Source organism: Fringilla coelebs, assembly GCF_963513975.1.
Source record: "Fringilla coelebs genome assembly, chromosome: 10".
Classification (NCBI taxonomy): domain Eukaryota; kingdom Metazoa; phylum Chordata; class Aves; order Passeriformes; family Fringillidae; genus Fringilla; species Fringilla coelebs.
Genome location: NC_140036.1, coordinates 22866420 through 22938342, shown reverse-complemented (window position 1 = coordinate 22938342; position 71923 = coordinate 22866420). Strand labels below are relative to the sequence as shown.

At 42.9% G+C, this 71923-nt stretch overlaps 1 protein-coding gene across 2 annotated transcripts; it reads right to left on the bottom strand.

The window, feature by feature from the left end:
• Window positions 1-28456: 28456 nt before the first annotated feature.
• Window positions 28457-56641, bottom strand: BCHE (butyrylcholinesterase). 2 transcript variants are annotated; one of them, XM_084212241.1, is made up of 4 exons: window positions 56508-56641; window positions 51956-53477; window positions 35516-35682; window positions 28457-28688 (listed from the first exon to the last, which is right to left on the bottom strand). In XM_084212241.1, exons 2-4 carry the CDS (start codon window positions 53470-53472, stop codon window positions 28567-28569), a joined length of 1806 nt encoding a protein of 601 aa, XP_084068367.1. In that variant the 5' UTR covers window positions 53473-53477; window positions 56508-56641; the 3' UTR covers window positions 28457-28566. The 2 variants fall into 2 exon arrangements, with proteins under 2 accessions (XP_084068367.1, XP_084068368.1); XM_084212242.1 differs by lacking the exon at window positions 56508-56641 and adding an exon at window positions 56314-56382.
• Window positions 56642-71923: the final 15282 nt, after the last annotated feature.

Sequence of the window (71923 nt, the reverse complement as noted above, 5' to 3'; positions counted from 1 at the left end):
ACAGTCAGGTGTCTGCTATGGAAGGCAGGAAATGGAAAATGCAAACCCCCTCCCCCTGAATTATTATAAATTTGAAATTAAGGGGCTCTCAGGCAAAGGTATGGGAGTAGGAATAACAGTTCTTTCTTAGGGAAAAAATTAAATTAAAATAAAAATGCAGCAATACAAGCCAACCCTGCCAGAGTGAGGCAGTCCCTGTCCCCTGTGTGTCAGGGTGGGGGCACAGTCCCATCCCAGGGTGGCACAGCCCCATCCCAGGGGGGCTCAGCCCTCCTGCAGTGCCAGCTGTGGCTCTGCTGCAGCAGGATCCTGCACAAGGGGGGAGTTTTCCTCTGCAGCTGCAGGGCTGCTGGAGATGGGCCTGCTCTCCCTCTGGGAATGCAGGGCAGGAGAAAGCTGGTCCTCTGGGAATGCAGGGGGGAAGATGGCAGGATGAACTAAAGCTTCATTCCTTCACTGGAGGACTGGCTAAGCTTTGGGGGAGTCTCCTCAGGGCAGAGGTGGAGGCACCATCCCTGGGGGTGTTTAAAGGAGAGTAAGTCACAGAAGGTTCTGGGTGGAAAAGGACCCACCAGGATCATCAAATCCATCTCCTAAGTGAATTAATTTGAGTATTTTGGTGATATGGTTTAGTGGGCAGGGGGGGATTAAGGCAAAGGTTGGACTTAGGGAGTCTTGGAGGCCTTTTCCAACCTTGATGATTTGATGGTTGATGCTTTTGCTGCAGCTTGGGGCATGTGTGGAAGAGAGCTGGAAAGGATGGGAGGGATGGACAGGGCTGGGCTTGCTGGTGCTGCCCTCATGGAGCTCTGCATCCTGCTGGCTGCATGAGAGACAGCCTCACTCAGCAGCTCCTGGCTGAACACACCCAAAATCCCCCAAAAACGGGGCAAAACAAACACCAGCAACCCTGTCCTGCCCCAGGACTCACTGGGGTAAAACAAACACCAGCAACCCTGTCCTGCCCCAGGACTCACACACAGCTCCAGGAGTCAGAACAATGGAATCATGGAATGGTTTGGGTTGGAAGGGAATTTAAAATTCATCTTCTTCCATGGGCAGGGACAGCTCCCACAGACCGGGAGCTCGGCTTCTCCCTCTCCACCTTCAAATGCTTGTTCATCAGGGAATGTCATCGTTGGTTGCAAAATTTTTTGGCACAGCATTTCTCTTTGCAAAGCACAGGTGGCCTTTAAGGGAGTGGTGCCCAGGAGATTTGAAGATTCCCTTTCTCCTGCTCAATTTGGAGTTGATGTTGTTTTGCATGAGGTCCTGGGGGTACCCCAGCATTCCTAATCTACCACCTGCAGGTCCTTTAAAACAGAGGGACTTAAGTCTCCTCATTGAATTTAGTCCAGGTTTGAAAGTTTTTGCAGGGTATACTTTAAATTCATTTTTTTAAAATTCCTGTATACATTTTTAATTACATTATTAGAGTGCTTGTGTTGAAATTCACCTGGAGTGCTGCACAGAGATAATTAGTTAAAGTAGAAGGAGAAAGCCTATTGTGTTGAGGATTACTGGAATTCAAAATATTCTGGGTCTTTAACTTCAAGATTGCACGCTAATATGGTCCAAATGCAAATCTGCAAACACAATATTAACCTGGCAAGTGTGAATGGGAAAGAACAAAAAGCCAAGCAAACACCACTTTCCCTGGGAATCACAGAATGCTCATTATTAGACCTGAAGCAGCAATGACACTCCATCTGCATCTTGATTAAAAAATTAATTGCTGGCTCAGGATAAAAATAAAAATAAGAAGAAAAGGATAAAGCAAATAAGAAAAGAGGTTTTTGCAGAGCTGGAATTAATTGAGACACAATGAATTCCCAAATCGTGCAGTGTAGAACTTACTGTAACAGCCTGAGCAGTCATTTCCCACTGCAGCTCCAGAGCACGGGTCAATAAACCCTGGCAATGGCAACAACTCCAGACACATTCCTCTTTCAAAAAGTCAGAGCTGACTTGTTCGTTATTTACATTTGAAATTGAAAACAATAATGTTACATTTATGCTGTGGACCTGCAAATGTTAATTTTACTGATTTGCATCTCTGAATTTTAGGGAGGGGTATCTTACTGAGCAGTGGAAGACAAGTTTGGTTTCTTCTGGTTCACCCAAGAAAAAAATTTGCAGCTTGGAAAAGCTGAATTTGTTTTTAATTCTTTGCTCCCCTGATGACCATGCCTCTTAATTGGTATTAGCTCAGAGTTCAGAACCTCACTGCTCACCAGAGAGGAGTGAAGTACAAATCAAGCTCTAGAATGGACTTTGGAGGAAGGTTTGGAGATTATCTTGCTCAAAGCTGATATTGGGCCCAGTTAGGAGCTTTAATACCATTTTGCTTCCCTGGGAAAACAATGGATTTCACTGCAGCATGGAAAGGAAGAAATGCTGCCCAGTTCCTGGTGAGTTGTATACATGATAAATTTAAGCAGATGTTTGTTAAAAGCTCCCTGACTCACTGATCTCTTAAACAAAAAAAAAAAAAAAAAAGAAGGAATGAAAAATGAAAAGGAATAGAATCGTGTTGGCTGTGTTTTACATGAGTCCTCAAATGCTGCAGGGGAGGAAATGGGAGCAAAACAATACCTGGAATGGAAGATATGAAAATCTTAAAATCCCAAGTGCCTTGTTATTTATTTATTTATACCCTAAGGCGCTTCCAAAAAAATAGAAAGGTAGGTAAAATTTGGTGAAATAGTAGATGAAATCTATAGAGCAGCAGATAAGATTTTTTGGAATAGAGGATTTTGAAATTTGGGATTCTCACAAGAACTTAGAAAACTGAATTTTTCTAATCAGACATAAACACTGAGATTTAAGGATTCAGCAGAGATAATTAACCAGAATTTTAGTTCAGGCCTTTTTTAGTCCTGCTATCTTCAGAGAAGCTTCAGGGCAGACCTCAGTTTTGGAGAGGTTTGTACGAGCAACAGAGGGTCTCAGAACTGAAGACAAATTCCAAATTTTCCACTGGAAAACCATGGAAACCATGGGTTTGCTCAGACATTTGAGATTAACCACTGCCTTTCTGTGCATATTCCTCGAATGTGGATTTCTTCTCAATGGTTTTACCATCCATCCCGATAAAACAGTTCTGGAGGAGAATTTAAGTGACAGATAATCCCCCTCTGGTACCATGCACTGTCCAAGATCAAACCTGGCAGAAATGGAAATTCCTTCTCTCCAGAGGGTGTGAAGACCTGTATCCCACAAAAAGGACCTGGAAACTGAATCTTCCTTTGGACACCACGATTCCAAGGAATCCTTGGAGACTGCCTGTATTCCAAATTCAATATTTGTTTTACCTAACAGTCAAAGAAAGGCCAAAGGTCCACTTAGAGATAACCAGCAATCTATGATTAAAGCCCATCAGTTCCTAAATTGAATACTAAAATATTCTGTGGGTAGCATAAAATTTCTTTGTCTTTTGACCACATCATCCCCAGGACTGTTAATCCCACATAATTTCAATCAAGTGAAGATTTTGTCCAGGCCATGGCTGCAACGTGGAGCTCACAGAAGGATGATTAAAATGTACCTTCAAAGTTCCTCCTGTGTGGGGAACTTGATGGATCCTCACTTCCCAGGTTTCTGCTGGACTGCTCTGATGGACTTGCACAAGGAAAAGAAAATTAAATCCTGTTCTCTGCCTTCACTTTTCCTTGAGGTGGCTTGCTTCAGCTCTGCAGCAAAATGTCATTTACGAGGGCATTACGAATTTGCAGAGCAGAGAAAAAAAAACCCTTTGGGGGGGATGCAGGAGCACAGGGAGGATGGGGGGAATCTCCAATTCCTGAAGGCCCTATTAGTTTCTAATGGCCTCGTCTTTCTGAAGGGAAGGGAGAGATGGTGCTCCTGTGGCAGCTGAGGAATTTCAGGGACATTTGTCAGTCTGTGCATGAAAAATGTGCAAAACCCAGTAAAGCCAGGCTGTGTTTGTCTCTGCTGCAGTAACAACCACCAGTAAATCTGAATTGCTGGCATGGGCCTGATTCAGAACCTCTTAATGCCTTTACAAGACCTACCCGTGCAGAGAGCTGGAAAAGGGAGTTGTTTTCCCTTGACCTGTGTTCTTTTTGAGCATTCTGGGTTTAGTTTTTATATTTGTGGCAAGCTGAAATGTCAGAATTTCAGGTCTCCATCAGACAGGTCATCAATAAATCATAACGATCTAACGCGCTCGCAGCTGCGCTTGTAAAAACTTCCAACCCCAGCAACTCACACTTGTTGCCTGTCTGAAGTATTTTAATCCTTTGGGAGCAAGGGAAAACCATCTCTGCAAAGGTGTGATTAGAGCTGGAGTCTCTCACCACCCTGCCTCAAAAGGTCTGTGCAAATGAAGGTTCTCAGGGCATTTCTGCATGGTCAGCCCCCTCCTTTTTTTTCTCACACTATCATTTAATTTTCAGAATCACTCCCATCACTTTTTGGGTGACTACATTTTGCTTTGCTGGGTCGTTCTTCACCTTTTTCTGGCCCTGACCTGCCTGGAGCACTGTTCTGGCCTTGTGGAGAGCCATGTGGATCAGCTTTGGAGCATTCCTGAGCCTCTTCTCCCAACTTCAAATAAAAGCTCAACTTCCAGCTCAGAAGTTTTTCACTTTGGGTGCTGGCCAAAAACGATGCTGTCAAGCTGACATAAACCATCTGCTATTGTATTTACCATTTTTTTGGCTCTCTATATCTCCCTGGTTCGGAGGCAAGTCCTTCAGAACAGTCCTTGAACGCTAAGTCTTGGATGGAAGGGACAACATCATCACAAAACATCAATTTAACTGAGCTCAGGGAAAGTAAAACAGCAAAGCACCTCCACAGCCACCTGTGAGATGCTGGGCCTGTTGCACACAGAGGGGGCTGCACAGCCTTGGCTCCCCCAGACTTGGAAGAATTGTTTTTGTGATGACAACAAAGACACAAGCACAGATCCAGAGCTTTATCTTTTTTCTCTATGGAAATTTATATCAATGCTTCCTTGACCAGATGAAAATATTACCAATGTTTATCCATTTGGTTGAAAGCTGGATCTCAGCTGGAGGGTTTCTTCAGAATGTGAGCATTTCCATCAAAGAGAACACGGGAAACACTTTTATCACAGTATTTTGGTTTTTTTCTCTTTTCAGGTGGGGTCAGAAAGGGAAAACCCAAACAAAAGGCAATGATGATGCTCCTGAGAGCCTGCTGTAGTTGAAGGTGTTCATTGCAGGGGGTTGGACTTGAGGGATGTAAAGGTCCCTTCCAACCCCAACTATTCCATGAAAAAAACCACAAACTGCTCTTGTAAATAGTTCCTCTTCACTGTGCATTCTTGAAAAAGTCCAGAACAGCTTCCCTGGCCCAAAACCATGACCCAAACTCCTCAGCTTTTCATAAGCATGAGGCTGGAGCAAAATGATACCCTAGGAAGTAAAAAACTTATTTTATTCAGACAAATCACCTGGCTATCAGTTTTTGCCAGAGCTGACAGAAGGGTGAGAACAGCAGACGCAAGATGATGACTCTGGAAAATCCAAATAAAAATCAAAATCCATGAGAAGTAATAGTGCATTAAGTAATCTACTCCAGCAGACTTTGGAGCATGCCACTCTCGAATCTCCACGAAAATAAAACATCAGTATTTATCTGTCAACACTGCTTAATCCATCGTCAGCACCCTCAGAAATGGGCCCACATGAAATAAAGTCTGGCACCAGCACAGAGGCTGCTTTCCATCCCACACTCCTCAAAATGTCACGGGGTGATGTACAATTGTATTTTGCAGCAGAAATCACTGCTGTCCAAGCCCTGAGATTTAAACAGACATATTTATGTGGTATGCCTCATCAGGCCCATCAGCTAATTAATTTTCTTTTTTTATTATTATTTTCTATTTTAGAAGAGTGTTATAAAACTTTGGAGGATATTGATGGGTTTGCTGTGGTGTTTTTATCCACTGACTGCACTATGCTTTAAGGAATCTTTTGGCTGAACAGTGCAAGAATTTGGAGGCTTTTGGAATTCCAATCCTCTCCATGTCAGGAGACGATGCATGAAGCACAGAAATTATTTGGAGCCCAAACATTGTCTCTGAGTGTCACAAATGCAAAGCCAGAGCCCTTTGGCATCCCTGGCACTCCCCAACATGGAGCTGGAGACTGCAGATCCCCCCACAGGACTCTGACAAACCTGATTACCTAAAAATGATCAAATCTTTCCTTGTCATGTGCAGCACAGCAATCAAGTGTGAGCCTACAACAGCTTACCTGGCAAATCCTATTTCTCACCCTTATCAGCAAAGAGTAAACTGCTAAAACAAAGCCCACCCTTTTTTTTTTTAATTTTGTTTTTGTTGCTTGCTCTGTGTTTTTAGGATATGCAGTTTTGCTATATTATCTCTATTATACAGTTATTTATGAGAGCATGGAGTGACAGGACAAGGGGGAATGGCTTCAAACTGAGAGAGGAGGATGGGATGGGATATTGGGAAGGAATTCCTCCCTGGGATGATGGGGAGGCCCTGGGATGGAATTCCCAAGCAGCTGTGGCTGCCCCTGGATCCCTGGCAGTGCCCAAGGCCAGGCTGGACACTGGGACAGAGGAAGGTGTCCCTGCCATGGCAGGGGTGGCACTGCGTGGGATTTAAGGTCCCTTCCAACCCAAATAATTTCATGATTATTCAAAATAAGCATGACTAGGGAGAAGAAGGGAAAGGAGCAATTTTAAACATGAGATTTAAAGAAACTACTTAACAAAACTTAGAGCTACCTAAATTAAAGCTCAGCGCCTGCTGTCCCCACCTTAGGGCTCTTCCTTCTCCTACCTCTCCCGCCCCATCTGTGCCTCCTCTTGAATCCGTGCATTTGATGAAGGACCCGTGTTTAAAGCAAAGCTTCAGCACCATTTGCTCTCATTAAATCATTAAATCATCATTAAGTGATGAGTCAGGGCAGTGCCGTGGAACCGGGACCCTGCAGACGGTGTTAAATGGGTGGCAAATGTTCTGTCAAGTGCTGCAGTCACACAAGCTCACTTTGCCTGGGCACTCATTTTTTAGGAGTGAGGCTGGAGGTGTTTCAGCGATGTTTTACTGAGACAGATGTGCACAGGAACCGTTTTTAAATTACTGGTGTTCAGGAAACCTGCTCGGAGATAAAGAGGGATTGTCCAGGGATGAGATGCATTTGTGTACTCAGGCTAATCAGGAAGAAGGATACAACTGCTGGAAAAAGGCAGAGGTAAAGGCAAACAAACCCAAACAGTCGTTTTATTCAGGATCTTCCTTATAAACAGTCCTAGGTACATTTTTAAAGTTATTATGAGGAACACTGGATTACTGGACAGCAAAGACACAACACAGCTGCAGTTTTTCTTGTTGCTAACCATCCTTTGGTACCAAAAAAAGCTGAACCTTCGTCTGTTCTTTGTTTTCTGAAAGCAGGTAATGGAAATGTTGGAAATTTCACCTCAGGAAAACATTTTCCATTCTCTAACTATGTTAGTTTTATCCCCCAACAGTTTTCTGTACACACAGACTGGTAAATCATATCCCTTGCTTATGCAAAGCACAATATATCCCCCACACTGCACTCAGTGGATCAACACTGCAGTGATTATTTGATTAACATTAAAATCAGATTATTAATGAACAATATCAGCAGCTTCTCTATGTTAATAATGATTAATTGCACTTCTATTTTGGAAAACAGCCGACCTCCAGCAATGGATGAGAACAACATTTGGTGCTGGCGTCTCTCCTGCAAAGCTTACAAATAATTTGGTAGAGCAGCTAATTATCTGACAAAGCCAATCAGTTATTAATCTCTTAGGAGATTCCATGAGACCATCCTTTTATAGAAGTCAATCATTATTAATTTTTTTTTTTTTTTTGCTGTTTTTCACCGGGCAGACTCTCTGATGCCACCACTCAAAATCTGGGCGTGCTAAATCAGGAGCTCTCCTCAGTCTGCATGATTAAATCCACTGGAGCTGCACCATTTCTATTGAAACCAATCCCTTCTTGAGTTCTGAAGTTCTTAAAGGGAAGTGTGTGCAGAAATTAGTTCCAAAAATAATATATGTTATATGGAAATGTTTTTCATAGCAATTAGTACATAATCAAGTAGGTTTCAGCCCAAATACCAGAATTTTAGTTTGCATTCTGAGATGTACAAGGAGATTCAAAATTAGAAATATTAAACACTCATCACAGAATTGGTCCATAAAATAGTGGAGAAAACTTCACAAAAACTGCTCCTATTCCCAGAAGAACACTTCCATATTAATTTTCCTTCCAAAATAGGTCACTCTTTGTTATTAAATAACTATTGCTTGCTTGGTTTCTTTTTTTAGAGGAAAACTACAAGGCTGACATGAAACTTGGGAGGTATTTTTGACTGGAATGTGCTTTTAAATGAGACCTACTTCTACTCCTTCTAGTTCTTTTCTATTTCTTGCGCCGGTTCCTCTTGTTGAACTTTCAAATTCAGGAGGAGATGATGCCCTCATTTATTCCCTCTTGCTCTAAGTTGCTTGCAGAACCTTTTTTTCCCCCACTCTTCCTTCCCATCACTTTTTCAAAAGGAGGTGGGATGAAAAGGGGTATATTTATGGAATCCTTTGTGATTTATCATATATTTTTTAAAACATGTGGAACACTGGATCAGATCCATGGGTGCACACCTGCAGGCAAATTGAGGAGCAGGAGAAGGAAAAGAAGGTTGGCAAGTGAGATTTTACAGCATCTCGAGGGCAGGGGTTGTGTTTTACCCAGTAAATATGCAAGAAATTACCAAAACATTGAGAATGCAATGAAACATTAAAAAAAAAACTCACTGATTTTATGTGTGAGCCCAGCAGAAGAGGCCTGGATGGAGGAAATCCAGGCTGGGGGTGCTCTCCAAGGGACCTGCAGGAGCTGATCAACCACGTGCAGACCCCAAATTTCAGCTCCTCCCATGACTGTGGGCACTGTGCCCCACTGGCAGCATCCCTCTGTCCCTGTCCCCACCACCTGCACCCCGATTGGGATGATGTCCCTGCTCCATCCCAGGTGTTTGGAGATGGGGAATGGATTCCCATGGGCAGCTTGTCCCTCTGTCCTGCACCCCAGAGCCCGAGGACATCCCAGCAGAGATGGTCCCCATGGAAACCATGGAGCTGCAGAGTTTTACAGCCCACATTTCTGACAAAGTGCTGGCAAAGCCTTTCCCATCTCTCTTTTAAAAGTAGCAATTATGGGATCTCCTGCGCTCCAGCTTGCAGTAAAACACCTGATTGTGGAAGATTTTTGGAAATGCCTACACACAGCCCTTGCCACTCGGTGGTTTTGGCCTCATAAACCCTGCTGCTGCTGCTCACTTTGCTCTGCATAACTGCAGGCCAATTAATTCTCCTTTACATTAACTTCCCTGGGCAGGAGCACACAGTCCCCAAGGGAATGATGCCAGGCTTGCCCTCCTCGTTTCCTTCCCCAGGTGAGCTGTGGGCACTTCAGGTACCCAGCACAGCTGTCAATCTCCCAGGCTGTTCAGGAGAGGTGGGATGCCATCCAAAATTTCTCTTAAATGTGCTGAGATTGAGCCATGAGTGAGAATCCTTGCACAGAACCGGTGTTTGAAGAAGGGGAGCTTAGCCACATTCCCTGCCTGTGTCAGGAGGTTGGAATGAGATGATTTTTAGTCCCTTCCAGTCTAAACCACTCCATTATTTTTTGATGCATTCTTTACCAGAATCCTCCAGGATTTGCATTAATTCCAAGAGTTATCAGGTCACCTTTATAAACAGGGCACATATCAGGATATGAACCAGGAGCTGTTTTCTTGTCCCCCAGCCATGTGGAGGATGATTGCAGATCATCCATATGGCTCCTCTTCTGTGCTTGGTACAACTACACCTGGCCCAAAACATTTATTGGATGTGGTATCCCAGGAATTATACGGCCCCTGAGACAGCAGAGCTGGTGTTTCTGCCAGGGTAAGTTATGTTACAGCTAAATAATGTTACAGCCCAAAGTTCATTGTGCTACAGGAAGTGTGGGAAAAGGTTTAAAGGGATCTTTGCTTTCCCAAAGGACCTATGTTTCTTCACCTTCCATCCTTGCAGTCTAAAAATGTTATCTCTATTACCTCAACAATCGTTTTTTGAGGCTTTGCTGGTTATTTCTGTGTGCTTGTAGGTTTTGGTGGCTTTTTTTCCTCTTTGCTGTCTTTTACGTGTGCATGAAAAAATGAATAAAAGCTGTGCAATAAAAGAGATTTCATTAATAAAGGCTTTTCAGATTTTTATTAAGCACTAGTGCCATTAGTCAGGGAGAGGAGAAAATTCCTCACAGTCAGAATTCCCAAGCTGATTCTCTGAGACAGCAAAAAGGAGTAAAAAAAAAAAAAAACAAACAGGTAAAAAGGTGTTGCAATAAAATAAAACGTGGAAAATTCCAAGCTTCTGCCTTCATGACTGTGTTAACAATCATTTCACAATAATTAAAACAAACACTGGCTGTAAATGTAAAACCTCAGCATCTGAAGGAGAAGTGCTGGTGCTTCAGTGTCTGCTCCAGTGGAACCATTCCCACCCCACAGTTATTGCAGTTATTGCCAACCCACCCTGCTTTCCCCTCATATTTTGTATTTTTGTGACTAACCACGCACTAAAGAGCTGCACACAAATGCTCCATTAAGGAACTTTTGATTAGTCATGAACGCTCCACAGCCACCCAGAGATTTGCTGAATATTAAAACTTTTCCTATCCCACCTTACCATGAAAAAGATTGACATATTTAATAGGAACAAACAGTCACCTCTTTTCATCATTTTGGAATCTAAAATCCAATATTGCATTAAGAAATATTTGTCATAATTTCCTAATTAATTTCCTTAATTTCTTCTTTTTCATCCTCTTTTTTTACTCAAACATGGTGTTTGTTTCTTAAACACAGGAAGACACAAAGCCATCTCTTCACTTGTGATCCCTGCACCAAACTCTATTTTTGGGCAATTCCTGAAGCCCTGTTGAGGCTGTGCAGCAAAACTTTCTCATAAACACTTTGCAACTGACCTGCAAAATAATTTTTCTCTTCACAGGAGCTCTTTTAGGGTGCAGGAGAATTCTTAAAAATATTGTGTTCTTTAAAGAAAGAGAGGTCCCAAAGGTTGGATGGTCCATGAGCTGAAGAAAATGTTTTTTATGGGCTGGTTAACATGGCAATGCTAACTGCAGTTAATCAAACACAGGCATGAATGATCTAATATTATTTTGGGGATAAAAATTCTGAAGAAAATGAGCTCCAAGTTTTCAAAGATTTGGACTTGCACTTCAACCTCTGGCCCAGGATTTGGTTTTCGATGGACTGAGAGTCCTGTGATGATTCTTGTCATGACAGCTGAAGTCTTAAATGAAGAGCCAAAGGAAAAATAGTGTGAGGAAAATATTCTGGTGCTCCAAAAGTGAGGATTACATCGAGGTTCCGCAGGATGAAGAGAGGAGTTTTTGACAAATTATTCTAAACACTTCAAACAGCCCTGCCTTGCAGGTACTGATTAAACTATGGTAAGGAAAGAAACCAAATATTTGATTTCTCTTGCTAGTTTTCCTCACTGGAGGACTTCAGCCATCTCTGACCCTTTGTACCCGACAAAGGAAGGACAAAACCAACGCTGTGCTGTGCTTCAGTGGGGTTGAGCACACACATTGGAGACACCTCATTCCTGCACAAACAGAGCTGATTTCCCACTAGCTGGGATAATTTCCTCAGGTTCAGTGGAGACACTCCTTATTCATATCCTTGAGACAAAGGAAGGCCCACGGTGTTTGCAATAAACTTTGCTTTTTGCCTGAAGATAAAGCAGCCAGGATTACATTTGCAGCAGGAGCAGCCACGGCCTCGGTGCTATTGATTTTCCATGCTGCTGCAGATGGGGAATATTGTCTGCTCCTGCCCAGCTGGAGGTGTTGGGTGAATTTCCAAGATTTAAATATTTATTGCTCTTTCAGTAATTTCTCGAAGTTTCCCCGAGTTTTTCCAACTCGTCTGATCTCCACCTATGGGGAAGAAAACTTTAAAAGCTGCCAAAAGCCAAAGTATTTTTAGAGAGGGCATCATGTATTGATTATTGCCAAATCTCCATGGACTGAGGCACTATGTTATTGTCAGCATTTTTATTGCTGCCACTGCTTTTTCTTTTCTTCCCTTTAATGGTTACAAGTGAGTCCAATATATTTTAGGTCAAACTCTTCTACCAGCTAGAAGCCACAGAGAACTTCTCATAAGAACCATATCCAGCTTCGAGAGGCAGAAAAATGAATATTTTTGCTGTGCTTCTGTTTCTATCAGCCATTGCAGAGAAGAAGAAATGCTATTTCTGTTTGTTTTGACAAGCAGAGAGAATAATCTCGTTCTCTTCTTGATCTCGCTCTCCCTTCACAGATTACAGCTATCTCACATGTAATGTAAAAATCATATAGAAATTGAAATGCGTGAAGGAGAGGCAGGAGCAGATCTCTCAGGGCGCAGGGGAACAGGAATTTGTCTGGGGAGTTGGGCCCAGGAAACACAAGGATAATTTGTGAACAAGGAAGGAATGTTAGGGAGAGTTCAATTTGATGCACATCTGAAAGGCAAAACCCCCCTTGTTGTGCTCCCCTCTCTCTGCAGCTTGGCCAATATTTACCCTCTCAAAACCAGCCCTGCATGGAGCACAAAAGAGACATCAGCTCCTGGGGCCAGAGCAGTCCTGGTCCTGTGGGGAGGGGATGAGGGAGCTGGGGAAGGGTCTGGAGAACCAGGAGGGATGAGGGAGCTGGGAAGGGGCTGGAGAACCAGGAGGGGATGGGGGAGCTGGGAAGGGTCTGGAGAACCAGGAGGGGCTGAGGGAGCTGGGAAGAGGCTCAGCCTGGAGAAAAGGGGGATCAGGGGGGACCCTGTGGCTCTGCACAGCTCCTGCCAGGAGGGGACAGCCGGGGGGATTTGGGATCTTATCCCAGGAACAGGGACAGGAGCAGAGGGAACGGCCCCAGGCTGGGCTGGGCAGGCTCAGCTGGAGATCAGCAGGAATTTCCCCATGGAAAGGGGAATAAACATTGGGACAGACTGCCCAGGGAGGGTTGGAGTGCCCATCCCTGGAGGTGTCCCAGGAATGCCTGGAGGTGGCACTCAGAGCTCTGGGCTGGGGACAAGGTGGGGATGGGTCACAGGTTGGACTCCATGAACTCTGAGGGCTTTTCCACCCTTCCTGATTCTGTTTTTCTGTGACCTTCATGGCCGGCAAAATTTTATTTTTGCATTTATCTTCATGAAACAGCTTTTTATCTCTCCTGCTTTCGTTTATTCAAAAAAAAAGAAAATCATATCAGAAATGTTCTCCTTTTCTCATGCCATAATTTGGCATAGACCCTGACATTAAGCAGACCTTTTTTTTTAGATCCTGATAGCACATTTCTGTTCCCAAACAGAGCCAGATAACCAAGGCCACTGCTGATGAGAGTCTTATCTGTGGTGTTTCTGTCAGAGAGAGTGCAGTGTAACACAGGTCAAGTAAGCCAGGGTTTGTGTGAGAAAAAGCAGAAATTAATTGCAAAGCCCAGCTTACAACATCCCCAGTAATGAACTCGTTCAGCTCACTGCTCTGTCTGATGTTGGAATTCAGGAGGCTGGGGCTGAACCCGCTGTGTTCCAGCCCTGAGCACAGCATTCCTCCCCGCAGGAATAAATGGCATTGCTATTCCCTGCGCTGCTCCCTCCGGCTCAGATCAGGGGGGTGTCAGTGGGGATGGTGTGACAGATCCAGCAGGAGCCTCAGCAGCACCAGATTCCCTGCTGCAGCTGGGACGTGCCATTCCTGGGGCTCGGTGTCCCTTGTCCCACACCCTGGCACAGAGGGAGAGGAGCAGGAATGCTGCAGCTGCTTCCCAGGGGCACATGGAGGGAGCAGGAGCCACTCCAGAAATGAGGCAGGAGGAGGAGTGAGCTGCACTTGGAAGGACTTGGAGAAAACTCAGGACTGCTCGAGTTGCTGGGTCGGTGGTGACACAGAGGAGAGCAGCTCCTCTGCTCCATGCCAAGGCAAATCCCTGGAAAACGGGGTGGGAATCACACAGGTACACACATTACCAGCACTGGAAAATATTTCTTCTCCTCTTCTCTGGTGTTTCCTATTGCTTAGGTAAGGGGAAGTGTGGAATGAGAGCTGGAGCTGCAGAAACTCCAAGGACTTTAAATTTAAAGCCCTTTTGCTGATCTGATCTGCTCTGGGGATCAGACACTCTGCAATGTCCAAACCTGACACTGCCATCCTGCTCATCCCTGCGAATAACCCAGATTATTTTAACCAACTTCTGGGCAAAACCTAAACTCCTCCCTGGGTTTTCCACACCCAGAGGGCAGTGACAGAGCCAATACCATGGATCACATTGAGGTGCCCTCACTAAACCCAGCCTAATGCACAGCACAGGCCAGCAGGACCATTCTGAATTTGCTCAACAGAGTTCTCCTTCCTGCATTTGTTGCACACAAACTTCGTACAAATAACATTATTTTCTTTTTCTTCTTTTTTTGCCTTTCCTTGTTATTCCCAGCGGCTTTTTTTAGTGCTATTTTGCCATTTCTCACAAGTTTCTCTGTGCTGTAATTATACCAGTCTGCTTTCCAAATATACTTTTTCCTTGGTACTGAAATAGAAAGGTTGGGACTGCACGAGGGAAGGGGGAATAATTTTCACAGAATTATTTCGGCGACTTCAGGGACTGCACGCGACGTTTTTACAGCTTCCCATAGATTTTCCTTCTCCCTCCACTTGCACATGTTTGGAAATCACTCAGGCAACACGACATCCTGAATATCCCAGCCCAGGAACAGCAACTGCTGTGCCTGCAGGAGTGGATATTTTACATGAGACAAGTGGTTATTGTCAACGAGACTGGGAATAACTCGCCTGAACATTTCCAGGCTGGCTCCAGCTCTGTATATGCAACACGAGCAGTGATGGAGTAGCTACAATATTTCTCCAGCAGCACAGCTCCCCGCAGACGTCAGCAGGTTTTATCAGGCTCACAGGGAATGTTCCCACTGTTTATTGCACTGGGGAAGTTCTGCCTCCAACAGCTCAGGCCAGATTAGGCTTTTCAAAAGCCCCGGTTCTTGAATTTTATATTTTAATGCTGCTTGACTGGCAGGTCTGAAGGGGTTTTTTTGGCAGATTTTTATCAGGAGCAAACAAAGAGGCAAAATATTTCCCAGAGACCACTCTAACATCCATAATTTTATATCATTTTGGGGCAGAAATGTGCAAACAACATGATTAGGCAACGTAAGAAATGCCATATAAGATAAAACCCCCAAGAACCAGGTTCCTAATATTCTGAGCAGACTTTAGGGCTGGTGATATTTAAAGCTATGAACTCCAGCTCTCTTAAGATAACCAAGAGAAATCCACTGCAGCTGCCTGCACCAAGGTGGAGGTGCAGGGATATCTCCTTTAAGATCCCTGTTCATCAGTATGGGAGGCCAGCTCTCCTGCCTCTGCTCAGAACTCTCCCTCCAGCAAGGTTAGAGAGTGCCATTATCATTTCATAATAAGGCCCAGGATGAGCACAGCATTCCTGATGTGAGCAGGACTGTTTGGAACCAGGAGGTGCCTCCAACTAAACGACGGCAAATTGCACAGCCCAGTGAAAATCCTGACTCAGAACTTTGCGCAGCAAAGGGCTCCAGCTCGAGCTGAGCCTCTCCCAGCAAAGCACTTGTTTCTGGGGGTGGCTCCCAGTTGATTTTAACAGGGCTTTGCTGCTTGGATGTTTGTGGAAACTAAAACCAGGAGAGGAGTTTAGCAGAGGGCACCCAGCTCTCCTGGCAGAGGCGTCAGCGCTCGCATTCGCGGGGATGAGGTTCTGCTCCCTGCCAGCACAGCACCTCTGCCTCCCTCTGAGCCCTCTGCTCATTTCCTGGCCCAGGGACAGGGCTGTCACCGTGCCAGCCTGGGCAGGAGGTGTTTGTGCCAGAGAAGCTCAGTGGTACGTGACCCAGGCACGGCATTTCTGCCATTCCCTTCCATTTCCCGCTCACGCCCGGCCCAGGATAACTCTGTCATCACTCCTGGAGCACAGTGGGGACAGAAACCAGATCTCTGACTCCACTTCCTTCCAGGCACCTGCTGGAGGCAGGATTAGGAGGATAACAAGCTCAACCTTCCCCTGCCAGGTCTGCAAGAGGAGCTTGCAGGCCAAATGTTCTGTGCTGCACAGATCCAGGATTGCAGGGATTCTGCCGGTGGTAATTTACTCACACATGCAAGATAAAAAAATGAGTAAATGAATTAACAAAAATCCATATTTTGAAGTCACATCCCAGCAGGTGATCTCCACAGGCTGCCCAGCTGGCAGTGTCACAGTCCCTGCCTGTGAGGTGGGGAGCAGTTTGGATTGTCCCACACGGGGTTTGTTACCATCCACCACTCCTGACACGAATCCTCAGCGGGAGGATGGAGCTGCCGAGGTCTCTCTGCTCTGTGAGACCCTTCTTATAATAAAATGCGTCTTATAATATATTATTGATGTCATAGAATGATTTGGGCAGGGAAGGGCTTTAAAGTTCATCTCATTCCACCCCTGCCAGGGGCACCTTCCACTATCCCAGGTTGCTCCAAGCCCCTTCCAGCCTGGCCTTGGACACCTCCAGGGATGGGGCAGGAAGAATTTGGTGTGTCCCTTAAAAGCAGAGCACTCACCATTTCTGATAAGAAACTGCTCCAAAATAAATGAAACCAATTAGTAATAAAAGGCAGATCTCAAGAGAGTTAAATCCAGATTATCCACCCCAGATGAGGACTGGAGGCAGGTGATGGCTGAAGATTTTGGTCTCTGAGTTCTCAGTTGGAATGCCCTGGCTGAGCTGTGTTATAACACTGTGTACAGACACTGTGTGGAATCACAGGCATCATAAATCCAGGGAAAGAGCTCCTGAAATCGAGAGGGAAATTCGCACTCCATTGAATTCCGTGTCAGCTTCCATTAAACTCAAAGGGACAGGAGACTCTTCACGGGGTTACTGAGCATCTGTAAACACTCCCAAGCATGCCCCAAGTTACAGGTTTATTTTTCAGTTCAAAAAAATTGGCCAGGCAAAGAAACATTTATTTCTTATTACAGGAACAGGGGAGCAGAGAAGAACGAGCCAAGAGGCTCCATAAGTGAGCAAAGACATCCAAAAATTGATCTAAATATTACCTTGTTTGGGGTACTACATAGTTTAGGAACTGGATTAATGGACACATTGAGAGTCTCAGGATGGTTCAGGTTGGGAGGAACCTCCACAGATCACTTGGTCCAACCCTTCTGCTCAAGCAGGACCACCCAGAGCCAAGGTCAGCTTGGATGGGATTTTGGGAAACTGGGTCAGACACCCCTGCCCAGGGCAGTGGGGCTGGAACAAAATGATCTTTAAGGTGCCTTCCAACCCAAAATATTCCATAATTCTATGACTGTGTCCAGACACCTTTTGAATAATTTCAAGAATAGAGACTCCAGAACCTCCCTGGGCAGCTGGTTTGGCCATCCAAATGTGTGTTTGGTGACCCTCACAGTAAATTTGTGCTTTTCCTGATATTCCTGGCTTTCAGGTTTTGCCCACTGACTCCTGTTCAGGAACATAGCTTCTGTTTGGAGGCTGCTTCCTCCTCATCAAAAAGCAAACTGTCAGCTCCTCTCCAGGCAGGGGCAGCAGGATCACTGGGCTTTGTGTTAATTAATCACAGCTTTGAAATGAGGAGAAAAAAAAAAACCCTGCCTGTGATGAGGTTAGAGATCTCTTGTTCAAATAAAGCTTCTTGCTTAAATACCACAGGGAGAAAAGAGGGGAGGAAAGAAAGGTAAACATTTCAGTGCCAAAGCAGGTTTGAAGGCTGTGCCTCTCCCAGCAGGAATAGGAGAGGCCCCTGGTGCAAAAGTGAAGTTGGCACCTCACTCCTTTCTAAATCTTCCTGGGGAATGTTGTGGTCAACAGAGCATTGCAACTCCTGAGCATGTGTGACTTACTCATATATTCAACTCCAGCTATAAATAAATGCTTAATTATTCTGTGTGTGTGCCTGAGTCCATGGGGATCCTTCCATGGATCCTCTGCTAGAAGGGTTGGGGTAAATCAGGGCTCACTTTAAAGCCCACAAACCCCAACTGCAAGGCTTCAATCACCTTTAGATGACGTTTTTGAGTGCAAAATACTGAAACAGTTGGGAGCAAAAAGTTCTTAGAGAATGAAATCAGGAGGTGACTGAAAATAAAACCATGAAGTTTTCTTAAATCTTGGCGTTTCATTGCTATGGAGAGCTCAAAGGACAAACACAAGCTGGGGAAAGGGAAAGGGAAAGGGAAAGGGAAAGGGAAAGGGAAAGGGAAAGGAAAAGGAAAAGGAAAAGGAAAAGGAAAAGGAAAAGGAAAAGGGAAAGGGAAAAGGGAAAGGGAAAGGGAAAGGGAAAGGAAAAGGAAAAGGAAAAGGAAAAGGAAAAGGAAAAGGAAAAGGGAAAGGGAAAAGGGAAAGGGAAAGGGAAAGCTCTTCTAGGCTGAAGCTTTAGGAGTTCTAAACTGCTTGGAGTGGTAGGAAAGGCAGAATGAAGAAAGAATGAAGAAATTATTGCAGATGAATTCTGTGCATGGGAACACCCTGGTTAGCAACTTGTATGGAAAATCACCTTGTGTTTTTTTCATCATAAAGCAAAAGGGCAGAGAAGAATTGATTTTTTAAAATTCCATAACGTTGAGTAACAGTCCAGGCAACACAGAGAGGAAAAGCAAGAGACAGAATGGAAAGGGTAAAAAACCACATGAGTAACTGAAGCCTACATGATGCAATTTGCCAGGGGGATTCAAAAGAAAAATAGAGAGATTACTTAGTGGTTAGTGAGAGATGGCAAAAGAAAATTACCTCAGTGTTTTTCTTGGATTGAAACTGGAGATTAGAAAGTGCCACGATCAGCTGAACTCTGGATTCTGATGTTGAAAAAATTGTATGTGTTCATATTTTGTAGCTTGCTGGATTTTAATGATCTAAATATTGACCAGGATAACAATTACACGTGAAAGGCTGTTTGATTCAAGGGAATGGCTCTTGCCTCTGAAGATTTTCTTGATAAATGACTTTTTCCTTTTCCTGTTGCACATTTCAGGTCAGTCACAAGTGCAGGTCTGAGGGGGTGTTTGCTGGGGTTGTTGGGATGCTGCATCCCAGGCTGGAATATCCGACGGGACCAGCCAAGGAAGCAGCAAAAACTTTTCCAGCAGGAAGGAGGTGGGAGGGAAGGAAAACCACGGCGTCAGCAGCTCTGTGAGGTGCCTGGCAGGTGTGAGCAGTGCCATCCATCAGGGCTGAGCCCTTTCCATGGCTCTGAGTCCCTGCAGGTCCCAGGAGCACCCAGACCCCTGGCTGGGGCACCATAAAGGGAAGCCAAGCAAACCATCCCTGATCCCCAAACAGCTCCTGAGGAGCTCCATAACTCAGACAGAAACACCTCGGAGCTGCTCACGTATTTATTGCCAACCACAACTCATTTCTTTGTGCTTTATTTTACAAATTCCCCATTACTTGCTTCAGCTGCGCTGGAATGGCCTCCTGTATTTCAAAGTATTTCAGGCTGATCCTGTACTTGGCTTTTCTGGGGCTGAAATCTTCAGACAATTGAACAATCAGATTACTGAGAAGCTGTTAAGTGCCTCGTGATGCGAGGAAGTGTGAGCTATTTAAGAACTAATGTGAAAAATGGCAAATTATATGCTACCAGCTAGGTCTGAAAGGGAAAAAAGGAGGAATAAGTCAATATGATTAGACAGGACTATATTCAATAAGCACAATTTTGGTTTGAAATTGTGCAAGAAGAATTTTATTCCTTAGCAGATTTTCCTCTGGATTATTGAAGATACCTCTGCTCTGCAAGACACATTTTGCTTTTCCAATCATCATATTTATAAAAATAATCTGATTGAAAAGAACTGGATGCACAGAAATGAGAATTTCTTGGGTTTTTTTACGATGTAGATATTAAAATGGATTCTCTATATTAAAAACTGCAAAGATTATTTATACAAGAAGTGCCCAATCAATCATTTTCCAGGCAGAAAAGCTGTCAAAAAGAAAAATCTTGCATTAATGATCATTCTTTGGCAGCTCTGCACAGGTTTCTCTGGAATGAGAAGTGGTTGAGTTCATTTCAGTGGACACAGCACAAAGCCATTACTTTAAGCAGCTGGTAACTTTGGCCAAAGGACTGAGTGAGCATTTGCACAGAAAAACTGAATAACATTCACTGCCATGCCTGTGTTCTGATGCATTTTATTGATGAGGATTTACCAAGTGCTCGGTTCTGAACTAAATCTGTGGTTAAAAATGTAAATATCAACAGAAAACTTCCCACATCACCAACTGAGGGACTGGAGGTGTAAATGAGAGTGTCCTTCTTTTGCACAATCACAGGAGAAACCCAACAGTGTCAGAGAACTCCTGGTAGAATAAGAGACTCCTCACAGGCAGGATATCCTGGTCACAATAAACTCATTAAATCCAGCTTGCAAACACTGAGCTTCTGTTCCAGCTGCCAGACTTTTGCTCCCCAGTCCCAAAAATGCCCCCCCTTCCACAGCACCATCATTTCTGAATTGTACAAGTAAAAAGTTTGAGTTTATCTTCCTAAAATTCTTCCACTCTAGAATTTATTTGGGTCTGAATCTGGCTTAGAAGGGAGTGGGAAATTGGTAATGCAGAATATTCAGTAATTTGTGGGTCACATGCTCATAAAATGAGAAAGGCTTTGAATCAGAAAATACTTTTTATAATTATAATTTTATTTTACACAAAATACTTTGTTTTTAATATAACCTCCAGCATGGAAAAAAAACAATCAATGTTTAATATTAGGAAAAAAACCCAAGTGTTCATGGCACTAAAGATGGAGTCAAAAGCATTTACCAGACTGCTCATTTCCATTGAAATTTAAGTCAATGACAAACTATTAAGATGTTTTCATGAAGCCCAAAGGATTGCAAGGAAAATGCAAAAAATGCTTTTAATTACAGCATTTTGTACCATTATCTATGTATTTACAGAAGTAGCCATACCCTAGAGAGAGATGGCAAGTGTTTGTAGGAAGGAAGGTGAAGAAGGTCACAAAAACTGCACATTCTGTGGAAAATGGGGAACGTGGGCTCTGTAATTAATGGATCAAATTGCCAGGGAATTGTAGAGAGGATCAGAGGGTAAAAAGATAATTAGCAGATCAAAGGGTAAGAAGGCAAGTGTTGAAATAAAGTGGTGGTAATAGAAACAGCTCAAGAGGAATTATTGACCAATAATTGTATTGCTTTGGGCAATGTCTGCTTTGATAGGGCTGTTATTAAGGAGGTTTTTAATGCACTAATCTGTTTTTATAAAAGTGGAGTTATGAGTGTCAAATGCCAGGAGTTCACTGCAGAGCTCTGGGTTTTAGGAGCTTGTAACCAATGCCAGTGGGAAAGACAAGGAATTCAGGCTGCAGGGGCTGGAGATGTGTCCAGAAATCTTCCTTTAAATGGAGAAATAACAGAGAGGGCTTTTCAGGGATTTTTGGCATTTTTCTTGAATCAACAGGAACCTCAGAGTTTATTCTGCAGTGGGGGAAACGTTGGGGCAAAGCCTGCACTGCTCTGAGCTTTATTCCCTTCCCTGCAGGCTGAGCTTTGTCTGAGATCCCTCTTTGCACTCTGGACTAACAAATCCCAGGCCTGGGAGCTCCTGCAGAGATTTCTTGTCAAGACCCCTCTCTGGAAAGGAATTTTTGGATGTGCTGGTCTTAATATTCGGAATAATGCCTACTCTGAGTGTGGATAAGGATGGGAAATTCCACAGTGGATCAGATTTATGGGACGGTGACAAAAATCTGTGGAGAGCCTTGGTGAACAGAGGTGGGCTGCAGACACTGCCAGTATTCCCAAGGGTTGGCAGAGGAGGATTTTGGGTTCTGTTTCCATTTTTCAGAGTCCAATAACAGCAGGATGGAATATCTAAAGGAAATGGCATTTGTAGTCAGCACCTAGTGGATTTTCCTCTGCAAAGAGGAGAAGATAAACACAATTTGTTCACATCTTTGCTCTCCCATTTTGCTCACCATTTGGAGAAATCTGTGGAAAAAAAATACATTCTGCAATTTTTAAATTTTTTTTTTGTTAAATAGTAAATACCTCCCAGATGATGAAGGGATAGGGCAGATTGCAAATGTCACTCAAAGGAGCTCTTGTGCTTCCACTGAAGGCAATGACAAAATTTTAATTAACTGAAAGTCACCCAATGATCAAGAAGTGGGAGTGCTCTGTCATTCCCAGAGATAGATGGGTCTAGAAGTAGTGAGGCAGTAGTGAGTGTTTGGGGATGAAATTGGGATTTTGGTTTGTAAAAATCATTTTTGCAAACAGAATTCTGCAGTGGGAGCTCCAGGGTCAACATCTTTTTAAGAGCAGAGATGGAGAAAATTCTAACTGTGCTCATCACTGTAGCACTGAAAATGAGATGTGAAATGGGATGAAGGTCTAGATAAAAATATGATGAAAAATAATAGGAGCTATTTTTTTTCCTGCAGTTATAACTCGTAATTAAAAAATAAAGTAATTTAAATATATTTGCTTTAGGTCATGAGAAATGAGGCATGGTTAGGGTTATTTAATGACTGATGTAACTTCTGCTAACAGTACCTATAAAATTTATATCTCTGTAATTAGTGAGTGAGAAAAGTTTAATATTTCAGAAGCATTCCTTTGGATGTGTAATTTCAGCTGCTCCTCACAGTCCTGAATAAGGTCCTTTGAGTTACTTTCTAAACAATTCTGGATAAAGGATCAGTCACATCTTCTGCTGCTTTTTCTGGGTTAAAACCTTAATTTTCTCACATGTGAGATGATGAAGTCAGATCAGTATTAAAATGCAGTTGAAATGTAACTATTTTGTAGGAAAAGGTGCTGCACAGGCTGTGCTGGAGAGAGGCTGATGAGGTGGTTAAACATCCTGCAAGGAGGAATTTCATTGGGAAGATTGAGAGCTGTGGTGAGAACTCCTCTCTGCCCACACACTTTTACCACTTCTCACTCTGAGGACTTATAAATAGTTCATAAATTAAAATAATTAACCCCAGCACTCCCAGACTCACACCTTTCACACATGGTTCCATGAATAGTGGATAAAACATTAACTCCTGCGACCAGGGCTCAAATTAAAATGGAACAGAGTTGGAAATATCAGCAGCTGTTCTTTTCCAGACAAATACATGGATTTGGAAGGAATGGATGCATGATTTGCAATACAACAATGATTTAGTACAATAATAATTTCCTGGCTAGCTCCAGATCCCTGAAAAGAACGCTGGGGGTTTTAAAGAGTGATCCATGTCATGACCAAATTCACTAAATCCCAAAAAGCAGCACCCACAGGCTCTGGAAGTGTCCTCAAGCTGTCAGGGAGGGAACTTTTATCACTGTTCACATTGTGCAGGAATTAAAATTCATTTTTTCTGCTGCTTCTCCCCAAACCCACCCAAACCATCACGTGGCTGAAGCCTCCCCAGCCCTGCAGTTCTCAGAGCATTCCTGGGAGCCTGAGTGAATCTCACCTGCAATCCAATTAAAAGCCTCTCCAAACCTTGCACCTGCACTAATTGTAGATTCACATCGCTGCTCAGCAGTCATTAAGTCCAGGAGTTAAAGTTTGGATGAGTGCAGCTGATCTGGTTTATCAACAGAGGGCTGCAAGGTTCCTGTGCTAAACCAGGATCATCAGCAGGGGTCAGGCAGGAATTATCTTGTCTGGCCAAGCATTTCAAAATGGTTAATTATGTTTGTTCATAAAAGTTGGACCTAAAACAACTGAAATCCGAGGGAAAAGCTTTGGAACTTTTACCTGTGAGGAACTCATTTGGCTGAGGTGTTGATTTATATCAGAAAGTTCTGTGAGCATTTTATTTTTCAGCAGAAAAAGCAAGATACTGGGGTAGTGTTTTCAAAGAGCAGCAGATAAAGCTGCATCTCCACGCTGCTGAACCTGTATTTGCATGGGTATCTGTGTGCATGGATGCATATTCCCTAAGAAACACACAATGTGGTCCTCCCACCTCCCAGAGTCAAGCTGTTAAATATTAACCCTGCTGCCAAATTCCTGTTGTAGATCCCAAAGTATCCAAACAGTCTGAAATTCTATATTTTACCAGGGATTTTTTTAAAGAAGCTTCTTTGTGCTCATCCAGCAGCAATGGAAAACCCACCTAGAGGTGTAGATGAGGATAAATTAAAACAGAGCATGGAGGAGAGAAAGAAGTAATTCAGCCAGGAACCTTTTTTTTTTTGTGTTTTTTTTTTCCTAAAGGATTCTTGCTCCCAGCTCAGCCAGGGTGAATCAGCACACCTGTGGCACGTGGAACAGATGGAGCAGGCAGGGCCAACACCTGCAGCTGCACAGGTCTGTAACACAGGTGCTGGGTTCAGGCTCTGCTGGCCAAGGGCACTGGGCTTTGGCAAACGCCCAGAGCTCCAGGGAGAGAAAAGACAGGGAGAAAGGAGTCAGCTGGCAGCAGCACCTTCCAGAGCAGCCCCCAGTGAGCCAAACCTGCCTGGCTCATTCCTCACCCCGGGCTCAGAATCACTGTCAAATTCCTAAACTTATTTGGCAGTTCATGGGGAGGAATTTTTGGCTGGAGTTACTGGAACACAGACCCTGGGATACTCAGTGCCTTGGTGGATGCTGAAAACCCTTCCATGCTTGAGCATTCTGGGACAGATGCTCTTGTGTGAGGTCTTGTTTTAATTATTCCCCCTTTATTTGTTTGGGGTCTTTTCACACCTTATTTTTTATCACTTTATTTTTTATCACACTTATTTTTATGAATTTTTGCCAGACTTGCTCCCCCACCCTGGTTTTAGGTTTTTTACATTTCCCTTCCCTTCCCTTCCCTTCCCTTCCCTTCCCTTCCCTTCCCTTCCCTTCCCTTCCCTTCCCTTCCCTTCCCTTCCCTTCCCTTCCCTTCCCTTCCCTTCCCTTCCCTTCCCTTCCCTTCCCTTCCCTTCCCTTCCCTTCCCTTCCCTTCCCTTCCCTTCCCTTCCCTTCCCTTCCCTTCCCTTCCCTTCCCTTCCCTTCCCTTTTTCATTCATTTTTCTTTTTTAAATTCCCTTCCTTGATGTTTCTTTGTGGGGAGGGTGGATGGTTTTGTTCATGTTTTGGTTTTTTTGGTTTTTTTTAGGGGAGCTTTTTGTGTGGTCGGTACCTCTTGGTAATGATCTGCTGGGACAGGAACATTAGAAGGGCCTATTCTTTTATAAACTAATTTTCTCTACAAAATTCTAATTCAAATACTAATTTTTCTGTTTTTAAAAAAAAACAAAATACTTCAGTTCCTTCTGTTGAAATGCCACCTTCCCAGCTCTGGGCTGGTGGGGATGAGCTGTCTCCTGGTGAAGATTTAACTGGGTACATAAATCCGTGTGTTTATAGAGCAGAAATCTCTGCTGGATAAACAGACTGAGCTTTTAATGACCAAAGAAGGCCAAACCCCAGCCTCTCACTTCAACAGAAATTTGCCTTTTTTAGTGTGAAAATATCAGAGTGAGAGCCAAGGTTTGGGATGGCAATGCCTGAACTTCCATTCCAAAATCCAGGCTCTGAGGGGTAAAAAGCTGTGGGGTGGGTACAAGTTATCAGGGCAATATCTGCAATTTTGGCAGGGTCTAATTTGTGTTAGGGACAATTTTGGACTCTGTTGGAACCCAGAAATCCTCAGTATTGGTTGGTCCAGCTTTGCAGACCAGGCCTGGTACCACGAACATCCCAACTCTCCTGAGTTTGATGCTCAGATTGGATTTCACACAAATAGTGCTTTGCTTTACTGAAGGCTTATCTAACAAAAAATTTAAAATGTGAAAAAAATAAAAAATAAAAAAAAGGTGGGTTTGATTGCTGGGGAATGTCTGACTTCAGTCCTCCAATGCCAATATCTAAAATAAGTGTGAAATGTCTGTCATTAAACCTGGGAGATTATAAACCCAGTGGCAACTGGTTTAATGCCAACGTTTTTGTTGGCACTGCAGTTCATCTTGTTCTGATCTTTCATCAACTCTGTGACTAAATTCAGAATTCTTGCTCTGGGTGTCAGGGATGGTAAGAAAGAATCAACACATTTTCTCAGGTTTCACAGAGAAACCCGTGTTTCTTGGCTCTCAGGAGTGAAAAGAAAACATCAATTAACAACATTCCATCTTCAGGAAGGTCTGGGTGAGATATCCCTCTAATATATAATCATCATTTTCAGCAATCACAGTCTTTTTTCACTCTTCATTACCTTAACCACTTACATCCAAGTACTTCAGGCTTTCCTTGTTTTGGGTTTTTTTTTGCAGATATGAGCCATGAATGACTACATGATGTACTGATTTCATTTGAATGATAAATGGAGATATTATTTCCCAGCAGGTGAATAAATACAAAGCTAGCAAGTCACGCCGAGAAAATCAGTAAAACCTTCAAAAAGTGGTTTAACCTTTGTTTTACTCAAACAAAACCCACCTTGACAACCAAATATTTTATGAACTCCTTCAGCTCCTTTCCAAAGGCTGTTTTACATTTTAGTTGGCTCAGATATTTTTCCCCCATTGATTAGGCTGATCAGACAGGTGGATAAGGAAATATTGCTGTGAGGAGGATGGCTGAAGAGATAAATGCTGCTTTGATGGTGCTGTCAAGGCTCACTGTGGCACAGCAGCACCCAACATCCCCATGAAGAAGAACAGAGAAATAAAATGGGAAGTGCTCAAGGAAGGACAAAAAATTCACCCTCCTGTGTTTATTTTCAGAAGAATATTTGATAAATACTATGCTAATCTATACTAATAACATGTAATGCTAATAACATGTAGTGCTACACAGAGAGGGCTTTTGGATCCTAGATCATTTCAAGTTCTGATCAGCATGTTCTAAACTGATCAGATTTTTTTTTCCTCTGTGCAGGTTTGACTGCACAGCCTTTGAAAATCCTGTGCTAAAAAGTGGTTTTCCATAAAGTGGTCCGGGAAATAATTGTGTTCTCTTAGAAATAACTGGAAAGATGATAGGCCCTCCTCTCTTGCAGAATTTGGCCTCCCTGTATAAATAAATCCTTTTGGGTGGAGGGAGCCTGTGTGGTCAAACTGATTGCCAGGAAAGAGAACACTCTCAGTTCATTATCTGGAGTTCTTCAGCTCAATCCGAGGAGGCATTTTGCAATCACTAGCACAGAAAATAGATGCACTGAGATGCTCTTGCATTTACAGAAAGCTTGGGGATAATTTATTTACGAGATGGCTTGTTGCTCTTACATACTACTTACATTCATCAAATTCTTGGCATTTATTCTTCCCAGTTGGGCCGGTGAAAAGCAACCAATTACGGCGGTGTTCAGGCAGAAAAATTCCAGCCCCATCCAGAAGCAGGGAAGGAGGAAGAATTATCCATGGGTTTCTTTAGAGGTTTTTAATGGGCTCAGCTCAAACAGGTGGAAAGGAGTGTGGGAGATGCCAGCTCACAGGGCAGGGAGCTCACCTGGCCGTGCCAAGGAGTCCTTTGGGTCCTTCCCACCGAGGTCACCACGTCCCTCTGCAAGGATCCTCTCCCCAGCCTTCCACCCAGGAGATTCCTGGCCAGGTCCCCCTCTCTTGGCAGTTTTTGGGGCTGGGAATCTGCTGACACAGGGACTGAGGTTCTTGTGCAGGTGTAGAAACCTGCCCCTCGTGTTCCTGTAAACGTGGGGTGTCCCTCAACCAGGAGGCAACTGAGCAGACAAAAAAATTCATAATTGGAGCTTCCATAAGAGGGACTTTTCCCAGCATGCCTGAGCTGGAAAGGTGTGAATTCATTATTTGTGAGTCCATCATTCTTTACCCCTTGAAAAAATGGGAATTGTGGGAAAGAAGCGGCTTTTCCAGCTTATTTCACTGTAGCACTTGATTTAGGCTTTCAATACACGGCTCAAATCCTCTCCTGCCACGGCTTTGTCCACACATTTGGCCAGGGAGAAGCACTGATTGCCACTTTTATGGCAGCCTTAAAACTTTTTGGTCTAACAAGCAAATATTGCCCGGTGCGTCCAGCAAAGTTATTGCATCTTTATGTTGATGTTGATGAGGTTATGTCTGAAACAAGGCTTGAGTGAGGTGGCGTTGCAGTTAAAGATGAAATCTGATTGTGCTCTGCATGGTGATGCTGTAAAACTGCTATTTCTGTTTTAAATAAAATCCATTTTCCCCTAACAGCTTACATTGTTTCTTTGAAGGGTGAGTTTAATCAGAGAGTATTTATAAGAATATGTACATCATTAATCTCCAGCCTTTAATCTCCACAGTCCTACTTAACCCAGGGATGCTACAAAGGGTGTGGGTGCCTTATATTTTTTTATTGAGAGAGGCAGTAAAATATAAATAAATAAAAGATCTGAAATCAGAGTTGTATCTGTCGTATTTCCTTTTAATCTGCATAATATATTTAATGCTCGACAGGTTGGGAAGCTACCTGGGTATTTGCCTGATGAACAGTTCTAGGGACAAACTGGAAAGAGTAAACATATTAATTAGAGACTGCACAGCTCCTTCTTGCTGGTGTAATCATTAAATTGATTTTTCCAGTCTGACATGTAATTGTTCCAGCGATGGAATCCTGCTTTCCACTCTCGTTCTGCTTCATCAATATTTCCTGTAAAACATGAAATGGGTTACATTAATCTAAATTTGAATCTCTTTGTATGCTAATTGAAAAATAATTTTGATTATCAATGTCATCTGCTCCAAATACGTTATGGGATGGTCTTTTGCTTCTTTTCTTAAAGCTGGAATGACTGGAAATTCAGTGATTAGTATTTTGTCTTTACATCAAAAAGGAAGGAGTGCAAAGATATCATTCTGGCAGGGTGATAAATACACCTTGGAATTTTAAAAATATGTATATTTTTAAAAATACATTTTGGCTAATTCTTCTGTCCATCAAAATCATCATTTTAAAGTCACTTTTTTTTTGTTTTTTTTAATCCTCAAAATATCCCTTGAGTTAAATATATCCTGCATTGAAACCCACACACCCTGAAGACTAAATACTGCAAAATGAGAGAGATGCTTGTAAAGATAAGGTGAAATCACAGCTTTGTTTAAGGCAACGTCAGGATTTCCATTGTTTTCATGGATTTCAATGGATGTCCAGGACCTTGACCTCCCATGGAACAAATCCCCAAATTTAAAGCATAAAGGGCACAGGTTTGGAGTAGGACACTGTCAGATGTGCACTAGGTCAACATGAAACCATCCTCTCATTCCTTTCCACCCCCACCTTTAAAGCACTTCCCAAGTAATCCTGAGTCCCAAGGAAATATTTATTGCCAAATTTGTTATAAGGGTGGGAGCAGAGGGTGAGGATGAGTAGAGTCATAAAAATGCAGCACTTCACAGGGTTCCCAGAGTATTTTATGGACAGGGACCCCCTCCTGCAGCCCCAAAAGGGGATTAACACCATGAGAAAGGCTGTGGCCTTGCAGGAACATCCCAGGATAAAACCTGCAGGCTGTATCAGTGCCTGATGCTCATCATTTTCTATCAGCTGTAGACTTCAGGATAAAGTTCAGAAATTGATGACCTGTGAGTGCTTTGTTCATTCTGGACCCAGCCCTGGTGGTGTCCCTCACTGGCATGGCTCACTTCCAGAAAAACTTGGGGATGGTGTTCCTGAGGTAACAGCTCCGTGGGTTCTTTATGCTCCTCTGGCTTTTATGTTCTTCTGCTGTTCTTCTTCCCTCCATAAATACGCCCCTTCCCCCTTTTTTACGACCTGCCAGCGCTGCAAGTGTGGCTGGTGATGTGAAAATGAAATACTTCAGTGTTTTACACATCACTAGAGAGAATATTCGGGAGAGAGAGTTCACTGATTCCCAGATTTAGCTTGGAGAAGCATCCAGTAATTTGGTCGCTTATCTACAGTTTAGCTCAACGTTTCCAAACCTTTTTGGTCTGGAAATCCAGATGGCAATTTAATGAGACTTTGAAATGAGATTTACTTCTTGGTTCCAGTGAGACCAGAAATAAAACCAAGATTTTTTTTTTTTTCTCTGGGAAGTCCTGTACTTTTAAATGCAGTCAAAAAGAAAAGTGTGAAGAACAAATATGGGGGAAAATGTCAATAAATTAACCACATCCTTCTCCCTCAGCTCAAAGTTGTAAATAAGCTTGGTTTTAACAGAGATCAAAGGAAAGTTCAGATACTTTTAAATTTTCTTTCTGCAGGCCACAACTGCCATTAACTCAGAGATGATTTGGGAGTGCTGGTAACAATAAAATCTCATTTTCATTGCTAACTATGCAGATAGAACGCAGAAACATGGGGACAAAACACGCACAACATTCTGCTTTCCTGACTCTAAGAACCCTCCTTTACACATATTTAATTTAAACATGTAGTCAGGGTCTCAGGCAAAGCCAAATTTTTCACATTAAGTCAAATAGATTGGCAATTTAGTGTATGAAGCAGCAGCAGTATTATTTGGAGAAAACTGCCTGAACTGTGTTTCTCATTTTCTTCTTGATTTTGGGTGTCCAGTTTTATTTATTCAGGCAAAACCTCCATTTATGAATTAAAAAGGAAACCCAAAACCTCTCTTCTTTAATTATTCAGGTGTAGAGGTGTTTCAAGTCTGTCCAAACACACCGAAATATTTCTGCCATAGACACATCTTGAATTAAAAGTCACTGTTCTGCAGTGTAAATTATGGGGCTTTTCAGTCCTTTTTAAAGATTATGGTGAACAAGTGAGCCAGCTAGAGGAAGAAGACATCAGAAAATTCAGAGGAGCCACCATTACGGATCTAAAAGACAAAAGGGGGATGGAAATCACTGAAATAAGAACTTGGATTCCCATTTGTTTGCTTTTCTTCCCCCCAGTGATAAGATCCAAATTGAAGTCACAAGTCAATGCATCCCATTATCACCAGCACCATCAATCTCTGGGAGGCAACCACCCATGACTTAGATGAGCTGACAGCTGGGAGGCAAAAAAGGAAAAGATTAGAGAGCCCAAGCTGACCAAAAATCACAGCTCAGAGCACTGGGTGCCTGCAGAGCCAGCTAACAGTGAAAACAGGGAATTTTCTAGAAGCCACTGGGGCAATCCCAAAGTTCACCTTAATACCTGTGCAAAGACCAGGAGAAAAGGGGAGATTCTGTAGGCAATGAATCAGTGCCCTGAAAGGCTCCAGTTTAACAGATCAAAATTTAAAAAGGGAACTTTTTGATTCTTCACCTGGAATTTCCTCTCATTCCATCTCTCCCTTACTTTAATGGTGTTAAATTTATCACCATCCCATCCTTTGAACCGCTGGATGTGCCAATAAAGTGCAAATCCTAATGTTAACACACAAAAACACATTTAGGATTGGGATAAAGGCCATTAAGGCTGTTAATTAGTAAGGGATGACAAGATAGAATTAATTTTTCTGTCCTCAACACCTCACAATGACAAGTTTCATGATTGCAGGTTTTTGCAAACCTTCGAGTTTCTGGGTGCAGTAGTATGATAAATGGCACAGGTTTGGGCTGTAGATTCTCACGGTGAGAGTTTCTCCACAAACATCACAAATAATATCTATATTGAATATTCTTCAATCACACTCTCTGGATATCAAAGCTTTGTTAGACACAGCAGTATATTCATTTTCACATGTGTTTTTAGGGACTACAAAATCCTCTCTTTTATTTTTTTAGTCCTTCCAGAATTCAGCAGAGCTCTCTGGGAGATGAGTTACTCCAAGGTCTGTTATCTTCCTTGACATGGAATGAAATGTTGGAAAGAAATCAGATGGTTTAGGTACAGAAATTTTTTGCTCATAGGTGCAATGAGTAAAGTCTATGTTGGGAGGTGTGGTAGTATTGGTGAGGTTACCTGTGATTAATTCACATTTCTTCATGTATCCAACTCTGTGGAAATTTAATTTAATTCTGATGGTAAATTTTCTATTTAGTCAATTTTTAAATACTCTTACCACCCTGAATATTTATCTCTGTAGAATCCAGATACTGGTTGGAGGATCACAGCAAATACAAGAATTTTTGTTGCTCATTGGTCAAGAGGTTGAACATTTCTCAAGATCTTTTTAGGGTGGTTTTAAAAAGTAATGTATTCATATGACCAAGCTTGATTTCTTCATAGCTGATACCTGATCCAGTAATATCAAATAAATTAGAAAAATATGTATCAGGCTCACTAAAATAGTAATGGAAGAGTAAATGGAAAGTTTGGCTGCCTGCAGCGTTCTACAATCAAGAGGAAACGAGCTCATATAAATAGGAAGGGCTTTAGGTGCATTAGAGGTTGTGTAGAGGAGGTAAAGTCTAACACAGATCCTTTTATAATTTACATATGATTGCTCTAAAAGCCACTTAAAAGTCACTTACTGTTTGCTGTCCCTGCAGTGTGATGCAGCAGCAGCAGCCAGCAGAAACCCTTCAGGTTTCAGGCTGGAATGGGAAATGCTGAGTGCCCCCAGCTCGTCCTGGGCTGGGCAGGCTGTGCTCAGGGCTTTGGAAATTGGGTGAAAATCCTGTAGGAATTGTGTCTGCTTGGAACTGAGAGCCCAGCTCTACTGGTCCTGGACACAAAACTCCAGGTTCTGATTGTGTCTTTAGTGATGGATTTATGAACTGAAACCCAAAGGGAAGACCTTGAGAAATCTTCCAAAATCACACAAATTAGTCTAGAGGTATCAAAGGCATATTTTATATATGGCTGTTACTCTTGTATTACTGTGAGACCCTTATTTTTTCCTTATTATCTTCCTAGCCCATAACCATAATAATTAAAAAAAAATCTGATATGATTGCTTGAGGAGAATGTGAATTTTCTAACAGTAAAGATATATATTTCTCATATATTTAACTGCCTCAGGGACCTTGTCTTACCCAGCCTGTGATGGGAACAGGCTGGTTCAGATCCAGGACACATTTGGAGCTGGCCTTTAAAGGCTTTAAAATCCCCCAGAGGGTGGCAAGGCTTGGGCTAGGAGTGGGTCAGGAATTAGGCAATGGGTTACCAAGCAAATCCACGGCCAATCCTGGTCACTTGATGCCGAAAAATCATGATTTCTGCAAAATAAGTTGTTTTGATTATCCTCTTTGGGTTCTACCTGATAGAATTCTGCTCTGCCTAGTTGAACCCTACTTGAACTTGTAACAATGAGAAGATAAAAATTCCTTACTTGTTCCCTGTCATCTTAGATCACCTCATGTTAAAGCAACCTTCTTTCCCTAAGAATATTTCAATGGAAGGAGTAATAGAAAGGACAGACCTTCAGAACAAGAGGAAATCTCTGCATTAATGCTGTGCACTGTCCTTTGGGCATAAAAGGAGAGAGAAAACGCAAAATAATATTTCAGTGAAGAGAATTATTGCAATATAAGCTATTATATCACATTTGTACACAGGATTTCAAAGGGTTTTCTGTCAGAATTGGATAATATTGTACAGGGAACATAATGGAAATACTCTGTTTTTATTACTGCAATGTTTCAAGGACTGACAGATGATACAAGACAAGGCAGTGCCACTTGTTGACAACATTCTTGCCTCAGTTCTATATTTGGATCCAGACACGACGATTCTTCTCTTTTTGCTAAGAATACGCTCGTGAATTTCTTTTAATTAAATTATGTAAATTGATGTTGCGAGTTACCGAATGTGGCACAGTGATGAATTTATGTCTGCTGGCGGGTCCTGAGTGCTGCTTCATCATCCCTCACCCCACAGGACCAGGCAGAGCAGCTCTCCTCTCCTCTCCTCTCCTCTCCTCTCCTCTCCTCTCCTCTCCTCTCCTCTCCTCTCCTCTCCTCTCCTCTCCTCTCCTCTCCTCTCCTCTCCTCTCCTCTCCTCTCCTCTCCTCTCCTCTCCTCTCCTCTCCTCTCCTCTCCTCTCCTCTCCTCTCCTCTCCTCTCCTCTCCTCTCCTCTCCTCTCCTCTCCTCTCCTCTCCTCTCCTCTCCTCTCCTCTCCTCTCCTCTCCTCTCCTCTCCTCTCCTCTCCTCTCCTCTCCTCTCCTCTCCTCTCCTCTCCTCTCCTCTCCTCTCCTCTCCTCTCCTCTCCTCTCCTCTCCTCTCCCCCAGGATATGTTGAACCCTGGTGATCCTCTCCCTCCTGCTCCACGCAGGCTTAGTTAAGCTCAGCCCATTTGTAGGATCCCCATTTTTCCCCAGGGTTTCCCAGCCAGGTTTAAGGAATATGTAAAAGAGTTCAGTTCTCCTGGCTCAGCACAAAGTTGTCAGAATCTTTGAAACCTCCCTGAAATCCACCCATAATTGGGAAAGCTGTGATTTTGAAATCACGCAGTAGGCTTCATAAATTATTCATTTTACCTACTGATTTCGTGTCTCTTGATTTAATTGAAAAACATCTGTTGAATTGAGAGGGGATAAAAGTTGAGCCATAATACAGTCACAGACTCTAATGAGGAGGGAATAAATTATTTCAGAAGGAATCATCTGTGCACCATGACAGTTTACATATTTTTAAGGCTTACGTGTTTTTTAAGATGAGCATTCAAACTGAATCTTAGAGAAAGATTTTAAATTACTAATTAACATCTTAAAAGTGTATCTCATTTTTGAAACGAGACTTTCCCTCAGTCAAGCTGCAGAATGTGATTCCAGAGCTGCAAAATCACTTTGTAAAATCAATTCCTTTTGAAATCCAGAGCACAGAGGCTTCATCTATTGCTGGGCTTTGGTAAAACAGGGCTATTGGTCTTGGAAAAATTTGGGTCTTCTCTGTTCAACTGATCCTAAAGTTTCAAACAATTATACTTTTCCTGGCAGTGAAATCCCATAAATCCATTGCAGACATGGCCAGGCACAAATCAGTTCTGTTTTCTACAGGCGAGTCCTGCAGGCTCTGGGCTCTCAGCAATGACACTCCAGAAATAAAACACAGGGCTCTCACGTGAGCTGGAAACCAGAACCCCCTCTTGGCAGTGGCAGTGCACTTCATATCCTCGGGGGATCAGTTGCATAAAATAGAATCCCATAAATAATAGATAATATAAGCCAAATAGAACATCCTGCAACGTCCCACAGTTTATACAGAACATCTACAGCCTCCAGAGCTCCCAGTGCAACCTCTCCTTCAGCACTGATTTTCCTGCTCACTCCAGCACCCAGGAACCCTGGTGGCACCAAAACTCTTTCAGGGAACAGAGCTTTCAGCACTCAGTGTCTCATAGCGTGGCTGCATCTGAATTTTGGGACAGAAAACTCCACATCTCAAAATCCTGGCACAAAATAGGGCGGTGACCCCAAAGCCAGAGGCACAGGGCACGTTCTGGGGTCCACCCTCAGCACAGCATGCACAGTTTAATCCAACAGCAGTTCAGTTTTACCCAAATGAGCATCTCAGTCACAAACAGGAACAGAAAGGTCTGAACTCAATTATCACATTAACATCCAGCAAATGATCCTTGCACGGATGTTTTGTGTAGAAGCATCTAGAAAAGAATTGTTACCTGTCATTTCCATGACTTTGGGGAAAAAGTGCTTCCAGAATCGACAGTGCTGAGCTCGTAGCTTTGTCAGTACCTCAGAAGTGTTGGTGCTCAGTGTCAGATATTTCTGGTCAGCACTAGTGAAGACTGGCCATTTTATTCCATTAGTCAGGGTCCCATTTGGAGCTCTAAACGAGAAAAGAAACACTCCATTTAGAATGAGAAACCACCTCAGCACACAATAAAGCATGATCTGGGTTTATTTAATAGTTGTTCAGCTAAGTGTGTTAGTTTGGGATGACTGATGTGTCCTTTTGGAAATAACAGGGGAAAAAAGCCAGATAAACTTCATTTACCCTCATTTGAAGGAAAAAAAAATCCCCTTTTTGAGGTGTTCTGGGTCCATCAAAGGGAATAACTTAATAAATGATCACATTCAAGCAACTTTTTGAATCTGGAGATTGTCACAGAAGCTGTGAATTATTAGGGATGACTCTAGAACTAACCAGCCTGCCAGTCTGAGAGGTTGACTGATTTGTGGTTTAGTTTGAATGCCTTTGATCCCTTTAGATGGACAAACAGACTGGAGTAAATGACTGAGATAAACATACAAGTAAAGGTAGAAATAATGTCTAAACTGGGATAGGATCTGCACTGGGAGAGAGAACAATTATTCCTCATTAAGAAGGAGCTCTCATGCTGGAGGTGTGTTGAGTCCTGTTTGTGAAGGGCCAAATGGGAACAATCTGAAATCTTGTGGAAACTGGGAAGAGGCACAGAGGACTTGACCCTTTATAAAACCAGCTCTGCATGTGAAAGGAGCACAGCTGTTGGTATTAAAAGAGTTGTGATAAATATTTATAATGCAACAGAATTCAAAAGGCTCTAAGGACAGGCATCCAGATTTCACCTCCAGAAATGACAGAATCTGTATGAGGGGGGAAAAATGGTTTAAATGTGTAGGAGAACAACAAAATGGGCAGCGTTACATTAGGGAACAAACAGAACAGAACATGAATTTTAGAATAAGTAGATTTGTATTTTAAACAGTCACAGATCTCCATTAGCTCAGAAGAGGTTAAGAATAAAAATTAAACATTTAATTTCAGTGCAAGCACAAGGTGCCATTTTCTTTCCTAGAAGCTGATATCAAGGAATTTGGGATTTAGGGCAGAGCAACAGCAATTGGTGATTCTTGATGGGATAAATTAACTCTGAGCTGGGTTCATTTGGTTCTCTCTGCTTTACTTTCCACCAGGACTCCTCCTGGAAGGCAGAGGGCAAAGAGGAGCCCAGGGAGTGGAGCCCATTTGGGTTCTGCTTCCCAAGAGAGGGAACAAGGCAAGAGGTGTTGGGGGGGAGCACTCAGAGCACAAGATGCTGAGGCAATATTGATATTTCTCAGTTAGTTCTGAATTAATCAAGTTTTCAGCCCATGTTTTCATGTTCTGGGGTCCTTGGCATTGGCTGCTTCAAGAACCAGTGTTGGAATAAAAGCTTCAGGCTGTCATTTCCTGACATGACATGACCTGCTCCCTTCTTCACTGATTTTTCCTGACTAATTCAGCTCTGATTAACCCATGGCACCTTTTTTGAGTGCACATTTATTTGTGGCTCCTGAGAATGATGACTTAAGCAGAGCTGACTTGCACTTCAGTTCAAGATCAGGATGCTAATGGTGCTGTCAGTATTCATTTAACAGCTTTTATGCTATGAAATAAATCATGACATCCCACATTATAATTTACAGGTGTGTGGGGGGATTACACAATGCCTCGATGGCTACAGATGTATTTTACTAAAAGATGATTGAAAGAACTGTCAGGTGAACACAGCACTTTGAAGCCTGTGAACCTGCTGATTCTGACAAGCTCTGCATTTCTAGGAAGTTTACTGTTCAAAGAAATGCCCAATAATTTCCTTCTTGGCTTTAATATTGAAAATTTCCCAAGTTAAAAAGCAGCTCCCAGTCAGAGCGAAAGGGAGATCACAGGAGTATAATTTGGAACAAGTTATGATTATAACCTTGTTGTTCCCCTCACAATTACTGTTCATTCCTTCTCACTAATAACTTCATGATGAGAATTGCAGTGCCCAGAATAGGCTGCAAAATTCCCTGTTCTTTGCACCAAATCCAAGGTCTAATAATATTCATAGAGAACAGTGGAAGTATGGTGGGAATATCTTCAGTGAGCAGACAGGAATCCAATACCCTGCACAAACCTGCCCCTGCCCATTTAGGTTTGGATGGGCAATCTTTGGTGATCGATTACAGAAACTTGTTTGTACTGAAAAAATAAAGTTCCATTTGCATGGAAACCTCCATTCTATCATCTTTTTTCAATTCCTTAGTCCTCTGCTCTTTCATCTTCTGGTATTGCTTAATCACCTCTGCTTCAGTAATTCCAGTTTTGTCACTTCAGTGCTGGCATTGGGCCTGATGGTGTGTCCTGAAAAGGGCTGTGCACCTTCAGGACAAACCTCTATTTCATGGTTTTATCTTGTCAAATCACCTTCCTTGGACAAGATTCATTCAGAGAAGGCCTTAATTTTGTTTGGAGAAAATCATCAAATAGTATGGCTTGGAAGGGAAGTTGGAAGATCCAACCTCCTGAAATGAGCAGGGACATCTTCAGCTAGACCAGGAATATGAGCTTCACTGAAGATCTTAGAAAGAATCTTTTTCCTTTTCTACCCTTTTTACCATTTGCAGGAGCAAGTCCTAAGGCAATGAAGAAATACAATTCTTTGAAATGCTCCCAGAAAAGAAATGCGAGACAGAAAACCAAAACAAAACAGAACAAAACAAAACAAAACAAAACACAAACTCAAACCACCTGTGTTTAAACTCTCGTGTAAACAAAATTTGTCTCATTCCTGCAGCTATGTTTTCTCTTTCTTCAGGGCATATGCCCTGAAATTATAGGCTGGATTCTCTCTACTCTGGTAGTGGCACAGCAGCTCATTTATAATAAGTTATTTTGTTAAGATATGTTTTTAAGTGGAAGTTTCTTCATTGTACTTGTTGTTCTTCCCCCTTTGGGTTTTTCCATCCACAATTGCCAATAACTTTTTGTTTTCAAGATTAATTTATAGCAAGTGTGCTAAATTTGATACAGGCGTGAAGAGGGTTTTGGAAGAGATTATTCACCAATCATTTCTCTGTATTTAACATTCATCTTCAGCAACTTTAGAAAGAGAAAGTTAATTTCATTCCAATGGAAAATGCAACATGAACAGAGCTCTGTTAATCATAATAAACATACATACATTACCATTCTCATTAATATGATCAATATAGCCTGAGAAACAACACCAGCTCACTGCATTTTTATTAATATTCACACAGCATTACCTTTACAAATGGTTTATCATACAGACACACAAAAATATGTAATTCATCATCTGACTGCTTTTGGTAAACATTCAGGATATAAAGGACCTGGAAAACATCCCTTTATTTTTGGGAGCAAGTTCTGAACAGCAGAGTGAAAACTCATGGAGTGAATTCTGTCATTGCCATAGAGGTTATTCTTTTGCAGTGTAAAGTTGTATTTTGAAGGAGTCCAGAACGGCAAATATTCCCTGCTAACCCTCCTGAAAACATGTTTAGGGTGCTTTAGGATTTACCTTTGTAAAACAAGTGTCCTACAGTGTCCTTAGACATGTCCCAAGCTTTCACCATGTCTCTCTTTGTGCCTTACATTGTGTCTTTCTCCAGAGGACAAGAAAAACAACCCCACATCTCAGTGCCCACTAAGATGAATGAAAATTAATGACAATTCTCCTGCACCCTCTGCTTCCCCTGTGCAGGAGGAATTGACATCCAAAGGACACTTGTTCCTCCCAGTGTGAGTGGATTGGCTTCAACTGCTGCTGCTCGTTTCCAGTTTGTCCCCATTTCTCTTAAAAGCTGCTTTAAAGGCAGCAGAGAGGGCATGTGAATCCCTCTCCCTGGTTTGTGTGAATCCCTTTCCCTGGTCTGTGTGAATCCCTTTCCCTGGCTTGTGTGGATCCCTTTCCTGGTTTGTGTGAATCCCTTTCCCTGGTTTGTGTGATCCCTTTCCCTGGTTTGTGTGAATCCCTTTCCCTGGTTTGTGTGAATCTCTTTCCCTGGTTTGTGTGATCCCTTTCCCTGGCTTGTGTGATCCCTTTCCCTGGTTTGTATGAATCCCTTTCCCTGGTTTGTGTGATCCCTTTCCCTGGTTTGTATGAATCCCTTTCCCTGGTTTGTGTGATCCCTTTCCCTGGTTTGTGTGATTCCTGGCAGCTGTTGGGCAGCACTGGCAATCAGCAGGTTTCCATGGGATGGTGTTTTATGAAGTGTTACCATGGGCACAAGAAAACCAGGAGGGGGAATGGCCTTGGAGGGAATGCAACAGCAAAAATAACCCCAACTCTTGCAGGTTTCCTGCAGCTGCAGTACAAAACCTCTGAGAATGATGGAAACAGTCAGTTCAGCATCAAACAAGGAGGACAACCTAAAGGTTTCACCCCAAGGGTAGCTCTGGGAGCAAGGGCTGCTCCTGCACATCTGATGGTTGGATGATCTTCAAGGTCTAAACCAAATATATTCTGAATATATGTCATTAAACATTTCTCATATAATTGATTTAAATTATCATATAATTGAAGTTAAAAAATGTCTCATACAACTGTTCCTTAATAAGGAGCAAAAATCCCGATTTTGTGGCATTTGAGCCTTACTGAGATTCCCACAGTAGGAAAGAAAGGGCTCCTCTGATGAGCACTGAGAGTCTGAGGGATGTGCAGACTCGAATCCTTCCAACTCCCTTTTTAATCAGCTGCTTCTGGGAAGTTCATTATGCCCTGCTGTGCTCAGTTCTCACTCCCAGATCACACACACGAGTCCATAATCCAGTGACTGCAAAGTGTCCCTGAGCCAGAGGGAAACTGCTTTGCAAGTCCTAGCCTGGGTAAATATTATTCCTTCTTCTGATCCCTGAAGAAAGCAGCAGGATCCAGCTGGCAGAGTCCTTAACTGCGAGAAACTGGAGAAGAACCTTTGCAGCCAGGCTTTCTTACACCTTCACAGGCTAAATAAAGCTCAGGATATTCCTCCCAGATTCCAGCCTGGACACAGCAGCTACCTGTTTAAATGCCTTTCACTATAAATTATCGTGGGATGTGCTATTATATATCAGCTTCAGGAAATGAAGCAACAAGCTGCTATTCCTTTTTATTTAATTTTTTTTTCATTGTGCTCTTTGCTATGATGTTGGGTTTTTTTCATTGTGCTCTTTGCTATGATGTTTGTGCTATTTGCTATTATGTGTATAATATTTGCTATATTATGTTGTGTTCTGTTCCAAAGAGCCTCGTGGAGCACCCACTGAGTTGAAACCATTCCTGCTTGTGCATGTCACAAATTCCTGCTGTACACCAGGCAGGCCTCAAGGTATGGGTCATAAATAATGGAGCATTTGAGACATTGAGATGCAGGATGCTCTGCCTCAGCTCTTTGATGAGCATTTAGGAGCTGGGTGCTTCCAGCCCCTGGCTCCTGGACAGGAAGCTGCTCTGGTGGCAGGAGAAATAAGGAGTTTGAGCCAGAGCTAATGAGCCCTTCAAGCCCTGCCTGCACTCCTGACCCTCTGGGCCGTGCTGCACATGGCTCTCCTTCCTTCTGAAACGTCCCAGCCAAGCCTGGGGCTGCTCCAGGCACCCCAAACTCCATCCAGAGCACAGATGAGATGGGATTTTATCATATGGGGTCTGGAGCTGTCCCACTGCTCTGTGTAAGAGCCACGGTGAGGATTTCACCCCTTCTCCAGGACTCAGGTTCTGGTGTGAGTATTCACATTTCAGGTTTACCTGGCTTTTGGATAGACATGAGAGAGACAACACTCCTTCTTTAAGCTGAAGGAACAGTTTTACCTCTTTTTTCCCCAGTGTCCCTGTAAAGTGTTTTTTGTAAGATCCCTCTGCCCTTTTGTGTGGTGTCAATTCCAGCTTTCAAGGACCACTTTCCAAAGCTGTTATTTCTTAACAGTCTTGGCTGCAGGAAGACATCAAATGGAGCTACAGCTTTTAGTCTTAACTTGTTGAAGAGGGATATTTGGAAATGGAAGAAGGTCCTGAACCCTGCTGAGACCTTGCAGGGGGAAGTACCTTTCTAACAGGTAAGGGAAAGAAAGAGCAGGCAGGAAGGCACGTGGCCTTTTAGTCATCCTCTGAGGCTGTTTGATCTCCTCTGCACCCCCTCTTCCTCCTCATCACCTGGAAAACCACGAATTTACACAATATCTTCACCAGAGTTACTCCCTGGAACAAACCAGGGCTTCATTAGAAACAAAAATGGGGTGTGAAGGGAGAGAATAATGTTTTTATAGCCATAAAACTATTAATACTGTGCTTTAAATTCCCACTGTCTTTGGTAAAATTTGTCAGCCCAGCTGGTTCTGAGAAAGAGTAAACACTGTGCTCATGGATATTATTGCTGGTTCCATTCCTTCCCTCCTCTGCTGTTAATAAAGTTCATCCCAGGCACTCAGAAATTGTTGGATAAATGTGTTCAACGCTTTTCTTATCTCCAGAGACTAAATTTGCAATTGAGACTGTGTACTTGATACTATGCCAGGATATGATATTTGAGATTTGTTTTCAATGGAAATTGCCCTAATCATGATTTATTTTCAGGATGGATGCTCCACAGAGCCCTGCACCAACCAAAACCCTCTGGATTCTGTTGTGTCCTGATGGATTTCATCACAGTGGCATTTTTCTTTATATTTTCTACTACTCTTTTATTTCTGTGAGTGGGAGGAAGCGCATGAGTCACAAACTTTCACGACCATATAATATAGGCCAAATTGAGCAGTCCTAAAAATGAAACTATTGGGTAGTTTTCAGGAGGGGGAATTTGTGTTACTGCTTCATCAGAAACTGAACCACTGCAGCTTCATGCTGGGAAAAGTAAACAAGAAGATAGAGTGTTCTCAACCTTCTCCCCAAATTATCATTATTATTATTAGTAGTAGTAGTAGTAGTAGTAGTAATCATAATGATGATAATAATAATAATAATTTCTTATTATAAAATTCATGTGACATTTACAATTGGAAGTTACATATGACTTCCTTTGATAAGGAAATTTGAAGTCCCATTCTTGTAAATTCTTCTGAGTCTCTGCTTAGAACTGCAGCAATAGGGAGATCTCCAAATGCCAACACATGGACTGGGAGCCATGGAAGTGTTGCTCTTAAGAAGAAACAATGTGAAAAGAGAGGAGGAACATGTTTAAAGTTCTTCTCTTTGAAAATTTAGAGGGGTTTGTGGAAATTATTATATGCAGACTACTTTATTGCTAGGAAAAAACAGCTGTTAAATATCTGAACATTTCCAGTTGTACAGAAAATCCACTTGGAGGTTAAACAATGAATAAGACCCATGAGAGGCAGACATTCAAAAGTTCCTTAAAATGAAAAACTTTGTTAGAATTTTAAAGAGATCACTGATTTTCAACAGCTGTTCCTGTAGGAAGTGGTGTAAATTTGAGGTAGTGCTCTTTAGGGTTTGCATTTTATGAAATTAAGAAATTCTCTTAAGTTCCTGCAAGGAAAGGTAGAGGACACAGAAGTGTCTGGGGAAGCAGAGAATGTCAGCTTTCAATTTGATATTCTTATAGAATTGTGTAATATCACCAACTGCCAGCACAAAATACCCAATTTCTACCAACACAGCTTCAGATTCTTGGGGACAGAATCTCCCAAATCCCAACACTGAATTTCTAACTACATTTCCCCACCACTGCCTTCCCCTGCAGCTGATTGAAAACAGAATTAAACACCACATTGAGCTCCCTTCAAAAATGTGGTGCTGGGTAACCTCTGCTGCTCCTCATTTCCTCTCCCCTCGCCTTTGCCACTTCCCTGGAACAGCCAATCTCTGGCGTTGGGGACTAAATTAAAATGTGCACTGAAAGGTTTCCATTCCTCCCGAGGAACTTCTCAGCATCCCTTCAGATTAGTGTTCCAGAACCACCTGGAAAAATGGGCTTTGCAGACCTTTCCAACTCCCATTTCTGCCTTCTGGCGATGAAACAAGGACTGAGCTGCAGGAAAGCAGCACGGAAGAAGAGTGGCCCTCAAAAAGTGGATTAACTGTGGGTGAACAAACATTAATTAGAATTTCTCAGTGCCTTTTGGGACTGTGTTTACATGCCTGTAAAATACATTCTCTCTGAAATACCTGGCTTTATATGTGAATCAAATACAACTCATAGTAAGTGCACGTGTGCCCTTCCTTCATTTCTCTGTTCTCAGCTTTGTTCTCCCCCTGCAAGTCTTTCAGACATTTTCTGCTTTCATATTTCAATCTCAGTTTTGCTCCTTCTCCTTTGTGCATTTCTTGGTCACCTGATGTCTTGCAGCAGTTACACTTCCCTCTCTTGCTTTTCCATTTTCCCTACTTCCCACCAGACACTAAATTATTTACGTCCACATTTCCCACTCCCACTCCCAAATTTGAGGTGGCAATCACGCCAAGGTTTTATTTCACTTTTGAAACGTTTCTTTCTCTTCATGCCTCTCCTTTCCTCAGAATGTGTCTGTGTAGACCCTTTGCCAGGCCCTTGGAACTCTGGCTTGTCACCATCATATTTTCTGGAAAAATCCCCTTGCCCAGGATTCTTCTCCTGGGAAGCTGCGAAGCCTCAGAGAAAAAGGAAAACAATAATTATCTCATTTGCTTCTCCTGTGTTTTGCTGCTTTGGAATGTGGTTGGAGATTGTTTATCCAACAGGTGAATGTTTCATTGGTTTCATGTGAGTTTTTTTTACTTAATGACCAATCACCATCTAGCTGTGTCGGGGCTCTGGAGAGCCACGAGTTTTCATTCTCATCTTTTACCTTCTGTAAGTATCCATTCTCTATTCTTTAGTATAGCTTTAGCATAGCATTATAATATAATATCATATCATCATATCATATCATATCATATCATATCATATCATATCATATCACATCATAATAAATTAGCTTTCTAAGATTCATCATTTCCTTCCAGTGACGGGGACCCCCAAAAATACCACACCTGGCTCTCCAATACAGGCTCTTCCACCCATCTCACTTATGAGGAAAGGCAGAGCCACATCCAAGATTTGGATCCATCACTGAATTAGGTTGGAAAAGACCTCCAGGATCTTTAAGTCCAACTGCTGACCCAGCACTGCCAAGGCCACCACTGTCCCATGTCCCCAGGTGCCACATCCCCACGGATTTTAAACCCTCAGGGGATGGGGACTGCACCACAGTCCTGGGCAGATTTTACCAGGGCAGGACATCCCTTTCCATGAGAATTTCTTCCTGATATCCAACCTACACCTCCCTCAGCACAGCCTGAGGCCATTCCCTCTCCTCCTGTCCCTGGTCCCTGGAGCAGAGCCCGACCCCTCCGGCTGTCCCCTCCTGTCGGGGGCTGTGCAGAGCCAGACATTCCCCCTGAGCCTCTTTTTCTGAGCCCCTTCCCAGCTCCATTTCTGCCTCCAGCCCCCCAGGTCTCCCTCTCTTCCAGGGCTCAGGAGTTCTCCTTGCTCAGCCCCAAGCCACCACGGATGGTTTTGATCACAATTGAACTCGAGCTCCCCCTGCTCCACAAAGCACTGCCAGAGCTCTCTTCCAGGCCATCCTCTGCATTTCAGCTCTAGGCTTTAGTTTTGCTCTCACTCAGAGGCTCCTACAATATTTGCACATTTCTTTAATAGATGTTCTCATCTCCTTCTTGAAAACAATGGTTTGACTCATCTGTTGGAGAGAGGCAAATCCACGTGGACAGAATTGAGTTTGCTGCACATATGGGAAGGAACTTCTTGTAATTTGCAATGTTTGTAATAAAATTAAACCAATCTCAACAATTTGTATCCCAGACTAATTTTCAAAAGACATCTGAATCAAATACTCCTGTTTTCAGTTTTGAAATTCAATGACAGCTTGTCAGCTTGCAAGCCAGAGAGAGAGAGATGCCTGCCAAGGTGAGTCTCTGGTTACTGATATTTTCCATGATCCACTGTTTCCTATTAGTTTGCTAAAAAGGTGTTTCCATTACTGTTCTGAATATAACAATGGATGTAAACTCTGGTAAAGATGATGAGTCACTTTTAAGAACTCAAAACTGTGGGCAGAAAAATAGGAGCAAGTTTTCTTCAAAATTAAACTTTTTTCCCTCCTTTTTTTCCAAGACTATAATTTCTGCGATTTCTTTGCATGGCTCAGAAATTTCTCACATGAAAGATGGTGAATGAGAAAGTAAATGTGTCCTCCTGGGTCAAAATGAAAGCTTTAATTTTCCCTAACATGGGGAAGAAAGACTTTCCAAATATATTTTTTGTATTTTTGGGAACCTCTCTCCCACTCTGTTCATACTCTGTTTTTTTAAATTCAGAAATCTTTTTTTCTGTATTCTTTACCTGATCAGGAAAAAAATCACTTGTTAAGATGAAAATTTATTTTTTATGGAAGGGTGTGAGATCTCAGGAGCAGCAGCCTCAGGGAAAAGTTCCTCTCGCTCCCCCTGAGCTCTGGCTCTGGAGTGTTTGAAGACCCTGTGAGGATCAAAGTGACTCCAACCCCAAAACTTTCCTCTATCCCTGTGAACACGGGCGAATCTCTGGCAGAAATACAGCCCACAGTAAATTTCTTCTCTTGAAATGGCTCAGAGGCACATAAAACTTCCAACTTCCTGAAGTATAAGGAAATTAAAAGTGGTTGGAGTTTTTTATTTTTATTTTTTCCCAGTATATTCAGTCCTTCCCATACCCAGAGTATATAGGTCCCCAGTTCAAGTGCTGCCTGGACTCTATATGAGGCTGTTGGTTTTGTTCTCACTGCTCTGAAACTACTCTCAATAAACAGGTTGTGATAAGTTGGTAACAAAAGCACTGAAATTTATTATGTGTCTACCAGAGGAACATCAGGGAAAGGCAATAATAACCAGACAAAATGCTTCACAGCTTTAGTGGGACAATCAAAGCCTCACAAATTCCCCTAAAACATAGGAGGAAATATTTCAAAGGCTTCACTTTATAGAAAAAGCTGCAAAGATTTGTTTCAGCAGTTGTAAAACTGGCAGGGAGGCAAGTTTTGCCCGTTTCCTTTTATCAGAAACATTTTTCACAAAGCCTTAAAAAATATTATCTTTGTGTGCTCCCTTATATCCTTGCTTGAGTTTTCAGCCCATCTGATTTGTCTGGCTCTTGTCACTTTGCATCTCTCATCACTAAAGAACACAGCTACCAAATCTAATGGATAAAGGAATGGAAAAGGCACCCACAGATTTGGGATCCCATCGAGTTTTTCTGGGGATAAATAAAATTTCTCCTTCTCAGAGCTGGCAGAGCATCCTGGAGCTGGGGATTGGTAGGACCTGTTAGTGTCACCTGCCTGCTTTCAAAAGCTTTCTGAAGAATAACAAAATCGAGGCAGAAAAAGGAACTTTAAAAATGTTCAGAAAGAGAGATTTCTATTTTTTCATGAGTGTGGCTTAAAATCAAGTGTTCTGGGAAGAATTAATGAGAAGGCCACTGAAAATGAACACTATTGTTAAAATCAATGTTATTTCCACACAAACACAGTCACTTTTCCTGACACCACACTACGCTTTCCTGCTGAATTCAATCTGCCCATCTCTCTTTGTCTATCTGTGGTGATATCTGGTATTTCATCACATGATTTTGAGGCTAGGAATTGAGATTCAACTGCCAATGCTCTTAAATGCCAGAATAAGCTGAGGAGACCCCAGGTCAAGGTGAAGGGAGGAATTTGACCTCAAAGTGTAAATCAAGAATGTTGATTTTAGAATCTCTTCTTTCTGATAACCCAAATATTTTATTAGGCTCGATTTATTCAGACAGCAGGAGTAGTAAGTCTCTTTCTTCCCTTGCTGGCAGAACAAGGATTTTTCAGGGTATGATGAAAATGTTGCTCTTTCAAGGCTCAAATGTATGAAAAATAAAAGTATTTTATGGGATATCTTGATAGGAATGGCTGGGACACTTGGTCAAACTTACTTGATACCCAAATTCAGCCATGAAAAAGGCTTTGTGAGCAGGATCTTCACAGACTATGTCAACACAGATTCCTAAAAATGACCCTGTTCCCTGGGATCCAGAAGAGAAATTGGAGTCTAACAGCAGCACCAGCCCCAAGGCCCACAGGAGAAATGTGTGTTCCTGCTGAATCCTCTACATCCCCATTCCCTGTTTATGTCCAAAAATAGAAATGCCTGTCATTTCCCAGGAAAAATGGTCACTAATCACTGGTGTTTATTTTTAGCCAGGATGTGAAATAGGAAGTGTCAGAGATCTGGAAAATTGCATTTACTCCTGCTGGGGATGGTGGTGGGCTGAGAAACCCCTGGGCTGGCTGACAGTGTCCTTTAATTACTGAGAAATGCAGAAATCGAGGATTTCACACTCCTGGGATGCTTTGAAGGAGCCACTTTCTGTCCCCTGACATCTTTTCTTTTGTCCTTACATGGCATTAGGGATTTCTCACAAGTTTTCTTTGCTTTTATCATGGCAATTCTCTCTCCCATCCCCCTGTGGGGGAAGAGGGCAGCAGTTTTGTGGAGTTTAGCTCCTGGCTGGGGTTAAACCATGACAGAAACGGAAAATGCTCCTAAGTGCATATTTTTAATTTTCCTATCGGTATTTTTATTCCTTGCATGATAATAAAACCCAGGGATCACTAAGGTCAAAGTTTGGGCTGGAAGGCCCCTCAAGAGAAGCAGCTCTGGCACCTCTCAGTCCCTCCCAGGCAGAAAACACCAGGAAAAACAAGATTTCTTCCAGTTTTGTTGACTCTAGTCCATCTCCTTTCCTCTGCAGGCTGCTCTCCCCTCCCTTGTGCTTTTGTACTTCAGCACATTAGAATATTAGGTCAAACACCCTCACTAAAATATGTGCTGTACAATATTTCTCATTTTTGCTTGATTTTTCTCTTCATCTGCTGGAGACATCAATGGTAATTTTCCCCTCTGAGGTTTGCCCTTTGATCATGCCAGAGTTTCCTACAAACATTATGTCAAAATGGGGCTTCCCCAGCTCCTTAAAAATGTTTGCTGTGCTCAAATGTGCTGGGAAAAAAAAAAAAAGGATTGCTTAATAATTTTGGAATTATTAGGAATTTTTATTACTTCCCCACTGCTTGCACACTCTGAATAATGGGATACAGAGCCTTAGGTGTGTCTCTGCTCTGGATAATGAGTAAAGGGTCACACAGAGGGTTAATCCTGATCTGATCTTTCACTAACACAGAAATTGCTGGGTTGTATTGCTTTTCCCAATAGTGGTGGTTTGGATCCTCGTGGTGGGAGCAGAGGGAGGAATTATTTGCTGTTTGCTGTGGAAACCACGTGAAATTCAATCTGTGGGGTAATCTAATTATAGTGTGAATGATGATCAGAGTAGGTGACAGGACTGTCTTCCACAAACTTAAACCTGAATGTACCTTATGCTGTCTAATTTTAGGAGCTGCAGTGACAGGAACAGTGTTTTGCAGAGCAGGTTATTGAGATTTATATATAAATATATATACATAAAAGTTATGCACATGAAAATGAAATATATACATGAAAAATGAAATACGGACATAATCCAGGGGAAACCAATAGTTCAAAGAAATGTAAATATCTCTCTGCAAAATCAAATATAGACCTGGATTTCCCTTTTTTCACTAATAATTGTGTTCAATGGCAGGATGTGCTGTCTTTGGTGGAAGATGCTGCTGCAGGCTCCTTTGGGAAGCTGCAGGGTGGAACAAGGAACTTTCCCTGAGTTTGCTCTCCACCAACACCAGCCACCAAACTCACACAGAGGGGTGTGCTCAGGCTCCCAGCAGAGAGGGAGGCAGGAAGAGCTCATGGATTAAACTTCAGATGAAATTTTACAATCATTAAAGCTGCATGAAAGCATTCTGCAGTGATGAGTACAGCTCTTGGAATAGCTGTTTTCTGAGTTTTAATATGCTCATCTCTTCTGGTAAGAGAAATATTTATTACAAGCTCCAGCATATAAAGGGGATGGGAGTTGTTAAGGCAATTAATCCTCCTACAAATCAAGGCAATCAATCAATCAATCAATCAATGATTCCCACTCATTGATAAGTAAATCTGTTAAAAAAGGGATGCACATAAAGCATTGAGTTCACCATGGAGGATGAGGGGAAGGGTCAACACAGGGCTGGGGGTTGGCAGCCACCAATTTTGGGGTGTCCTGCAGCTGGGGAGAGCCCAGGCAGGGGGAAAATGTGGAATTGGGATGGATGGTGGAGCCTTTGACAAATGGCAGCCCCAAGATAACACCACGAAGCACAAACAGCTCTTGCCTTGGATGGATAAACAGGGAGTGTCAGGTTGAACTGGGAGGGAGAGGTGACACCTGGAATTACAACTCCGTGGGGATGACGGTGTTTAATTCCGGCAGGGAAAGTTCCAACAAGGTGTGGATGGATCACAGGTTGAAAGGTGGAGAGTTATTATTTGAGGAAAAAGCACATTAGTGCAAGTCTCAAGGGTATGACCGTGTTTGTATAACAAACAATTTAAAAAAATAAGGATTACTGATTATTTTAAAAGATCCTTAATAATCAACCTCTATATGGAAAAAATCATAAAATTAATTTTAGAAATTGTCAAACAAAATGTAAAACCAGAGTTAGAATAGGCAACTTCAGTCTAGAAACACTTACTTTTATAATGTGACATTTTAAGTGGAATTAAGGTTTAAAACAACCGTACAGTGTTTGTTCTGGATTTTTAATCAGTGGAAACATTTTTAATCAGTGGGAACAGTTCAGTCCTACCTGTGTTTTGTGTTATGTACAAGGCTGGGTGGACTAAATGAGCACAGTGGTCCCCTCTGGTTTCTAATCTATTAAAAAAATTAATTAGATCCTGTTCCAATGTTGATTTCAGCCTTTACAAATCTATATATCCTTGACAAATCAAACAAAGGGTCCCCTTTAGAAACAGAATTAATGCAGGATTTTAACATTAAAGTTAAAGAAATTATTTTGGAGTGTGAATTGACTGTTTGGTTGTGTGTTCTCTAAGGAACAGATTTTTGTATGTGTAATTTTCTAAGGAGAGAGCACAAACCAAACTTCTCTAAAAAGATATCTTCCCTTCCCACCAGGCTTGGGACTAATCCTACACAATTATTGTGGTGGGGGTTGTTTTTGTTACTGCTCTGAAACGTTTTCATTTCAAACTGAGCATCTCATTGAGAGCCCCCAGCCCTGCTGAGAGGAGCAGGGGCTGCCTCACTTCTCCTCACTCCAGCTGGAGAGGGGTTGGATTTAATCTATTCCAACACCCAAATGAAATATTCCTATTTGCTGCTTGTGCAGGCTGGGCCATATTTCACTTCAAGATGAGTGGACTGGAACTGGAGATCTTGTCCTGGGCTTGCACTCAGCACAGAGGGAGGAGAGGCTTTCTGAAATCCCAATCTCTTCATTGCGTGAATGTAACACAGCTCCCTGTTATACACCTGAATGTTCTCAGCAAACTACATCCTCAAGGAAATTGGGCTTTTTTCCTCCTACTTCTGCTGCTGGAAGTCTGTTCTAGTGCTTGAAATATTTTGTTTCTAACCCTTGAAACCATTACCTGCCTATGGAACAACCGCTGCCCTGGCAAAGAAATGTTTTGTATTTGCTTTTATGGGTGGATAAACATTGATCCCTTAAGCTTGTCCAATACAGGGAGCAACACATCAGCAGTTTATTTTATTGAAACCGTGCTTTTGTCAGAACTAAAGTAAGAATTCTGGATAACTGAACAATTAATCTGTTTCCATCATTCCAACCAGGCTCCAAAGTAGCACTGAAACAGCCAAGCTTTACCCCCTGCTGAAACAACATCCAACCAACCAACCAACCAACCACCCAAATTTCCAGAGTAAACTCACCCAGTTTTGGCAAAAGTTGTCCAAGCTTTTCCCCTGCTAAAACAACACCCAAGCAAGCAAGCAAGCAACCAACCAACCTTCCTGACTAAACTCATCCAGTTTTGGCGAAAGCTGCCCAAGATTTTTGCCCTGCTGAAACAACATCCATCCAACCAACCAACCAACCAACCAACCAACCAACCAACCAACCTACCAACCTACCAACTAACTAACCAACTCACCAACCAACCAACCAACCAACCAACCATCCAACCAACCAATTAACCTTCCAGACTAAACTCACCCGTTTTTGGCACATGTTGCCCAATTTTTCGCCCTGCTGAAACAACATCCAACCAACCAACCTACCAACCTACCAACCTACCAACCAACCAACCATCCAACCAACCATCCAACCAATTAACCTTCCAGACTAAACTCACCCGGTTTTGGCACAAGTTGCCCAATTTTTCGCCCTGCTGAAACAACATCCTACCAACCAACCTACCAACCAACCAACCAACCAACCAACCAACCTTCCAGAGTAAACTCACCCAGTTTTGGCAAAAGTTGCCCAGTGTCTCATCATGGAGCGGCTCAGCAGCTCCTCAGCCTTGGTGTAGTTGACTCTCCTCTCCAGGGGCAGCCCGAACACAAACTCGATCTCGTAGCCGTGCATCACCCCCATCCACTCCGGCCAGGGCAGCTTGGAGGAGCGATGCTCAAAGAAATAAAAGAAGATGTGGTGGCCCAGCTGGGCAAAGCTGGTGCTGAACTCCACCGCGGGACAGATGATGTTGTAGTCCCCGATGACGTCATCGATGGCATCCCGGTAGTGCTCTGCCTTTCCCAGGTTTTCCCAGTCTGTGTAGTGGAACATGATGGACTCTATGGCCAGTTTGCTCGCTCTTGGGAAGGACAGAGTTAAAGCTGCCTCAAACTGGGTTTTATTGATCAAGCCGTCGCTATCCTTGTCCAGGCCAGGGACTCCGTAGGCCAGAAATGATAACCCTTCATCCTTATTAACACCCACCAGGATCTGGGTCTCTTTGAAAAGACCCTTCTCCATCAGTACTTCTGGCATGTCCTCCAGGAAATCTCCGTCCACGCTCGGGCAGAAATGTATTTGTAAAAGAGAACCATATGGAACGGTAAAAACTTCATTTTCCACGATTTCCTTCGGGTCCTTCTCTTGGAGGCAGAAAATGAGCTCTGACTCATTGCTGGTGGGACACTGGAGCTGTTTGGCCAAAGCCACTGCTCTGTTCCTGGCCTCAGAAGAGGTAATTGCAGCCCAGGGGGCATTTGCAGACCCACTCTGCAGGATGGCCCTGGTGAATAAAGGGTGGCTTTCAGGAGAAAGCAGGTGATAGGTGACAGAGGCCGAGCCAGCGCTCTCTCCAAACAGAGTCACACTTTTGGGATTGCCTCCAAAGGCTGCTATGTTCTCCTGGACCCACTGAAGTGCCAACCTTTGATCAAATAAACCTGCATTTCCAGGAGCTTTCTGGTTTCCTGGCAAGGACAGAAACCCCAGTGCACCAGTCCTGTAGTTCATGGAAACCACGACCACTCTTTCCACCCTGGCCAGAAACTTCCCATCGTAGACAGGCAGGGAAGTGGACCCAGACTCGAAGCCACCACCATAAATCCACACCATGACAGTGGCATTCTTGGGCTTGGGAGAAGGAACCCACACATTCAGGTATAAACAGTCCTCACTGAGGTTGGTTTTGGGGTTCCACATCTCCGAGCCAGCAAAGCCCGGGTAAGTCGTGTCTATGGGCTGGTAGCAGGAGTTTGCGTGTTTGGTGGCGTCCCAAACATCTGCCCACTTCTCCCGAGGTTCTGGCTTTTGGAATCTCAGCCTCCCAATGGGGGGCTGCCCATAAGGGATTCCCAGGAAGGCTGTGACTGTCCCCCCCAGCACCTGCAGGCTGGTCCCTCTGACTTTGCCCTTCTTGGTTGCAATGATGTTCTCTTCAGGCACCACCTTCTTGGTGAACACGGACAGGAGGAGAAACCCCACCAGAAACCCATTGAAGAGACCTAAACCATTTGTCCAAATCATGATGCCTGGAACACAGGATGAAAAATAAATTCAGAACTAGTGTTGCAATATATTAGTACCAAAATAGTCTGTTAAATAAGGGTGCAGGTCCTCCCAGGGGCACTGAAAATGAGAAGGTGCTGCTACACAAAGAACAGAAGTTTTTAACTGTAAGTTCTTTCTGGTTATTTGTGTTGCAAAGATTGTACCCAATATCTTGTATTTGGTCAGTACTTCAGAAAAATTCTCTTGCTAAAAACTGGAGAACTGAGGAAGACAAACCAGGAGAGATGAAATCATGCAAGCAGGCTCTGACCACTGCAGATGATTTACCCACCAGCCAAAACCTACATGAATAATTTCTTCTCAGATCTTGTTTTTCTAGAGGAGCTTTACCAACTTTACAACCAGCAGAATCATATGAATGCTATTTAGGATTAATATTAAAATGCTAAAACATCAAGGATTTTTCAATATACGAAGATAGTGCCTAATAATTTGGGTAAGGTCTGCTCTTTCCTTTCTGAGAACTCTTCCAAGTGATAATCAGTAATATCTTAAAGCTAAGTATATAAATGTTGATTATGTATCACATTTAAACGCCCTAACAATCTTATTCACCCCAGCCTTTTCAAATAAAACCTCAGCACCATCCTTGAAACTGAAAATTCAAAAAAAGTCCATTTGCATAAATCCATTTCTATGGTTTACATATCTGAAAATGCTCAACAAAGCTCCCTTCTATTTTTTTTTTGCCTGTTTCCCTGTCACACATGGCATGCTTTGTCCTGTCCCTTTAAACAGGCCATTCTTTGTTAATGAGGAGCGCTCGTGTCCTTAAAAGGAATGAGGATAATTTCTCTGGAAAATACAGCTGTGGCCTAATTTGAGCTCCTCCTGCTTGTTTGCCTGTTCTTGGAAGGAAAATGCAGCAGAGGGGTGGAAGGGAAGATTTTGTGCTAAGGGGCTCCTGATTTTGAGACAGCATCAAAGGAGCAGGGAGGAATCTTCAGGGACAATATTTTTAGCATTCATCTAAACAGACAGAAAATAGATAAATTTTAGAAAAGATAAACATTTATGCTTGTTTTGTTAAAATAAAATAGATGAGGCGGCTAATGGGAGAGACAGACTTTAGAGTTGGTCTTACACTCCACCAAGAATTCGGCGTGACTGACAGAAAGCTGCAATTGTCCCATTTTGGGTTAAATATTAGAGATGTGATTTATCAGCTCATGGGGTGCAGCAGCTCCCAAGGAGTTTGGTCAGCACAACTCGCCCTGGCACGGGCAGGAGGCTCAGTCACACATCCACTGGCTTTTGGTTCCTCTCTCCCTGTCCCAGGCATGGGATCAGGGAATATCCCGAGTTTGAAAGGCCCTACAGGGATCATCCAGAGCAGCTCCTGCCCTGCACAGACACCCCAACAATCCCACCCTGGGCATCCCTGGGAGTGTTGTCCAAAATCTCCTGGAGCTGTGGCAGCCTTGGGGCTGTGCCCATTTCCTGGGGAGCCTGGGCAGTGCCCAGAACCCTCTGGGGGAAGAACCTTGTCTGATATCCACCCCAAACCTGCACAGAGACCAAAACAGGAGCCTGTAATTACCCCAGTTTGCTGAAACACTCAAGCCTAAATCCCACTGTCTTTGAGAGAATTGGGCATCATTTACCTGGTTTGCTGAATATTTCCAGCCTGCTAAACCAACACAGAATTGGGATTATTTTTTTAACAGAGCAGGTTTCATTTTAAAACTCTCTCAAGAAGATTTAAGAGAGGAAGGAGAGGTGAGAATGATTTGGTTTGCTCTGTAAATCTGTGCTTAAAAAATCATTAGTATTGAGCATCCCAGGGCTTCTCTCAGCCCCTCTGCAAAACCAAACCCAAAATCCTGAAAAGCCACCAGAGCTGGGAGAAGGATAATGATGGATGAGGGATCCAGTTGGGTTTTGGAGCACCCGGTAACACTATGAGATGGGGGAAGGTATTTCTCCAAGTCTGTTATTGTGGCACTGTTACTTCACTGAATTTGATCATGACCAAACCACAAGCTGGAAATAATAAGGTATTTAAAATATTGTCATTATGAAGAGGAAATGATGCTAAGAAAAACAAGAGACTTTAAAGTTCCTCAAGATTAATCCACCTAAATAGTAATTAAAATTAATTATCCTCCTGCACTTTCCTGTTAATTAAAAAGAGATAGGATAAACAATGTAGCATTGCAAAATATAGAGACATTAGTTTCAGATCATAATAGCAGTGAGAAAAAAAACCAAAAAAATCAGTTCTGTTCCTTTTAAATAAGCTCTGGCATTTCAAAGAACAAGTTGGATCAAGCTTGAAAAACACAGAAGTTTTGTAGTACTGAATGAGAGGACTCATCTATTCCCAGGTCACTCTGCCAATATTAACAAAAGTAGCAAGTGACAGAGGATTATTATTACACCTTGGATGCCTGGCAAATATTACATTTAATAAGGATTTTAATGCTGCTTTAAACCAAACTCAGCAACGTAAAGCAAACCGAGCAAAACAAACATTCCTTGATTATTACACTGAGAGTGAAAGGGTCAGAGATTGCTTCAGCTCATCAACACCAACCCAGCAGAGCTGCACCACGCAGTGTATTTGCACATTGTAAAAACCTGCTGCTGTAGTAGTTTCCCCCCAGCAAAAGTTAAACAGACTCCACTTTTGCATTCTTATTCGGCGAGGGAACACTATTTATCTCAAAGCCTCTTTCCTCCCCCTTGCAAATCTTTACCCAGCCAAAAAAAATCTATACACCGGACCACATAATCGCTATTTAAATAGGAAAGATGGCTGAATTAATAAGTGATTTCTAGCTCAGCTTAATTTACTTAGCCCAGGATCCCTTGAATAATGCCAAGGTCTGCTACACACGCTGTTCCATTTGCAGAGCAGAGGCAGCTTCCCCCGGAGAGCAACAAATGGGCAGAGCAGAGCGTTCCCCGAGATCCCAATCCCCGCGCAAATCAAGCTGAACCGCAAATTATCCTGGCAGGCAGAGACGTGCAAAGAGAGAATCACTTACCCTGCTTCTAGTACAAGAAACTACAAAGTTTTTAAGAGTGGGGATCTTGGGATCCCTGGGGGAAATGCAGCGGTGCAGCTGCTGCTTTAAGCCCGTAAATTGGCCAGTGCTGACATTATAATCAACTCTTTCTGACATGGAGCTCGCGAGAGTTGGCAGCGGCCACTTGATCTGCCTCCCATCCCACATCTGCTCCCAGAGCAGCCCTGGAAATGCTCCAGGGACAACCCCAGGCTGGGCAAAACCAGGCACAGGGCTGGGGGAACACAGGGATTTGTTCTGTGTGTGGGGCATCTGTTTGTAAGAATAAACAGAAATGCAAATATAATAATTCAAGCCTCTCTTTCATCTTGCTTGGAGCACTGTCACCTGCAAATTTTTTTTTTTTCTGTACTCAAACCTCAGATTTTCTTTGTAAATAAGTATTAATTATTGGTTTTAACAGCTGTGGCAGATAAAACAGGAATGTGCCCTGCCTGGACATGTCAAGCACCAGCTGCATCACTTGGCTTCTGCTCATCTCGGCTGTGGCATTGTCCCCTTCTGATTTTAGGGTTAAAAATGGGACCTGTGCAGTGTCACATGCTGCTTGCCCTCTTTTCTTAATCCTCAAACAGGAAATCACCCGTGGTGCTGAGCACACCTGATTTCCTCCTTTTTCCTGAGGCTCCTGAGCATTGTTCCCAGCAGAATTTCAGCATTACAGTGCAACAATTCTGCAGGGTACAGCTGGAAACAGAGTGGGGGGAAAAGACAAAAATTCCATACACCACCCTCACAAACTTTCTTGTCAAACCCCCTTCCCTGAGCCACCCCACAGAACCAGAAAGTCACCCCTTGGAGCTGGGACTGCTGTCACCCAACAGCAGCATCTGCTCTCTAGCTCTGCTCTGAAAAAAAAAAAAAAGGCAATTTTTCCACAATTTAAGACTTTTTTTCTGCTGTCCACATTTGCTTCACCCTTTGGAGCTGAACACAATTACCTTCCCTGTTTAATAATCAAACTACAGCTCTGTTTCAATTACACAAAAGCAATATTTGGCAACGCATAGAACAGGGATAAAGCAGAAATAAAAAGTCGAGGATGAAGTTTATAGACCTTAATATGGAGATTACAAGTGGGGGTTTTAAAGCCAGAATTAGTGTTTTAACAGAGGAAAGTTCAAGAATGCAAGATCATTTCATTTCTCCTGGTAATTTTACCAGGTCCTTTATGATCTGATCTTCCACAGGTATTTTTCATAAATATGTTCACTGGAGAGAATATGTCCTACTCTAAACCTAAACCGCCATGGCAGGGGTTGGAACTGGCTGATTTTTAGGATCCCTCCAACCCATGCCTTTTGAGGATTCCATAACTCTCTGAAAAATCCCTAAACTTTCAGCACAGAACCGTCCAATACAGTGGGATTTCAGAATTCTTAACCAAGATGGTTAACTCAGCAGTGTAATAGAAATATTTAATAATAAAACAGTAATAATAATAGTAATAATAGTAATAGTAATAGTAATAGTAATAGTAATAGTAATAGTAATAATAATGCCACCAAATTATGGATAATAAATAAATCTTTAATAGTAAAATATTTAATAATTAAATAATTAATAATATTTTTAAAATAATTCGATCCATTCAGAATTATTTCTGGTGACAACTTTTGCTGATCAAAACCTTTCAAGTGCAGGAAACACTAAATGGTGCTACTCAAAGTGAAGCAGTTCTCAGTGTTCCAGCATCTGCTGCCTTTCTCTGCCTCCTCAGCCCGTTCGGGGACGTGTCCAGGTGACACACACTTCCTTCATTTCTCTGACATCAGAGGGATGAATCACAACCCCTAAATCTTGTTAGAGGCCACTTTAAAGCAAATTTCAGATGCTCATGACCACGCTCATGCTCTCAAACTCTTTGCCTTGAGCAGCAGAGGAGCAGCAGGAGACTCAAACACTAAAAGCTGCTTCTGGCTTCATCTGTTTTCAAACCTTGTCTGTTTCTTCCTTCATTTGCTGTCAGGGCTGTGCCTTCCCCTCCCTGCTCCTCTTCAGAGAGCCCAGGGCACCCAGAGCAGCCTCCTGCTCCGAGGCTCTGCTTTATTAAATGCAAAATGTGGAGTTTTCTGACAAGGTGACCCTGGGAGAAGTGAATCCACTGTCTCAGGCTGTTTCCAAGGCACCAGGAAACTCCGAGTTCAGCTTTGGGGTTACCTGGATGTCTTCAGGTAAATGTCAGACCTCTCCACTACTGTCCTTCAGCCTGATGTTCGGCTCTTGTGCTGTACTTTTACAGAAAAGTAAGCCAAATTCTATTTTTTTTCCCTCTTTAATTAAAAAAATTAACATATAAATTAAAGTTTTACAACTGTGCGCTGTGAGAGGAAACACTTCTTTTAGTTATTACTTAGCTTGCTAAAAATACCTGTGCAAAAATTAGGGATTAAACACATTTAATGCCCTCAGTAATTGTGTGGAGAGTCATCATTTTCTCAGTGATCCTATGGGAGAGTGGAAGAAAAGGAAATGCAAACCAGTGGGTGAAACTTTATATGTGTATATATATATATATATATATATATAAAAAACCATCTACATACATATATGTATTTATACTCACAGGTTTTGCCTTTTTAAAAAAATATATCTATCCATCTATCTAATGAGGTATTTAAGGTAATGTCATTTTTTTATTATTAAGGGCAAGGACCTTAAAAATCTCCCCAAAATATGAAAGTGTCTTTTTTTTATTTCATGTGTATGTGTGCAATCGTTGTCACATTGACACGGGGACTTTGATCAAAGAAATGTCCAAGTGTCTACAGAAATGAAAGCAAAGTTCAGCTCTAGGGAAAACTGATATTTGTTAGTTCAAGAAGCTTAGAGAACAATAGGTTTATCAAATATAAATGTATATGGAAATACATAAAAATATATATTTTTTATTATTTAGTTCACTATATTATATAGTATTATAAAAGCATAGTACTATATACTGTGCTTAAAAAATCATTATTGGGGTGGGGCCAATAAATTGTTTTATTATTTAGTTCACAATTAACTGCCCCTCAGGATTTTACCTAAGTATTATTAATATCCCAAGTCACACACATTCCACATCATCACAGAATCATGGAATCCCAGGATGGTTTGGGTGGGAAGGGACCTCAAAGCCCACCCAGTGCCACCCCTGCCATGGCAGGGACACCTCCCACTGTCCCAGGGTGATTCAGCCCCAGTGTCCAGCCTGGCCTTGGGCACTTCCAGGGATCCAGGGGCAGCCACAGCTGCTCTGGGAATGTGTGCCAGGTCCTCACAGGGAACAATTCCTTCCCAATATCCCCCCCAAAGCTCCTCTCTCTCAGTTTGAAGCCATCCTCCCTTGTCCTGTCACTCCGTAAGTTTTCTCTTTCCATTGATCTGCAGGACTTTGCAGAGCTGAGAAACCTTTGAGAGAGAAAAATATTTGGAGAAATACACGTCTCAGATGTTTTCTGCTGGAAAACATGAGCCCCTCTCCCAAGGTGTTCTCTGACCTTGCGCTTGAAGATCCCATTCACCAGATTTGGTCCTGCCCTTTTAAGCCACCCACAGCTCAAAAACAGCACTTGGGCTCCTGCCAGGAAAACTGGGCTGAAAATCTTTGCAGGTGTCAGACTAAAGGATGCCACACACCAAGAGTGGGCATGTCTGAGGGAATATTCACATGGTCACAGTATGTAAAAGTAGGAAACATCCTTATTTCTTTAATGGCTGGGAGGGAAATCAACAAGGCAATTACATCCAAACTATATTTGATGTCATTTCTGTGAAGATGTGGGGAGGCTGCTTTAAAGCCCAGCCTTGGTAAACTCCCCTGGGAGGGCTCAGCTCTCTCTCTCTGATCCCTGGCTGGATTTCCACGCCGAGCATCTGCGTGACCTTGGCTGGAACCTCTGAGCGAACCGCGCCGCCGTGAGAAAAAGCTGTGAGGGAAACAAGTAAACTCCAGCTCCACGAGCTCCAAAAGGTCAAGCTGCAGACAGGGGAAAGATTGCTGAGAAGGGGACAGTTAGCAGCTCAAGGACTCGCAGGGAAACACATCAAAGCTGCCAGCTGGGAAATTTTCAGGTTGAAAAAAAGCCCACAGAAGGTGGGAGCTCAGCTCCAGCAGCAGCAGCAGCAGCAAGGAATTACTGATGCCCAGCTCTGGGGCTTGCAGCCACCTTGTTCTACTGTGAATATCAGGAAATTAATCACTGCCTTGTCCTGCTTGCAGAGCATCTTTTCATGCCCAAGCACAGTGACCCCAAAGGGTTACACCTCCCAGCCATTTCTGGGTTTCTTTTTCCAAATCTCACCCTTGTTAAGAGACTGCACACCTGTATATCCATGGATTCAAACCAGGGATGCCCTAAATAAACCTGGACAGGGATGAAGTGTTGCTACAGATGATTGTAGCTGATGGTCAAACCCATCTGAAATTCTGCTGGTTTTCTGCTTATTCCAAAAAGCCTCACCCCAGAGGGGTGACAGGGCCAGCAGAAGTGCCCAACAATAGATCTGAAGGGTAATTTGATAATATCAGGAAAAGTGTTTCAGATACACACCATGAAAATGGGTACCAATTTATTAAGTATACAGAAGACACTAACACTCATGCAAGCCATTAAACATGATTATATTTTCCCCTTATTGGTTCAATTATGATCTGCTGTACCTATCTCCTTATTACTCTAATTATAGATCAGTATAATTTCCTCTTTATTAGCACAATTATGGTCTGTACTTGTATAAATATCTTGGAGAAATCAGACCCACTGAGAAAATACAGCCAGTGAAAAGATAAAGTTATTATTATTATTATTATTATTATTATTATTATTATTATTATTATTATTATTATTATTTTGAATGTCCACATATTCTTAGTTCCTTGAGGTATTACATAATTATGTATTTTATCTTTTAGGGATCAGGTTCAATGAAGAAAATTTAAAATGATTAATGTGTACTCAGCATTACTTGCATGCCGTTATTGCAGCCTGGTGTTTAGCTTGCAAGAAAAGAACTAATTAAATTATAACTTAGGTTTCACAGATTTCTGAAGACAATTAATTAATTGATTGTATGACTTTTTTCCCTTTCTGTTTCCTGTTTCTTTCCTATAGATAGTAAAGCTCTAATTGTTTGAAACAAAGATATTTGAATTCCCATAGTCACCGAATAACAGCAGCTCAAAATTCACCATTTCATGCCCTCCCATACCAAAACTCTGTGAATACCTAAGAGGTTTGGTGGATCAGTGAGCTCATTTGAATCTCCTAAGTAGAATTTTTATCTAAAAAGTGGAAATTCTGCCCAGCCCTCCCAATTCTCACTATTTTAGGCTTTGTCTAACATGATCCTCTGCCTCTGAGTTTCTGCACCCACAAGAGCGACGACGCCTCTGACGGAAATGCCATAAGGGTGTTCAAAGGTTCAGCCTAAGCCACTGCAGTTTTCAGATTCCAATTTCATCCAGCACAGTGAAAATAGGAATGAAAAAATTGATCCTGACACCAGGACCTCCTGGGACCTGCGGGTGGGGAGTTCCAGAGGGAACAAATTCAGCGTGTCCCAGTCCACGATCCCATAAAAGGGTCACGGCTCCTGAATGTGTCACAGCCACGGATTTTAGTGGGAATAATTGGGTGTTTGTCACGAGATAAAGCCTCAGGTCCACTGGTGCCCTGCTGTAGGTCTGAAGTTTGTGGAGAGGAGGTTTGAGAGGTCACTGCAGCCCCCATGCAGCCAGGCTGCACCTCCCCAAAAGTGTGCTCCAGCAGGAGGAAAAGAGTGGGGATGGAGGGATTTAACAAATGTGTGGATGTGGCACTTGGGGATGGCTTAGTGGTGGGCTTGGCAATGCTGGGTTTGTGATCAGACTTGATCTTACAGGGCTTTTTCATCCTAAGTGATTCTGTCACTGATATTTTGGTCAACATCAGCACACACTCTATTTTTCCTCATCATTACAAAAAAAAATTCCAGAGCCATTTTCCCTTTGTTTTCTATAATTCCCAGCAGATTTGATCTTTTTGGCTTTTCTGTTTCATGAAAGAAATATAACTTTGGGTGTAACAGAGGAGCCTGAGAGAGGCTGTGCTTGTTTTGTTACCACTGGGGCACCACATGCCAACCTCTTGCAAAGGGTCATGCCCAGATCCCATTGGAAACAGGCTTGGGAAAGCTCTTCCCCAGCACAGAAATAAACTTCTCAGGCTGGGTGGCTTTTCAGCAGAAGGCCACTTTGTCCTGTGGATGTGCAAGTGTCGTGCAAGCAGGGAAATCTCTTTATGAACATCTGTGCAAATTGTTCGGGAAGACGCCGCGGTGGGCGAGGAGGAGATAATCCATCATGGGGCCACCTGCTTAAAAAACCAGCCCTGGCAGGACAGGTGGCCTCCTGCTAAAATACAGGAGACTCCCTCAGGTGTTGCTGTATTTTTATATATTAAGTACATAACATGAAGTGAAAGGTAAGATGATGCGCAAAATATGATGCTCAGTATGGATTTTGAGGGTGCAGATAGAAATACTGAGGCCACGCTGAATCCAGGGTTTATCCATGTAGAACTATTAGGAAATATTTTATTATAGAGGAGTTAGAATTATCTTTAATAACAGTATATTCTGCTCATGGTAATCCTGCCCTATGCAGCTCCCTGATGGTTCAAGCACCCCATAAACTCCCCTTTCTTCCTTCCACTTTCATTCACACAATGGAAACTGTACAAGCCTGAACCACCGACTTTTCCAAAACCTTGCCCTCTATCCAATCCCTTGCCCTCTATCCTGTCAAAGCATTTCAACTCCAAAAATGCTCCTACAGCATACTTTCCTTTAGCAGGAGTTGCAAGAGGTTGGAACAGGAAGGGAAAACTTCAGTGCAGAGCTGGAGAACCTGGCAGAGCTCGCGGACCTCGGCTGGGGAGAGGAGTTTTAGTGGCTGCAGGATTGTTCTCATTCTCTGCTCATTTTCTCCCTTTTGCCTGGAGGCAGGTTCAGTACAAAATGCATGAAGAGAGTCCAGGGCCTGAAAGACTTTCTGTTTAAGTTGTCAGACCAAGGAGCCTGGGAAATTGAAAGATGTGCCCAAGATCATAATAAAAGACTAGATTGCATTCAGACACCCAAAACTTTGGGACACCACCATCCTTTTTGGTTTGTTCTAAATACCCCGCTGCTATAGCTGCAGTTTCCTAGATTTTCTTTCAATATATCCCCAAAAATAAAGACTTTTTGATGGTAATCTTGACTAAAAGCATCATTTCCATCCATTCCCCACAGCAAAAAGAAGTCAGCCCTTGGGATTCAGAGGTTGCATTTTCTAGAAGTCACTACAGGCAATAACCAAAGGATGTTGTGTAGAATATTCCTGGGCTCCTTAGCTGGCAGTCACCCCTTGGGGAAGGAAAACCACTTGGGATCAGCCTTCCCAGGAACTGCCAGTGCTTCTTGTGGGAGCCACCAGCACAGCTGTGAATCTTGTGTGCACAGTAATCAACCCCAATGAAGGCTGCAGCGAGGGCTCTGTCAGGAAATGGATTTGGGAAGCAGGGATGGAACCTCATGGCACAAACCCCTGTGCCTTCATTTTTGCCAAAGCTCCAACTCGCTCACGCTGGAGAAAACTCACAGGTGGGTGGGTGGGTGCTGAGTTTCACATGGACTGCCTCCCCTCAGCTTCCATAAAACAGAATCACAGCATCATTAAGGCTGGCAAAGACTCTCAGTCTATTTCCCAGAGCCCCTGGAGGAACAAAGCACGATGGCGAGGACTGAAAGCATTCAAGTGATTTTCATTTTCGTGTTCACGTAAAAGGGAAAAAAAAAAAAAAAAGGGCAAATCCCATCATCAGCTGCTGAAAACATCAGAGGGTTTGAATGTCACACAAAGAATTGGAAGTGCCTGTGGGGTTGTTTCTCTGATTGAGCCCATTTGTACCTGTATCACAAATGAGCTGCCCTCCCCACTGAAAGGCCATTTACCAGTGGTTAGGATTTAACCATTGAAAAGGGAAAAACAATTTGCTCACCCTCCTTTGCTGCCTTTCCTCTCCTCCTCCTTTTATTCTACACACCCCTCCCCAAATATTAGTCACAATTCATGTTGCCAAAATATCTGCAGTGATGTCCTTCCACGCAGAGTGTAAATTAATTCCTCTGGTAAATGTTAACAGCAGCTGTAAAACAGCAAAATAAAATAACACCAAGAAAAGCAATCAATAAAAATCTGTGCAAAAATTAGGTATTGGTGGGTGAGATAGGAAAGGGCCTGAATCTGAGTGTTTTACAGAGAAACATGGAAGCTATTCCAGAGAAGATGGGCAAGGAGTAAAATTTATCAAATGTTGCTGGGACAATTAAACCAGAACAGACAGGAAACAAGATGTTTGACCAAAGGGAATGGAAGTGAATGGATCCAGCTCTTTCTATGCTTCCCAAATCATTGTCTCTCTGGGCTTAGGTGACCCCAGAGTGTCACCATGCAAATGATTTTCAGCCAATGCTGAGACAGGTGTGTGCCTGGGCAGGGGGAATTTAGTTTGTGCACGAGAAAAGGGGACTCAGTCTTTGGGATCAGCACAGAGGTTCTCCAGAGTGGGAGGAAAAAAATACAAATTTTAAAAAATTATAAATAAACAAAAAGAAAGCAGAAGGCCTGCAGTGCTAACACCACCAGCACCTTTTGCTTGGAAAGCCGTGCTGGGTCACTCCATGGCTGGGTTCATGCAAGGAAGATCAGCTACGAGCGGAAAAAACCTTCCCATTTCTGACAAGGGGCAGCTGGCGGGAGCAGAAGGGTGGGACCCACCCAGGGAAACCCACAGAGCAGCTTTTGTCAGCCCACAGAGGGTATTCCCACAGGAATCTCAGGCAGTAGGAGCTGACAAAGTTGTGTGGAATCATTTATGGGAAGCGCTGAGGAGCTGAGAGGTGTTTGCCTGGGACAGAGCCAGCCAGAAACGGGCTCTGGAGATTTTGGCAGGAGCTGGAATCAAAGCAGCAGTGAAAACAAGAGGTGGGATGAGGGCAGGCCTTGAGGAGGAGTCTGTCCAAAGGCACAGGAAGGGCTCTGGCACCATCAGGATGGAATAAACCCATCCTAACCCAGTTATTAGCATTGTGTCCCTTTGACACGATGCCTGGAGTGCTTCTCCACGGGGCAGCTGCTGGATTGCATCATGTCACAGCACAGCACGGAGCTATTAATGGCTTTTAATGTGATCCTCTGGATCCTGACAATACCTGCCACTAATCACAGGATCACAGATACTGATATGCTTAAACCATTAAGCAAAGACTCAAAATGCTCTTCACTCACAGGAAAATGATGAATCTTCAAACCAGAGCATCCACAGAGATCCAGTGCATGCTGGAAGAAATCTGAATTTTTATTCTCCACGTGTCCACCTATTTTTGGGTTAATGACTGAGAGTTACAACCAGCTTTTTAAAAATATAACCAAAAAAATGTTGCCGTGCATTTCCTTGGCAGACTGCTTGCATCACTTTAATTTAGGAAGCAAACTGCATTACAGCAACCACAGACATGTAAATGAGGCAAAAAAATGGTGCTTGTTTTGTTGCCTTCCAAATTTAAGCTGACCTAAATAATTTAATACAAAATTTACGGCAGTGAGAACACAATTTGGTGGACAAATATGGGAACACAGTGAATTTGTAGGACAGAATTTGTACTCCTAAAGGATGATTCACCATCTGTGTGTACTGAAAGCAGCTTTCACTTTGGGGGCAAACACAGTGCAGACCCTCTCTGTTATCCCTCAATTTAGCATGGGAAAAGGAGAATTATCCTTTATCCCAGCAGGAAAACTGGGATTGTTTTCTGAGTGGGTGTTGGACATTAATTTGTCAACATTTTGCTCTCTTCAAGTACCTGAAAGGGGGTCACACCCAGGTGGGTCTTGTCTTTCAGGTGAGAATGACAGGACCAGGGCAGGTTTGGCTAGATAACAGGGAAAATTTCCTCAGTGAAAGTGTGAGAGGCAATGGAACCATCCCTGGAAATGTCAAAAAATGTGTGGGTGGGGCACCTGGGAACAAAAAAATTTAACATGAACAACTTATGAATAATTAAAGAAATATAGGTATTTTAATTTTTCAGTTATTATGGTAACAGTGCAAGTGATACACTTTTATTCCTTTTGTTGGTAGTCAGAAATTTGTGATTGACTTCAATAGGTGACTTTGGTTTTTAAAATGATGACAGGTGGAGAATTCTCAGTTGAAAAACTTTGCAGCTGGAATTTGCTTATGACATTACTAAATTAATGTGTGTGTGTATGCCTTAACAGATCTAGAATGTTAGAACAAGTGAATTCTTTGAGTTTTGTAGGTTGATCTAGTAGCATTGCAAGTAATAATGATGGAAGGATTATGAATAAACTTCCTAACATACATTTTAGGATATTTTTAATACACAGTAACCTGTCCTTGAGGCAGAAATGTAATACTTTCTTAGTAACTGTAAAAGAATCAGCTATCAGAGAGTTGCTAATTTTGATTTTACAAACAACAATAATAAATACCCTACTATGAATTCTAGGGCACACTTAGTAAACAGTTGTGCATTTTTATAACCTCACACTGGGGGTGTGGCTGTGCTCTCAGAGGTTGGCATGGCATGGGACCATGCCCACTGCAAACAGCAGGTTTGATTGTTCAGAGCTCACTTTTAAAGGCAATTCAAACCTCCTGGGTCTAGACAGCTCATTGCCCTGATCATTTCACCCCCCAGATGCTGGACCAGTGGAATGCTTGCACCTTAAGAGGAATGTTTTTGGGGGAAGCCCCTCTCAGTCAGCCCAGGGGTCGGTTTATGGAACTGGGCTGGGTTTCTTTTTAATAACCAGATTCATGCTCAGCTTCTACTGTGGCATAGTGTGTCAACAGGAGGGGTTGGACTCGAGGATCTTGAAGGGTTTTTCCAACCTTAGTGATTCCATGCCAGGAAGATGTCCCTGGTAGTGCATTGAATTATTCCTGACAATCCTCTGTGCTAACATGAAAATATGGAGCAACTTGTGAAACAGCAGGGCAAGGAGAGTAGAGAATTAACCCTGTCAGTGCTGCCCCAGACATCACCCAGCACCCAGCAGGAGGAGATGTCAGCTCAGCCCAGCTGATCTGAGCTTCTCCATCCAGGCATCAGCACAGTCTGCTGCTCCTGAGCAAAGCACAAATCAGTGTCTGAGCTGATGGGTAATAATTACAGAGTGATCAAAGCACGTCAGGCAGGGAGACCTCACATCCCTGTGCTTGCCAAGGGTTTTTAGAGTTCTGAAAAATACTCTGGTTTCTCCAGTTGGAAGCAGGATGTGTGGGAAGCTGGGATGGCTTCCATCTCAGGAGTCTGGTTTCTGTCCATGGTTGTGGTCAGCTGAGGCACAGCTCAACATCCTTCCCATGGCTGCTCCAGAGGGATCCAGGAACTGCCTCACTGGGATACAGGGAAAGGTTGTGAACAGCAGCGTTTGCTCTTTGGTCATTTGTCCTCTAATTCAGCACTCAAGGAAAAGAAAAAAATTCCTTCCTTCCTTCCTTCCTTCCTTCCTTCCTTCCTTCCTTCCTTCCTTCCTTCCTTCCTTCCTTCCTTCCTTCCTTCCTTCCTTCCTTCCTTCCTTCCTTCCTTCCTTCCTTCCTTCCTTCCTTCCTTCCTTCCTTCCTCACTTTTCCAAAGCTCTTTGGACAATTTTTCAGAAATATCCTCCCTGCTGTTCAGAGTATTTTGTCCTATTTATGTAACAATGTGTTTCTTCTGTAATAAACCAAAGCAGAATAACAAGCATTTTCATGAATTTCAGCAGAATTCCTATACATTGGGTCACAATAACATAAGAGAAAAGAGAAAAGCTTTAGAGAGTTTAAATGCATGAATCAGACACACCTGCAGTGGACTCCAGTGCTTTCTTGAGAGGGATTGTGAGTCATTCCTCAGCCATGGACTGGGCTAAAGGACAAAGAGGAAGCAATGAGACACCTCAGCATTCCGTGTGGAGACAATCCTGTGGGAATATTCACTGCATAAAAACAATGAGCCTTTTGCCCCAAAGCGGTTCAGTCCTCCAGTGGCTCTGAAAATCCCTTTGCTCTCAGCTCCAAAGCCACACAGGTGGAATCAAAGGTTCTTTGTGTCAAGTTAAGCAGGACTGAGCTTAACTCAGGGACTCCCAGACTCTGGAAGTGTCCAAGGCCAGCCTGGATGGGGTTTGGAGCAACCCGGGGCAGTGGAAGGTGTCCCTGCCCATGGCAGGGTGGAGCTGGATGGAATTGAAGGTGCTTTTAAACCCAAACCATTCTATAACTCTATTTTTCCATGAAAAAGCCTTGCCCAGTGTCAGGAGCAGCACCAGCACTGGGCAGGAATCCCCTCTCTAGTCACAGTCAGTGGCTTTTGTCCCAACCTACATGATCAGAAAATAAACTGAACTTGTAGTTTGAAAGATATTTTGTTCAGCACCCACATCTGCATTGCTGGCAATCACACAGCCTGTGCTTCACAACTAAGCAAAACACAAAATGTAGTTAATTTTATTTGAAAATTCTCTCTGAGCAATTTGCCACCCGTTTCATTTCCCTGCCACCTCAGAAGTTACACTCTGACCAGCACCACTTACCCTGAAGACACACAAGAAAGAGAATAAATATTATTATTGGTGTCTGAATATTCAGTCCATGTAAATGCATTTTATACCCTGCTTGGCTTTGTCATAATAGAAAAAGCAAGGCAAACTTCCAATTTTTTCTGCTCACACTTTCCTTTTGTCATTTTTTTTTAGTTTTTTTTCCCCAAAATTTGCATAGTACATATTGCAAGATTTTTTTTTTTCTCAGTTATATCCCTTTAGTTATTATCTTGAAAGCAAAATTCAGACCGATCCAGCACCTTGAGGTTTCAGAAGCAGGGAGGTTGGGAAGGACCTGTTACTTCATCTTTTTTTTGCATATGCCCTTGTATTTATTCTGAGAGCCTCGGGTAAAATGGAACCTTACAAATGAATTAATGAAAACAGGCTTCAGGTCTGTGCAGGCAACGAGCTGGGTTCTGGGGAAGGGAAATTCCTGTGCAGATCCCGATGCAGTGGAATTACCAGAAACCACCAGGCTGTGCTGTTGCCCTTAAGCAATGAACATTGCCACGGAGCTGTGCTCGGCTCCTGGCTGCTGCTTGTCTGGGGAGACCCTGAAATCCTGGAAAACCACTTGCCTCAGACTCATTTTCACTTGTGATTCTACAGCTCAGTATTTTTTTCCCCCAGTTTTGGCTCACTTTGAATGCCAGCAGCAGTGTTTGCTGACCAGGAAATTCAGGTAGGGAAAAGAATAAAAATAAACAGTAAAATGAAAAGTGTTAAAACAATGAGAATAAAACAATGAAAATAAAATAATTAAAAATAAATCAGCCATCAGCGTAAGCTTAGGATGTAAACACTGCACAGCTCACCCAAAAACTGGCTGGGCTTTTGATAGCTTATACCCAATTTACTTTTCTTGCAAACCCCTAAACAAAATCAATCTTTTCAGGTTTCCCATTGCACGTTTTCTAAGTACACCACAGCTAAACTGAGCAGATTTGTTCCTGCAGGACTGAGCACCTCAGGCAGTGGAGTGACCCAGAGTGACTTTCCCACTCTGACTAAAGAGATGTGTTAATTGCAGAGGAGGAATAGCAGTGTTCATTAAATAAAGAATATTCAAGAATGGCCATGCAGAATCTGAACAAAGGAAAAGCAACAAATTATAAAATTATAGGATGGTTTGGGTTGGAAGGGACCTCAAAGCCCATCCAGTGCCACCCCTGCCATGGCAGGGACACCTCCCACTGTCCCAGGTGCTCCAACCCCAGTGTCCAACCTGGCCTTGGGCACTGCCAGGGATCCAGGGGCAGCCCCAGCTGCTCTGGGAGTGTGTGCCAGGGCCGGGGAACAATTCCTTCCCAATATCCCACCTAAGCTTCCCCTCTCTTGTTGTAAAGCCATTCCCCCTTTTCTTCTCACTCCATGTCCTTACAAAAATTCCCTCCCCACCCTTATTTTAGGTCCTCTTCCAGAAGGGCTGCATAAAGTCTCTCCAGAGCCTTCTCTTTTCCAGGCTGGTCAATCCCAGCTTTCCCCCCAGCAGAGCTGCTCCATCCCTCTGATCATCCTGGTGCCTCCTCTGGACTCTCTCCAAATGTTGGGGAAGTTTGCAGAAGTAGAAGAGCAGCCAAGCACAGAATCACACAAGTGAAACTTTCTAGCCAACAAAAACCTGAATCTCAGTAAGAAGTGATGTTTTTGTCTCCAATTGCCACCCAGAGGTTTTTCTTCCTTGAATTCATCCCAGCACTTTTTGCAACCTTGAAAACACTTGGAGTCTGGAACATCTGGCGCCAGATCCGTGTGAAAAGTGCCACGAGCTGTGGAAAACCTCCTTGTGGTTTGCTTTCGAGCCCACCACCTTTCAGCCTCCCACCTGATGAAGGAAAAAGCAAACCTGGCAAAGAGTCAAGTCTGGATCCTGATTCTTTCCCTCAGAAATGCAGGTGATTGGATAAAACCAGTTTTAGGGGTTTGTGGCATGACAGACGAGACCGTCCCACCACACAAACCCAAACCAGGACCCCAAATCTTTAGATTAGTGCAAATTCCTGAGAGTCACATTTGGAGATGATTTAGTTGAATGTACATAATTAAGATTGTTTATTCTCCTCTTAACATTCCCAAAGATTTTAGGATTCTTCCCCAACTACCCTTGAACTTTTTCCCTGGTGCTGAGGAGCTTTTCCACGCTTTTTCTCTCATGCAACACCCACCTTCTTCTACCTTCCCTCAAAGCACTCCAAGGAAAAAAGCTTTTAGCTCAGCTTGGAAAGGAGAAGGAGGAAGAATCCTTTTCTTTCATGCACCTCGGTGGGAATACAGCAGATCAGGAGCTGTTAGAACACAAGGAACACAACTCAGGTGATTCAGCTCCCGGGTGGGAGCCGGGGCTGTCCTGGCTTGTAGAGCACAACTTCAGCAGCAGATTATGTGCTGCACAGTGCTTTTCTCTCCTAAAATAGTCTCCCAAAGGACACAACCAGATTTTTTATCTACTGAATTTCACAGCAGAACTTCAGAGCCTGCTCCTGTCCATCCATTTCACCGAGATGTGAATCTGTCCTTCCACAAAGAGGGTAATTATATTCTCAGATTTCCTCCTGTCTAAACTATCGACAAGCAGCTGCTGCTATGTCGAGTTCAGAGTCTCAGATGGGCTGATAAATGTGAATATTTAACTCCAGAATATCTCCAAAGTGGGGAAAGTTGGAGAAATCCTCGCCCTCCCTTTGGACTAGTTCAAAATCTTGCCCCACGGGTCTGTGGAGTGCCCTCAGGAAGGTCCACAGAATAAAAGCAA

Bases quoted from the DNA above. Each gene is read 5' to 3' on its own strand.
- BCHE (XM_084212241.1), bottom strand. From the start codon at position 53,472: ATGATTTGGACAAATGGTTTAGGTCTCTTCAATGGGTTTCTGGTGGGG. The intron at 35,683-51,955 runs GTGAGTTTACTC...TTTCTCGTTTAG, and splicing joins GCAACTTTTGCCAAAACTGG to AGCTCCAAATGGGACCCTGA. The intron at 28,689-35,515 runs GTAACAATTCTT...CATGTTTTACAG, and splicing joins CAAAGTCATGGAAATGACAG to GAAATATTGATGAAGCAGAA.